General features: G+C 36.9%; 2 protein-coding genes, 1 non-coding gene and 1 pseudogene across 3 annotated transcripts; all 4 read right to left on the bottom strand.

The window, feature by feature from the left end:
* Positions 1-7,360: 7,360 nt before the first annotated feature.
* On the bottom strand, positions 7,361-7,467 carry LOC117616879. The gene has a single exon (XR_004584223.1). It is a non-coding gene; the product is annotated as a small nucleolar RNA R71 (small nucleolar RNA).
* A 5,568-nt stretch (positions 7,468-13,035) lies between these two features.
* On the bottom strand, positions 13,036-13,948 carry LOC117615690 (annotated as a pseudogene).
* Positions 13,949-45,436: 31,488 nt separating this feature from the next.
* Positions 45,437-46,288, bottom strand: LOC117616154. Its single transcript, XM_034345384.1, has 4 exons — positions 46,231-46,288; positions 46,017-46,133; positions 45,593-45,916; positions 45,437-45,481 (listed from the first exon to the last, which is right to left on the bottom strand). The coding sequence occupies exons 1-4, from the start codon at positions 46,252-46,254 to the stop codon at positions 45,437-45,439; spliced, it is 510 nt and encodes a 169-aa protein (XP_034201275.1). The 5' UTR covers positions 46,255-46,288.
* A 3,981-nt stretch (positions 46,289-50,269) lies between these two features.
* Positions 50,270-58,268, bottom strand: LOC117614857 (protein LAX PANICLE 2). The gene is made up of 4 exons (XM_034343776.1): positions 56,894-58,268; positions 56,686-56,736; positions 56,490-56,562; positions 50,270-50,753 (listed from the first exon to the last, which is right to left on the bottom strand). The coding sequence occupies exons 1-4, from the start codon at positions 57,847-57,849 to the stop codon at positions 50,574-50,576; spliced, it is 1,260 nt and encodes a 419-aa protein (XP_034199667.1). The 5' UTR covers positions 57,850-58,268; the 3' UTR covers positions 50,270-50,573.
* Positions 58,269-72,089: the final 13,821 nt, after the last annotated feature.

Genomic DNA, 72,089 nt, shown 5'->3' with positions numbered 1-72,089 from the left:
CACAACCTCATCCCCAGCATCGACTCCCCCTTCTTCCCCTCTTGATCCATCTCTTTTTCCTAACTCTCCTGATACACCAAACCATCCCCAACATTTTAAGAGTCTCAAGTCCATCGTTCCCTTTGGTCCTGTCACAAAACCCCTTTACTCTCCCACCCATCCGCATCCCCTGCCTCATGGTCTCTCTGCCACATGCTCAGACCCCACGTCTATTGAACCCACCAGCTTCACCCAAGCTTCCAAATACAGTCACTGGAAAGATGCCATGAAGGATGAGTACGATGCTCTTATGAAGAATCAGACATGGTCTTTGGTTCCGGCCACCTCTCGAATGAATGTTGTGGGATGCAAGTGGGTTTTCAAAGTTAAACGGAAAGCAGATGGCTCTGTCGATCGCTATAAGGCTCGTCTTGTTGCCAAGGGATTCAATCAACAAGAAGGTTTTGATTACGAAGAAACGTTTAGCCCAGTGGTCAAACCGGCTACTATTCGCACTATCTTGTCTCTGGCTCTTTCTTATAACTGGTCTCTTCAGCAACTTGATGTTCGGAATGCCTTCTTGAATGGGTATCTGCAGGAAGAAGTGTACATGAAACAAGCCCCTGGCTTTCATGATCCCTCACGTCCTCAGGCTGTGTGTCGACTGCATAAGGCTCTCTATGGCCTTAAGCAGGCTCCCCGAGCCTGGTTTCAACGCCTTAGTACCTTTCTTCTTGCTCAAGGATTTGTTCACAGCCACTTTGATGCCTCGCTCTTTATTCATCTTTCATCGTCCTGCACTATGTATGTTCTCGTATATGTGGACGACATCATTGTCACTGGCTCTGACCCGCAAAGTGTACACCAGTTTCTGGATCAGTTGTGTTCCACCTTCGATAGCCGTCGCATGGGTGAGCTCAATTTTTTTCTTGGCATGGAAATTACTCGGTTTCCTGATCGTTTATTTCTCTCTCAAACTCGATATGCCATTGATTTATTGAAACGGTTTAATATGACTGACTGCAAACCATGTCCTACACCGTTACCTTCTGACACTCGACTATCTTGTCTTGATGGTGATCCTTTATCTGATCCGTCTACCTATCGGAGTATGGTGGGTGGCCTCCAATATCTTACTCTCTCACGGCCTGACATTTCCTTTGCCGTCAATCAAGTGTGTCAGTTTATGCACAACCCTCGTTCTTCCCATCTTCAGGTTGTCAAGCGCATTTTTCGGTATATTAAAGGTACAGTTGCGCAAGGGCTTGTTTTTCACGAGTCCACTGATTTTACTTTACGTAGCTTCTCTGATGCTGATTGGGCTGGTTCTGTTGATGATCGACGATCTACCATTGGTGCTTGTATCTTTTTTGGACCTAATCTCCTCACATGGACTGCCAAGAAACAGTCTACTGTTTCTCGTTCTAGTACTGAAGCAGAATATCGTGCTCTTGCCCATACTGCAGCTGAAATTCGTTGGTTTGGCTTCCTATTTCGTGAACTTGGTATCCCTCTTCGTTCTGCACCTTGTATCTATGTTGACAATCTTTCCGCCATCTATATGGCTGCCAATCCTATTTTCCACGCTCGCATTCGGCATATTGAGATCGACTATCACTTTGTTCGGGAATTAGTTGCTCGGAAGGCCCTTCATACCTTTTATGTTCCCTCTTCCCATCAGATTGCTGACATCTTCACTAAGGGCCTTAGTCGTGATCGGTTCTCCGTTCTTAAATCCAAGCTCAATCTTCGCCTTGCTCCGTTACGCTTGAGGGGGGGGTAAAGAGAATATCACCCCAGCAGATCCCGTCCAATCTGCTCCAACAGATTCCATTCCTTCCATCAGTCCCATGCAATCAGCTGATCCCAATCCATCAGCCTTAGAAGACTCCTCATCACAAGCACAGCGCTCTGTCAGCCAGATTTAGTTATCAATTAAATCTGTAATATATGCAATTGATTGTACTTACCTTATATTTCTAAAGTTTCTGTAAATAGACTTGCACAAGTCTAACCCATGTACCTATATTTGTATTGACTGGTAATACAGAGAGAATCATCGGAATTGTGCCAATTGCTCTTGCTTTCCCTCTCATCTCACCCTTCTCCCTTCCTGAGTTCATTTTTCTTATAGTCACTGTGCTGGCATGACCACTCTCTAAAAAAGACACTATTGATGAGTGGGAGACCGTACTTAAGAATATTTATACATACCTAAGAAGTGGCAAAAGCCATGGACATGGAGGCATGGGTACATCATGGTTATTGTTGCTGAGTTATGATTGTTTGTCATATTATTTAAAACCATGTTTTCTATATTTGGGTCAGTTTCCTAAAGATTTTGAGATACCAACGAATATATTGACTCAGCTGTGGGTGGTAGAAGGTTTTATACCGATGGTGCAACAAAGACAAGGTTTTGTGGAAACAATGGAAGAAATAGCTTTCAGTTACTCAACTGAATTGGTGGAAAGGTGCATGGTTGAAATTAGAAAACGAGGTTCTGTTAGAAAGATTAAATCTTGTCGTCTTCATGATCGCATGCGAGACATGTGCTTGTTGCAGTCAAAAGAGGAGAGCTTTATCCAAATTGTCAATTTGTCGCATATAAAGGATCGTCTTCCTTTTCCCACGGTAACCGAGGCTACACTAACAAGTAATGTTCGAAGACTTGGCATCTATGTGGATGCGACTGTTGAGGAATTGTCTCCATCAAGATATGAAAGAGAAAGCCACCTTAGGTCTTTGTTATACTTTGGATATTGGGTTAAAAATGATAAAGAGTTAGTATAACGATATTTCAACAATTCAAATTGCTCAGAGTATTGAAGCTTGAAAATATGGCTACATAGGTAAAGAGTTTTTTAGATTGGGCACTTTTTCTAACATGGCCATCTAGTTGTTGTCAACTTGAATCTCTCTCCTTTGTGCTCTTGAACAGAATAAGGGACTTGAAGGTGGAAGAAGGAGCCATGCCGAGCTTCCGCAGATTACACATAGACTGTTGCTATGGCTTGGTGATAGTTCCAGACAGGTTGAGATACATTACTACCCTCCAGGAATTAAGCTTCATAAAGATGCCTAGGACATTTCATAAGAGGCTTCAGGTAGGAGGAGATAATTTCTATAAAATCGAACATGTGCCTACAGTTGTATATATGACCGCGCGAAGCAATAGGTACTTCTTAATGTCCAAGTGTGGTAGCCGAGGTTAATTCATTTGTTGTGTAAATGTGTTCTTCATTTGGCATCTTTACTCAACTTTTCATTTATTTGTTTACTGTCTTCTTTTCTGTTGCTGTGCTGCAGTTGGTGGTTGTCTATTTTGCTTGCTCTTTTCTAATTTATTTTCTTGCTTCTACTCTGACCTGCCTTCCTTAAAGTCAAAAACCAAACCAACTTATTCAATTCAGTATTGTTACTTGTTATATGTTTCAAAGATATTCATAGTATGTCTCACATATTCCTAAATTCAATAATGCAGAGAACATGAAATTTTAATGAGTTGTGATGATCCGATGAGGCCTTCCTCTTCCTTCCTCATAAATCAATTATGGCAGGCCGCATAGCTGTGATGATCAATGCGACATGCTCTTTGATTAGTCAGTGTCACATAAGTATCATGAGTTGTCAATCATAACTTGAACGTAATGTATTATTTTGTGTCCAACCAAATGATATTTGCAAATTGGTTCTACTTTTTCTACTCTTGTAAGGATATATGAATTTATCGGAGAAGTTAACAAATGTTTTGAAAAGCATGTCCGATGATCAATTTAAGTGAATTGTATAATTATTTATTAATAGGAACTTCCATTAACCTTCAATATTAGGCACAAACAACCAGTACATCAATACGTAACAGGAGGACATAAAAGGTGGCCTCGTTAAAACTTTGCCATTAAAAACCCCAAGGGGGAAAATCTGTTCAAGGAAAAAGAGTGCCACAGCGCCTCCGACATGAACTAAATACATAAAAAAACCTAGCCCAACTCCATATCTTTGGCAAGGCTCGACTCCAGCCAAGGCGGAGCGACATCTTCCCAAACAAAAGTAGTCCCTTCAGTTAATCCAAATCGTGCCAACGCATGCGCCACTCTATAGCCGAACCGGGGTTGAAAGAGCACTCCTGAAACCGCCAACTCCACCATGAGTCGGCGAATATCCTCCACCACGTTCCCAATATTGCTCCACCAAGTATTCCTTTCCTTAAGCATGCTCACAGCTTCCTTTGAGTCAGATGCAATAGCAAAATGACTGATTCTGATGGCTTGCATTAGGAGGAGTCCCTCCCTTATGGTTGTTAGCTCAGTTCCAATCACATCCAAACCCAATGGTCCTGTAGCAGCAAAACCACATATGAAAAAACCATTGTACGTATGCAACCCGCCAACCCTCTTTGTTGGCCTTCCTTTCCTAAGGCACCATCACAGTTGAGCACATGGGTGTGATAAGGTGGGCGAATCCACTGTAACCAGGCGGGGAGAAACATCAGGTTTTGATATCTCCATACAATTTTTGTACTGTACTAGCCACTCCATTGTATGCTCCGCCAAGACCACAGCCTCAGCTTTAATTCTTCCCTGCAAAAAATCATTTCGCATATGCCAGATTTTTCATGCACAGCAAGCAAATCAGTCCAAGTCGTCATCTGAGAGCTCATTTTCAGCCAACTGAAAGAGATCAGCAAAAGACCAGCCATGGGCCTGAATACGTGCCCCAAAACTTGTATAACACCAAAAAAATTTATTCCTCTTACAACTCCATAACGCATGCACCGAATCTTCACTATTTACCCCACACCTTGTGCGCGCATGGGAATTCACAATCTTCCTATGAAAGAGATTAATTGCAGTTGGAAGAATATTAGAATAATCCCTCCAGATAAATAGTTCACCTCGTCTAGCTTCCAAATTCTTTTCTAGAACTATTGTTGTGAACATTTATCTGACACACCTTGATCTCCATTCCCTTTCACATTGTTGTAGTGCCACCCTGTAACCAGTTTTAACTGTGTATTTCCCTTTTTTTTTTTGCAAAGTACCAATATTTGCCATCCTCTATATGAACAATAGCTCCTAGAGCAATCCTGGAAATCGCCCCCGATCATCCTCATGAAAACATGTGAAGCTTGATTCCAGCTGATAATAGTTGAAAAGTGCATCATTTCTGTCCCTAAAATATACCCTCTTACAGCTTATTTATTTACTAATTTATTCATTTTGGGTCTACTTATATTTTTAATTTGTCAAATAAAGTTTAATAATATTATTTTGCATTAACTTTGGTCAATTTTATGTAGGCAAATAATATTGGAATTATGTGGGCAGCTTATTGGAGTGCGAAAGAGATGAAGTAAAAGAGAAAACTAAGCCAATTGGTTGGAGACTCATCACGTGCTAAGTAAGAGACCATGACTTATCAAAAGAGGAAGCTGACGTGCATGCATATGACTGTGGAAAAGTTAAATTCAAGGAGGAAAATAAATCCTAAGTGGTTGGGGTTTGACTGATATAAAAGGGAGCTACTTGCTCTATATTAGGGATTCTGCTTTTTGGCCCAAAACACTTTATTTTTTTAGAGTTATTTTTCTTTGTCATGGAGAACTAACTCCCTAGCTAAGGCTAGGGGGAAAACCTTCGAGATACTATGTGGTTTCGTTCGTTTGATTCGAATGGAGCTTTAATGTTAAATTCTTATTTATGGATTTGTTCAATTTAATTTTAGTTTTTCTCGTTGATCAATTGATGGGTGCATGATAATGTTATTCATAGGTTCAGTCATGCTTTTCCTATAGTTTAGTAAAAACATCCATGCTTTTGAGATTTGAGAAAAATTAGTAGATTGCTTTCATTGCATTGAGATTATTTCTTGATAGTTTGTTGCTGTAGGTACATGTTATGCTTGAAATTCTCTCTAAACGAAATTAAATTGGTTTTAATTGTGAACAATCATAGTGAGAATCAAACTAATGGGATTACATATGTATTTTGAAGGTAGAACCCCAACGTCTTAGTGTTTTATTATTATTGAAGTTTCTTCTAATCTTTTAATCCTATTCTTCTTGTTGCAGTTATCTTACGTATTTTGTGTACTTTAACACCGCTCTCTGTGGATACAGTACTCAACTTATGAGATTTACTATTGCACGACACCTGCACTTGGGTTTAGCAAGCAATTTTTAGGGCCGTCGCTAGGGAGCGGCTTTATGAAGAGCACAATATTTTCTTAGCGGCTTTATGAAGAGCACAATATTTTCTTTCCTTTTTATTTATTTATTTATGTTTGAATTTACAAGTGATATAGAGATTGTGGAAGCGCTTTTCGTCCCATGAGAATATTCGATCGATTGATTCCCCTTTCTTCTTCATCGTCTCTTTCTCCCTGCAAAATAAATTGGAATAAGATGACCACACTCGGGGGGTGTTGGCCATAGGCCCTCCGATGCCTAAGTTAGTTCAAGTGTTTGTAGGAAAACAATAGCTAACGAGAAGGGTACGGAGTTGAATATATGGTGTGAACCGAACGACCAGAGCCATGTGTGGTGGTTAGAGCCTTATGAGAAAGAGAGAAAGAGTATGACGGCTAGGGCTTGTGAAAGATAATTTATGTAGAGTTTCAGAGAGGAATTTAGACATACCTCAATCCTTGTGCGTAGCCATCTATTTATAAGGGCCTCGAAGGCTAGGGTTTCAGATGAATAATTCCGTACATGGAAAGGAATTATTCTTCGCTGATTTGGCGAGATTGGCTTAATTAGGGATTTGATTTAAATCAAATGCCTAATTAAGGTAGGAATCAAATCAATTCCAATTAAATTAGGTAACTTCCAAGTAGGTCAAATAATCCCCAAACAGAAGGAAATATTTGACCTAGGGTTTTGCTAGAATTTGGCTCCCACAAAGATCATTTAGGAAGATTTACTAAATGACCTGAATGAGAAACTTTGTTCCGAAATCTTTTTGATACCTCTAGTGAATCTGAAACCATGGGTGATCAAGTTCATCAAGGTGAAAATCCTCCAGTTAGAACATTAAATGATTATTTGCATCCTAGCCGTACTGCATCCCCTTCATGCATTGTTTTTCCAGATAATATGCCAAACTATGATTTTAAACATGGCATGATTCAACTCCTTCCTATTTTTCATTGGATGGATAGTGAAGATCCATATGTGCATGTTAGAGAATTTGAAGATGCTGTAAGCATGTTTTATAATCAACATGATAGAATTGAGATCATAAAATTAATATTCTTTCCATTCTCTTTGAAAGAAAAAGCAAAAAGTTGGTCATATTCGTTGAGGGCTGGGTCTATTACTTCTTGGACTGATATGACTCATGCATTTTTTCAGAAATATTTTCCAAATCAAAAGACAATTGCTTTGAAGAAAAGAATCTCAAATTTTGCTTAAAAAGAAAGTGAAACATTGTATCAAACATGGGAACGATTTAAAGAACTTTTGAGTCTTTGTCCACATCATGGTTTTGAGAGTTGGCGACTTGCTAGTCACTTTTATGATGGACTCCTTCCTCGAGATAAGCAATTTGTTGAGTCTATGTGGAATGGTGAATTTATGCAAAAAGATCCTGATGAGGCCTTAAATTTTCTTGATGAAAATCTAATCAGTGGACCACTCCTAGTCCATTTGAAAGTACTGATCGCTTTAAGTCTGCTTCCTCCTCTGTTAGTAAAGAAAATTTTCAATTAAAAGAGGAAGATAATTTGAAATTAAAATTTGAGAATTTGGCCAAAGAGGTAGCTGCTTTAAAAATCGAAATCTAATGCACCTCAACATGTTTATTCTACCGATATTAATCAGATTTGTGATGTTTGTTAAGAGATTGGTCATTGCACTAAAAATTGTCATCTGTTACAGGAGATGAAAGGAGCTTATGAAGAACGATGTGCAGTCATAGGAAATTATCAAAAGGCATATTCTCCTTTTTCTGAGACCTACAATCCAGCAACAAGAAATCATCCTAATTTCCGTTGGAGGAATAATGAGTCCCACCCTCAGGTAAGTTTCCCTACCAACAATCCTCTGCTCCAAATTCATTTCATCCTAAACCATCATTGGGAGATACTCTTCAAGCTTTCATATAGGAGAACCAACTGTAAATATGAGTTGTGTTGTAAATATTTACAGTTGTGTTGTGTCACTGCACAACTTAACAAAACCTGGTATGATTCAATGTTTAATCAATTGTTTGAGGAAAATAAAGAAATTAAGAGTCATATTTCCAAATTAAATAATTCGTTGTCTGTTAATGAAAAAGGGAATTTTCCTTCCAACACTGAAGCAAATCCTAAAGGTGTTAGTTCATGTGAAATTGGATACGAACATGCAAAGTCTATCATTTCTCTTAGAAATGGAAAAAAAAAAAATGATACTACACCTCCATCTAAAGAGATTGAAAAATCTAAGAGCAATAACGAACTTGACAAGTCCAAGGAACGTGAAATTGCTAAACACTATCATGTGCCTTCCCCTTATCCCAAAGCATTACTTCCCCAAAGAAAAATTGGTCAAATTTTGGATCTTCTTAAACAGGTTAAAATTAATATTCCATTGTTAGATGCAATTAAACAGGTTCCTGCTTATGCTAAATTATTGAAAGATATGTGCATGTATAAGAGAGCATAATGTCAAGAAAACTGCATTTTTAGTTGCTCATGTCAGTTCGGTGTTGCAAAACAAAATGCCTCCAAAATATAAGGACCCAGGGAGTCCTACTCTTTCATGCGTTATTGGAGAACATTTTATTGATCGTGCTCTACTGGATTTAGGTGCCAGTGTCAATTTACTGCCTTATTCAGTTTACTTGCAGCTAGGTCTTGGAGAGCTTAAGTCTACAATGGTGAAACTGCAACTGGCCGATCGTTCCATCAAGACACCCCGATGGGTTATTGATGATGTGTTGGTCCAAGTGGACAAATTTTATTATCCCGTTGATTTTATTGTCTTGGACACTGAACCTGTTTTAAATTCTGATAACCAAATTCCTGTGATTTTAGGTCGACCTTTCTTGGCTACATGTGATGCTAACATTAGCTGCAGGAGTGGGGTGATGGAACTTAATTTTGGGAATATGACCATGGAAGTTAATATATTTAATGTGTTTAGGCAGCCATATGAAGATGAGGAATCTAAAGTTGTGAATTTGATTTCACCTCTTACCCATGATCAATTTGTTAAAAACTGCATGCCTGATTCTATGGAGAATTTTTTATTGAATTCTAACATTGATGAATTAAACCCTGAAGTTGCTGAAATTCTTTCATGTTTTGACTCTTTGCAGGTGCAAAACGTTAAACAATGGCCACCCACATTTGATACGTTGCCACCTCAAGTCCCACCAAAGCCATGTAATGTGGAGGTGGCTAAATTAGAGTTAGAACCTCTACCAGCAGGTCTGAAGCATGCATTCTTGGGACCTAATGGCACTTTTGTGACACCAGGACCCAATTTTAATTATTCATTTAAATTATTTAATTTATTTAATAATGAAATTACAATTTTACTCTTGTGGGTAGGGTTATTTTGGTCACTTTTTAATCCGGTAGAATTTTGGGGAATTGAATGGTACCGTTGCGTAGAGCGCGTCGATACGAGTTTGTAGACACGTAGTGGGCTCAAATCAGAGTTGTAACGAAGAAGCTATGATCACTGGATGTGCAGTGACACAACTGTAAATATTTCAAAGTTGGATTTTTAAAAACTCAGATTTCCCTCTCTCTCTCTCTCTCTCTCTCTCTCTCTCTCTCTCTCTCTCTCTCACGCGACCTCACCTCCCTCGCACGAAACCCACTCCAGCCTACCACTGTTCTTCCCAACACCACCTTCTTCCGGCCACCATTTGTGACAAGGCCGGCACCAAAACGACCGGGCCTCCTTCCTCTCTCCGTAGCCCGCCACTTCAGCCGCCAAAAAATGCGAAAAGTCGCCGGTTTTTACCCAAACTTTGTCTTTGTTTGCAGTGATTCCGGCCACCAAATTTGTCGATCCATGTATGCTCTCTCATCCTTTCAAGGTGATCTAGCTGATGGTTGGGTTGATTAGGATCGATTTTTGAGATTTGAAACTCGTTTTACAATCCAAAGTTTTGGCCGGTATTTAGCTCAAGTTTCTGGCAAGTTCTGGTCACTTTTTGGCAGTGGCCCAAGAATAAATGTTGCTCCACCAGTTGTCCTGATCACGTAGGTATAGGTATTGTTGGGTGTTTTGAGAATTTTCCAGTCGCCGAAATTTTTTCAAGACACCCACCCGCTGCTGGCGCTTGGGCCAGGTTTGGGTGGCGCATTTGGTCCTAAAATATTCCCCATGTTATCTCGAGCACGATGGTATGCTCGAATTTGAATTTGGTTATCGTTTGACTGTCGATGATATTTAAGCATATTAGGCGTTATCCGGGTTCGGTATGTTCGGACCGTTAGATCGACTCCATTTCCAAATAAGTTGATCAATGCACCTCTAGAATCGTGTAGGAATTCGCGGATAAAGCGGAGTCCCGAATGCACCGATTCAATGATTCAAAGATTTCATAAAACGATGACGGTATGATCGTGTGATCGAGAGCGATCCGACCGCTCGATCGAGACCAAACTTGCAGAATGGGTCAGTGCATCTCACCGAATAACTTCTCCAATGCATTGCTAATTTGCATAAACGGAATTGGGCACATGAATTTGATTGTGGAAGTTTTGATCAAGGGTCCTATCTGAACCACTTGTTCAATGTTGTTGCCATTTCCTTACTTGGATTCAACAATGAGGCTTGGCTCAGGAACTAATGGCCTGGCTATCTGGGCTTGGGCTGTAGATGGTGCGGGTGGTAGGGGCTGTGTGCAGAGATGAGAGGAGGTTGGGGCGGGTCTGTTGGGCGTGGGTCGGCAAAGGGTGGTTGGTGGGAGAGAGATTGGGAGGGGATTGCTGGGGCCGGGGAATTTTTTTTATTTGGTTTTAAACATATTGTATTATATTAAAACTATATATTTTAATTTATTTTTATATTGCTTATTTTTTAAAGAAATGAATTTTTAAATAACTTATAGACCCATTTGTCCCTCTAAAAATAACAGAGTTCAAAAAAAATTAACAAATCTTTGAATTGCTTCAAATTGAAACTACATTAACTTTTTTTTTTTTGTTGAGGACCTTTCCTATTGAAAGGGGCGATAACATAGTAAACTCACACACACAATACAGATGCTTGGACTCAAACTCAGGATCTTGCCTGAGGGAGTAAATACTCCAAATCACTACACTTGTGAGTCCTTTGCAACCACATGAACGTTAATAATAAAAAGGACTAACATCAAAATACCCCCTCGGGATTTGGAGTCATTTTGAATTTGGAGCCGGGATTTCAATTTCATCAATTTACACCCCAATGTTTTAAAATTTGATCAATTTACACATTCTGTTACATTGACCGTTTAGTATTCGGTTAAATGGATGACGTGGCAAATGAGAGACCCACTTTGTGCTGATGTGTAAATAACAATTATTTAAAAAATCCTTAAAATAATAAAACATTAAAAAAAAATTTATGTTTTTTTTTTTTAAACATAACTAAAACAAACCCAAAAAAAACCAACTTTCTCCCCCAGCCATGTTCTTCGACCCACCCCACAAATCCGCCGCCGACCTACCCCAACAGTCCCTTCCTGACCTTGGCCCAACCCCCACAGATCTGCCCTTCCCAACCCATTATCTCTTTCTCTCTTCTTCCTCCCTCTCCCCCTCTCTTCCTCAACAGTCAAGAATGAAGATCTCGTTAAACCCCAAAACACAAAATGGAATACAAGCAACATTGAATGTCTAATTATCTTCTTTTTACTAAATATATTTTATTACTTAATATGTTTTTTTTTTCTTAACCCCTAGTCAAGAACATAACAGGACGTCAAACATACATACCCAAGTAATTCACTCAAAATTTCCCACAATAAAGAAAAAAGGAAACCTTTACAACCACTATAGAACTGATCCAATCACACACCTACAAAACTGATCTAGCCACTAGCGACATATCAAACATGTTCTGCAAATGAAATTTCCATAGCCAATAACTGAGGTTGGTTGAAGCCTTTACTTCTTCTATCCATATAAATGACTACATAAGTCAACCAATTCCAACCTAGAAAGACAAATAGGATGTGATCCGTTCTTCTTGTTTTCCAATCCCATCACAACATACACAAAAACCCCACTTCATCAACAGTCAAGAGTCTCTGCAACTCTTGAATCTATTCCCTCTTGCATCCTCATTAACCAAAGAACACGCACCCAAACCCCCTTTTTCCTTCACCATTCGACCAACCGACTCGAAAACACCCTCTCGGAGCACTCGTCTCAGCCAGGTCCGACTCTGCTACCATAGCGGAACCGGCAAGAAAGCGAAGCTCTGGAAGATCAGGAAGTCGAAAAGCAAGTCCAGGTCTCATCCGGGTCCAATTTGCATCTTCCATTGGTGCCGCTTAAGGAGATGACATTGGGTGGGTTCAAGTTGGATTTCGGGTTCAATATGTATAGTGAAATGGTGAATGGTCCAATCGCAATTATGGGTTTAACAATCAAGAGCCTCATGAATGTTGGGTTGTTGACAAAAAGATAGGGAGAGGAAGGAAGAAGAGTGTGGATCGGGGAAGGGTTGTGGGTCGGAGAATATGGCTGGGGAGAGATTTTTTTTTTTTTTTTTTGGTTTTTTTAGTTATGTTTTAAAAGTTTAAAAAAATAATATTGATGTTTTAATTATTTTTATTGACACATCAGCACATAAGTAGGTCCTTCATCTACCACGCCATTCATTTAACTGAAGACTAGACAGTCAAAGTAACGGAATGTGTAAATTGATCAAATCTTAAAACATTGGGGACGTAAATTGATCAAATTGAACCTCTGGAATTCAAATTGAGAATGACCCCAAATCCCAAGGGGATATTTTGACATTAGCCCTAATAAAAATGATAAACGACAGGGGTCAAAAATGACATTTTGACTTTACTTATTTATTCTAAAATTTGAGCATAATATTGTCTAATATTTTTGGACTGCAATGGAACTAGGTCCAGTAATTAATTGATATCTTGTCACCAATGTCATCCTTGAAAGTGAAAGACAGTTCATTAACAAAATGTTTTGGCCATTATTATTAATCTCAAATGGTAACTGAACTGGAAAACTACCTTAATTGGTTGAGCGAACTTCCTTCCAGCAAATATCACAAACAAAGCCATCCATGTTCCCAGCAAAGAAAGTTTGGTTCCATCATCCATCAACCCACTCTGTGTTTCAATTCAAATGAGCATGAATTTCATCAATGCACAAGCAAAACCCAGTGTAGCTTCGCAGCAAAAAAAAACCAACAATTGAACTGAAAAGTTCCTAATTTGATCAAAATTTTGGCCCACAAAATGGAACTTCAAGGGAATTTGACAGTCATAAATTGCAATTCCATGAGGCAACACAACGCCAAATCTTGAAGAAACGCTATACCCATGGCAATTTCATTCACAAATTGAGAGCTTCAAATAAAAAATAAGATGGAATACCTCAAACAAGTAAGGATCAGTCGGCCTAACAGCCTCCACCTTAGGACCTGAAATTTACAAAAGGAAAAAGAAAAGGTGAATTAATTAAGAAAAAGAGGGGAAATGATATGATAGGAAAGGAGAGGATAAGGTAAGGTAGGGTAGGGAGGCGGACCATGGAACTCAAGAGGACGATGGTCCTTGCCCCAACCAATGCCACGAGTGGACTCGAGGTACTGGTGGATGAGGTGGCGGCACTTCTGGATGTCGATCCACTTCTCTCACATTATGTGCTCCCTCATCTCCAGCATAGACACCGGGTACATGTACGGATTCGCCGGATCAAAGTCATCCGGCGGTGACTCGTCAAAGTTCACAACTCCCTTTCTCCTTCCCATTCACACTTCACTCTCTCTCTCTCTCTCTCTCTCTCTCTCTCTCTCAAACCAGAAAAAAAATAGTGTTACTCAAGAAAGAGAGCAGCTGTTTAATATGAGCACGCTTAAGTTTTGGGCCTCGTTGAAATGCAACTGTTTCACTTATATTAGATTCAATAATGTTCTCATATAATGTTTTCCTATAGCTATTCTCACTAGATAAACGCCCATCATTCATAAGGAACATTGAGACTCATTACAACTGTTTTTCTTGATTGGTGTCTTTAATACCGTTTATATTTTTGGATTTTGCATCTCTCTCTCAAACGAGAAAAAAAAATTTGTGTTTTTCAAGAAAGAGAACAACTGTTTAAAATGAGCATGCGCAAGTTTTGGGCCTCATTCTAGTTCAACTGTTTCACTTAAAATTGCTTTTCGTAGAGCCATTAGATGTTCTCATATAGTTGTTCTCGCTAGATAGCTGCCCATTATTCGTAAGGGACATTGAGACCAGTTACAAATGTTTTTCTTGTTTGGTGTTTTTAATAGTATTTATATTTTTGGATTTTGCATCTCTCTCTCAAACGAGAAAAAAAAAATTGTGTTCTTCAAAAAGAGAACAACTGTTTAAAATGAGCAAGTGCAAGAGACGACGTTAAATTGTTGATGTTAAAAAATGGAGATGGGGGATATTCCATCTTAACTTCGTGAAGATATGGGATGTTTAGTAACGATTTCCACAGAAGGCACTAAACTGTTGATGCTAAAAAATGGACAGCCAAAATTGAAACCAACTTAGAGAAAAAAATGCCTTTGGTAACTCATGGACCTTCGGTAGACAGGGAGTGACCTGTAAAAAATGGGGAGACAAGGGTGAAGCCCTTTGCACCGGTGTGGTACCAAGCGAAGGCTCTTCGAAGCTTAAGTCAGATAAGAATGGAGTAAACAAATATGATTCGGGTGATCAAATTGTCATTACCTGTGTAATAGGGCAAGTACCCTATTTATAGGCAAATATATGCAACACCTTGGCATGGTATTTCAATGTGGGATTCATGGGCATGGCCAGTATGGCTGCCACGTGTCCTTGGCCACTATCCGATTTGTAGTGTCTTTTCATGGAATGAAGGTTTCTATGGCCAAAGGCGTTTTATGGGCGTTATTGAGCTTCATGGGCCTCGTGGTCCGAAGAGCCTGGTCATATATGGTATAAACAATGCTCATGTTTAGCAAGATGCAGAAAATTTGGAGGTAGGTTCAACCAACAAAACAAAACATTCTATATGTAGGTATGTATGGAAACATGAGTGACCATGAGGGAGCAAGAAAACCAAAAAAATCAATCAGTATTCTTAACTGCAATTGGTAACTGGTTCTGATTTATTTGCTGCTGCAGAGCGACCATGATATAATATTAACGTATATATTCTATATATTATATACATGGGGCGGATTCGTGGCACTATGTTTTTGACACAAGTTTTGGCACTATATTCTATATATTATATACATGGAGCGGATTCTATTTATTAATAATGACATATTATATCTATACTTGCTTTGTGAAGATGTTTACAACTTCTGTTTTCTATTTTATAAAATCACATCCATACTTTCTTTGTGGATAATAAAAGAAAAACAAAGTAGGTCGGGTGGAAAATTAGAAACAGTTTACTCAAAGTTGTGAATGGCGAGCTTCCTGCGTGCGAGATGAGTTGGCAGAGCATATATAAGGTTTATGCCCCTTGTATGTTGACGAAGTATAAGCATTTAGTAGCTCTAATGATTGATCTCATTAATTGTGAAATCAAAGTGTACTATTCAATGGTTTCACTTATTCAGGATGAGATCCTAAAGGAAGAGCCTCGCTTTCAAATTCGCTTCCAAATATTTTAAAGCTATGGACTTTTATGAATTCGGCGTTCACGCAAACAATTGCAACCGAGACTAGTGGTGTCCCACAACAGTCTAATGAGTGAGCACAACTTATTAATTTAATTTTATTACTTTAAATGGTCAATTATGCTCGAATATATTACTTGAATGGATTGGGTTTTTCTTTTGCTTCAAAGGATATTGTGGCATGTTCGTGTTGAAATACATTGAGTTTCTGAGCCCAGTGATTCCTTTAACTAGTTGCACCTCACATAACATGCCGTTTTTCTAGTTGAAGTTGATTGCAGAGATATTGCAGGAGATGCTTACAAATAATTATTAGTTGAACATTTTGTGATGATTTTTTTTTTTGTTTTTTTGTCTTAAACATTTTATGATAGTTGAGACTATGTATTATTGATACTAACTTTAATACATTAGTGCTGTAGATAATTTTAAAATGACTGAGCCTTTTAGGGGTAGTATTAAGAGTAACATCATTATATCGGGAGTTCCCTAAAACAACTAATTAGATGCAAGCAAAGTGGCAAAAACTGCAAATCCGTATATTAAAAACAACATATGTAGATAATTTTCCACAACATTTTCAACCAATGTTTCATTTCAAGTAGAAAAAACATTTTTTAAACCAAAACAATCTATCTGGCAATTGGGTAGTACCAAAGTGGAAAGGATGTCGTGTGGCCTCACACAATAGGTCATTTTGTGAAGAACTTTTACAACCCTTGAAATTGTGCACTTAATTGGTCATTAAAAGGACAAATAAGTTGATAATTGAGACAAGTAATAAAACTAAAACCATGTCCTTAATGGACTTGAGCATATTCAGCACCTTAGCCTCGTACGTGTCATCTTGGTGTTCTGCCTGAGGGGAGGTTACATCAATCCGTTCAAATCCATTGCACCTGCTGGCTCTTTAATTAGAGATATCATATATGCAGAACAAGTGTGTCAGAGTTAGACGTAGGTTCTCTAGATATACACGTTATGGAAATGAAAAATTACATAGGCGGTTAGGCACTTCCAAAATGGTTTCCCCTGATTTTTATCTGATTTCGAAACCTGAAACACCATTGCAACTCCACAATATTGACACCTCTTTGTTTAAGTGGTAGATGAAGACGAAGACATGATGAATCTTCTCACTCGTACCCTTTCTCACTCAAATCTTCTCACTCACACCTCTTCTCATTCATATCTCTCTCATCTCTATCCAAATTGAATTATATCCTTTGTTGGTGTGTTTGGATGGGTTGGTAACGATCTGGACACTTGTACCGTCAGGATTGTGCCACCTTTTATACTCAGTTGTATTATTTAATTGTTTTGTTGTACAAATAGCAACCTAAAAATTAATTAACTCGCAAGTGCACAAGATCAGACAAATAGTATAGAAAGCAAATACGAGATCATTCCCACGAGGATTGGATTAATATGTGTTTAAAATTCATTTCCTAGAACTACTAACTAAATGGCACAAACTAAGGATGCAAAAGTGAAAGAAAACCCAAAAAAACTTATTTCAAAACCTTAAGATTTCTAATAAAAGTTCAGGTGCAATACACAAAGGCACTCGGTGTAGACAAGGTGTTGAAAAAAAATGTTTTAACTCACAAGTGCACAAGATCAGACAAATAGTATAGAAAGCAAATACAAGATCATTCCCACAAGGATTGGATTAATATGTGTTTAAAATTCATTTCCTAGAACCACTAACTAAATGGCACAAACTAAGAATGCAAAAGTGAAAGAAAACCCAAAAAAAACTTATTTCAAAACCCTAAGATTTCTAATCAAAGTTCAGTTGCAATACACAAAGGCACTCGGTGTAGACAAGGTGTTCAAAAAAATGATTGTAAGATGATTTTGAAAACTGAAAATTTCGAAGCAAAATATTAAAAACTGTGTTTGATTAAAAAGAGAATTGGATTAAGGTTAAAACAATGAGAAAACCAGTTAGGGATTCGATGTTCACCTCTAATCTTCTCCTTAAGCAAACGACATGCACAATGCTACAAAACAGATTTTAGATGCTCATGTTTGTCAACCTAAAGGCATGATATCTACTCTTTAAATTATTGATTTCCCTAAGCAACAAGTTAGGCATGGGTATCTACACTAACTCTTTTCATTCTTAAAGTGTTTAGCATGGTATCTACTAAGTTACACTTTAAGAATGCATAACACAATGGAAATCGACAAACACACAACTCCTAGAACATGGTATCTATTCTAGTTATTCATGATGAATAATTTCAAGAACTTATAACTAGTTCTTTGTTACTCTCTCACAGGCACAAGACTCGATCATCTAAATTTACCTATGTAACAAACTCAATACACAGCATGCATATGGTGATCAAGCATAACATAACGTATGTAAAGAGTAAAATATAATTTGAAATTAATCAATTAAGCATCACAAAAGTAATTTACAGCAAAGGCATATCGAAATCCTTAAAGAAACATGATTAGGGCTTCAATCGAGCCCTAACTAAAGTACTTAGTTACCCATAATTTAAATAGACAGCAAGAACATACAAAACAGAAAATAAAAAGAGGAAGAAGATAGCTCTTTGATGATGTGTTGGTCAGCCAAAGTGATTGGATGATGCCTTGACGTTTCTCCTTGCTTCCTACGCCTTTCAGACCTTGGAACCTTGAAGGATGGAGGAGAATGGGATGGTGTGGCTGCCCTCTTCTTCAACTTTCTCTTTTCTATTTTTATGACTCCAAAATCAGCTCCTTATTTGCATAGCAGCCGCCCTTTTTTTTTCCCTCTCAAAATAACGTTTTTGCTCCTTATATTCTCTACGTTTCTGAAAACCCTACATATTTTTTACTCAAACATATAAACCCCTGGGAAATAGGAATATTCGTCATTGGCCCAGTTGATGTGATTTGGGCCTCAAAACTTGGACTTCAAAAAAGATTGCAGATTCCCGCGCAGCCCGAACTACTTATACTAAAACCACCATAACTTCTACTAGAAAAATGATATTCATAAACTGTAAAATTCCTCTGAAAATAGACATCCGTAGCTTTTCAAGCATATGTGGCTCAGCTTCTGGTTCTTCCTGAGTCAGTATAGTATAATCCGTGAACTTGACTGATCTGCACAGGCCCTTCAAACTCAACATTCTCTTTTTAGCTCATTTTCCACCATTCGCTTGTGATTACCTAAAAAAGTAATAAAAGAATGTAAAACCTATATAAAAGAGCAAAACAAAGGTGTAAACATGGAGAAATATCATAGATAAATGTCGAATATTTGAGCACATTAGTTTTGCATTGCAAAAAGGCAATATAATATTTAATCAACAAAATATTAATTTGAAAATTGCTACAAATATATGACACTTCTTGCAATATATTATTTTAATTCTAATTCATTGAAGGTAACTAGTTGGCTAAGAATCCATCAGCATTGGTTCGATTTGAATAAGCTTACTAAGGTTGGTTTAGTGCGGGAAAATGAAAAAGTATTTTATGAGACCTTTTATCACTAATCAATAATCCATCAGTTTATCCTTTAAAGGGTGCCAGTAAAGTGGTTGCTTAAGCAAGCACCCGTAGGCAGCCAGTTGATAGCAACCCACTTTGGCTTTTTCCCAATTCTCAATGGGATGTTGTTTAAATAATGATTTAAAAAGTAAAACCCCGGTTCGAAACACCAACTCATAAGACCAACTCCAGCGGCACAGCCCAGCCCGAGGCTAGGGGAGAAAAAAAAAAAAAAAGGTGTTCCAGCGCGCAGCCCAGGCCCGAGCGCAAGGTGGGACCCAGCAACCTGGGCTGGCCCGAGGGCAAGGTTGGCCCGAGCTCCAGCCCTCGTTTTGGTGCTGACGTCATCGCTACAGTGCCGCAGTGCTACAGTGTCTGGCGCTACAGTACCACTAAAAGTCCACGTGTCGCACTCTGGGCTCTCCGATCAGATTTTTTTCTCCAATCCAACGGCAGCCAATTTTTGTGCAATAAAAAATTGAATTTTTTTTAAAAAAAATACTCTTTTTTTTTTCTTCTATAAATACCAAAATTTTATCCAATTGAGATATGAATTTTATAATAAATATTGATATGTACGAACCCAAAAATATTATCCGAAAATATTATCTAAATTAATTATTTTTATTAAAAAATTTGTGAAAAAAACAAAAAAAATGAATAGTAATTGCCCTTAGCCATGGCAATGGGTGAAAACACAAAATACTATTTGGAAGGGCAGCCACTATTCACGTGAATAGTGGCTGCCCTAGCTCCACCCTTGCCATGGCTAAGGGCAAATGGGTGGAGTTGCTCTAACACTAAAAACAGAAGCTAAAACAAAAGCAAAACCCCATATATTTTCATTTCTCCCCTTTTAAACTCCCCATATCGCTCCATTCCAAAACACTTTCAATGAATTGGAAACATTTCACTACAATCAGAGGAAAAAGAAGGAAGCATCTCCATTTGAATATGTCCTAAGCCTTCATCCTGGAGTTAGCTTAGTTTAAAGTGATGTTATATGTGGTGACTCCATTATCGGAAGATCTCTTTCGTCTGGCTTCTATGTGCCTACTATTTCATACTTTGTCAAATACTCCACAAGTGTCGAACATCATTTCAATGGCAAAGTACCTAGACCATCCTAGCTGATATCATGCCAATTCTACAGTCCAATTTTTCTTGCACTAATGCAGGGCATGTGCAAACCCTAAGTCGATATTTAGAGAAGCCTTTGAAGTTTTTTTTTCATGCAAGGTAATGTGGAAGCGTTACATAGGATGTGTATTGTGTCCACGGCAGACTATCTGGAAGTGGCATATCTACTTGGACAACTTGGCATGTACGTACGAAATTAGTTAGTTAAAAGAAGATGCACTAGAATTTTCGTGTTCTTTGAATCAACATATCAACATTGATAACAAAGGAACCAAGGATGCTTTGAGACAAGAATTAAGCCGAGTTTTCTCTGTTTCAAGACATAAAGTAGATATGTTAAACTATGGGAAGATTCGAACACTGCAACACTTATAACAACAAGGACTGGTGTAAATTACTCAAATGGTAGAATTTGCCCTCATACAAGTTTGAGGACTATTTGAGTAATTTACCAAAGAAAATATAAATCATGCCTTCAGGATTTGTTGCAATCGATGGAAATGGCATCATGTGATAGTATATTTTGGTTCAAGGTGATGCACGTATATGTTGCCCTACTGAACAAATATCTCCCGTGTGAGTGTTTTTTGGTTTAAGGTGATGCACGTGTATGTTGGCCATGTTGACTGACGTACATGTGTGCACCTGCTGAAAGACTATCGGCTCAGGTTGCACCATGTGTATTATTGCGTTAATTTTGAATTTTTTAGTGCAAAATTCTTTTAATAAATGGTAATAAATAGTAGGAAAATCGGAAAAATGCCCCAAAAATTGCTTCGAGCTCCTTGTGATGTTATAAAACTTAGGGAAGCTGTAAATCATCCATTTCATACTGAAAAACTCCAAAGTGCTTTTAATAACTCACTTTCCTCTCAACCCTAACTATATATCCTTGTTAACTTCAACTTCAATAACCTCCATCAACAAGTATCTCCCGTGAATGTTCGGAATATTTTGATAACTCACTTTCATTTTAAATGTAACAATATATTTTGCAATAACCAACATTAGAAGTATATTTCCTTAATGTTCTTCATCTAATTTATAATAATACAAGTATTAGTTTCCTTTCATATATATCCTTGAAAGTATCGGTTTTGTTATAATAATCTACATATATAATAATTGGGCAATGGTTTCAAGTCATCATGGGTGTGTGCGTCTAGATCTTTGAACTGAAATTTTGTTCAATAAGGTATCAATATGACGCCATATATGGAATTAGTAAAGTGACTCTATCACGTCCGTTCACATAAACCTGATGGCGTACTTTTTTTGAAAAACCTCACACATCACTCAGAAGTACTCTCCTTAAAAAGTTATATCTCGCCAGTGCACGAATCAATATGATATTATAGCAAGCAAATACAAGATTCGTTCCCACAGAGATTGGTAAAGTTTATCAATTAATTCCAAATATGAATACCTTAAGAAAACTAGAAAATAAAAACGAAATATTAAAAGTACTAAAGTAGCCAAAAATAAGATTACTCAATTTTAATCCAAGTGTTGAAAATCAAGAAAATAAAATTAACAAAGGTTGGAAACTGGTTTTGAAAATAATGGATGAAAATTAGGATTCCGACTTCGCCATAATAATCCTTTTCTATGTATTGAGTTGATTTTGATAATAAAATTCCAATTCAATTCTAAGGGTTCGTTCTTTCTATAATATGATGATTCATTTGGCCACGGTATTATCAAGTATGTTTACACCGTTATCAACCGAGCATATCCAGCTTCAAAGCGACTAGCACCAAGGCAGACACGCCTTCTCCTCTGCCGAAGGAAGACATTCTTCTGAGGTGCCAGAAACCTGCTGAAGCTCTCGACTGCCAAACTCTCAACTGCCGAACTTAATCTCCAAGACACGTGTCACCACCACACGACTTGGACAAAGTCTTACATCGAAACTTTGTGCAAACCTCCTACTTTCACGTCCCTATAAATAGGGAACAGTACCCAAGTAAAAAAGATAACTACTCTCTCACTTTTACTATTACTCTGCCAAATTTACCACTCTTAACTGACTTAGACATCGGAGAGCCTTCGGTCGGCACCACACCGGCTTATGAAGCTTAACGACTGTTTCTCCTATTTTGTCTTCTGCAGGCTCTTCCCTTACCGAAGGTCCTTACCTTCTCCTCTATTGAAGACTACCCACTTCTCTCTAAATTGACCCTCTCAAAAATAGCATCAATAGTTTGGCGTCGTCTGTAACACCCCAACTCCAAATTTAATCACTTATTTAAATTATTTAAGTGAAATTACGAATTTACCCTTGGGGTAGGGGTATTTTAGTCATTTTCTTATCCAAAAAGAGTTTGGAGCAGTGTTAGATCATACTGAGATGCGTCCGTAGACACGTAGTGGGCTCGATTCGGAGTTGTAACGAAAAAGTTACGAGCAAAACAAGTTCAGTGGCATGACCGTAATTTCTTTAAAGTTTTGTTAAAAAATCTGACTTCTCTCTCTCTCTCTCTCTCCCCTTCGTTTTTTTTTCTCTCGCAGCTGCCACCCTTCAAGACCACCGTTGCCGCCACTGTCAACGACCGGCCTCAAGACCTGCCTTGTTCGAACCGCCACCTCCTCCTCTTCTCATCCTACCCGGTCTTCTCCGCCGTCAGGCACTCCTGCCGCCGGAATCTGCAGAAAACGAGCCGGTTTTCACAGATTTTCAAACCGCTCGTTCTCTATCATTTTTTCACCGATTCAATCGAGTAAGGTATGGATTTCTACCTATTTTCCATGCTCTAGCTGATGGTTGGGTAGGATTTGATAAATTTCTAGCGTAATTGGGTCAATTTTGGAATTAGGTTTCGGCCGATTTTGGATTTCTGATTCCGACCATTTCTGGTCACTTTTTGGGGTAGGCCCAAGAACAAAAGTGACTCCAAATAGGGTGTTATACCTAGGATAGGAGTCTTGAGTCGAGAGTTTGAGATTTTCTGGTGAAGCTTTACCGCTTTCGACACCCACATGCTGGCGAGGCGTGTGGCAGCGCATGGGGAGTGTAGCAAATATGCATTTTTATCCCAGTGTGTTATCCGGGTTTGATATGTTCGGACCGTTGGATCGACATCATTCCAATATATGTTACTCTAGATCTTCCTAGGATCGTGTAGGAATTCACGGATCGTGAATCGGAGCCCCGGATGTTCCAATTCAATAACTTAAAGTTTACGTTTTACGATAATTATCCGATTGTGCCATCGTAAGTGATCTAACCGTCTGTTTCAGACCAAACTTGCGAGACGGGTATCTTAGACCCTGTGAAACCTTTAGGAACTTTCGGATTTTAAAACGGAGGTCGTGGGTCCCGTGGGCCCAGTTGACCCGAATTGGGAAGTTTGACCGTCGGTTGACCGAGTGTCTCCCGAAGCAGTTCCGTCGTCCGAATTGGGTAGTTGGACCTTAAAACATTTCATTCCTAGTACACGTACTAGAAACCTTGGAAATTAGGATATTTAATTCAAAGTATTCGTTCGAAACACGCATACGCAGTAGGCAGGACCCTCTCAGGGTCAAGCAGGATGGGACTACTTGTGGGCGGACTTTGTTTTCAAATCTTATGTATGGTTTTATGATGGGAAATATTATGCATGATGTTTTAAATGGTATATTGGACATATTATTTATTCAATTGTTGAAAGTGATATTTTTATGATGCATTGGAAATATGTTTTGGGTTTTGACATATGTAAGTATCTTGAATATGTCTATATGGATTTTGAGAATTTCCATATATGTTTGGCTATTTGTGGGGTACTTGGGTTGTTGAGATGAGATTGTGGAATGTGACGAGTATAGAATGTCAGTTTGGAGTGCTATAAGCACTACCCTATGTACCTCCCCGAATTTGGAACTTGGATACGAAAACTTGAGATACTTGGAATTGTCGGAACCCGCTTGACGGGATGTTGCTATAAACCCTTGATTAGGTAGTCTGCGCGCGTAGGACTGGTCACAGATGTACGAGCTTTGAGGGTCTCAGCTATACGTGCTGGCTGAGAGTTGGTCCCCCAGTTGGATGGTTCGTTCCCTAGCCACATGGTGAATTGAGGAATTTGTTTACTGGGACTCTGCCATGTGGACTAGTCAAACAATCCCCCGGTTGGATTGTTTCCCCGGTACAACTAGGCGTGGTTATATTATATTATATATATCTTATATTATATAACTATACATATATATATATATATATAGCTATTCATTCGTTCTTGTTTCTCGGTGAGGATACTTCCTCGCCGGTCGTGCCAATGGATACGCTTTTGAGAGTTTAGTTTTTGGGACTTATAAGTTTTGGATGTGAGTTTGTAAAGTGTTCTTTATGGATTTCGGACTCTTCATCTAGTATTGATTTGTTTTGATATATATACTTGATTATGATGGTTTTGGGATGTATGGGATTTCTTGCATGGTTTTCTAAATGGTGTGGTTATATTACGTTGGTTTACACTGAACCGAATTTTATTTTGTCCACTCACGCTTTTCTGTTTTACTCCCCCAGCCAGTAGTTGACCGAGTTCCGTAGCAGAGCCGGATCGTGTGCTTCCGAGCCTTGAGCCTTCGTAGGACTCTTTCTTCATGCTGTTCCCTTTGAACTCCGTTTTGTTGAAATTGAAATTCTTAGGCATGCTCTGTTATTACCCCTGTTAAGGTTTGATTTGTGAGGCTGGAGGCCTTTGTTGTAAACTGTTTATTTGCTTTAAAGCATGTTGTTGGTTGGGATGTTAAACTGTGAATTTTGAGTAGGTTGAAAATTTGGGAATTGTTCAATTTACAGGGGAGATTGCCAAATTTTTTTGGTAGAAAGTCTCGAGTATGTGGGCCCAGCATCGGGGTGATGTCAGATTTAAGATGGGATTCATCCCGTTTTCGAGGAAATCCAGGCGGGTCCTGTCACCGTCTGTGGGAAACGACACTTGAATCCCATTTTTCTCTACTAGCCCAGCTAGCTCCTTCTCCTATCAGACCCTGTCGCCTCTTCTTCACACCATACTCTGCTATGCTGACTGAGGATAGCCACGACACTCAGCACTATACCCCACGAGAGGGTACCTCCTAAAGGAAACATTCGGTAGATGTCAATCTCCAGGTAGAGGTAGAGCTCCTACGAGCCAACGTCGCTAAGATGTCCGAGAAATACGAACATCTTCATACCAAGAACGTCGAGCTGGAACATGACTACCCCATCCTGAAGCGTAATTGGGAGAGGACTCAAGGACAAGGCTCCCAACATGAGTTTACCCAGTATGTTGAGTATACCTAGCCGAACCAGCCAGTGTACTCCCACCACAGCGCCCCGGTCCAATCTAGGCTCGGTAAGGGTAAAGGCCCTCTTTACCTGGAGCCAACTAAGTCGTGGCTCCTTCACATCTCCCCACTGAAGGATCGGCCCCATAAACCGACGAAGGTCTACAGGGATTGCAGGGAATGTCTCTGGGACCGTCAGATTGGGTGTAAAGGCCTCACTGACGAAGGTATGTGCCTCCTCTTCCCTTCCACCCTCAGTGGCGCGGCCCTGAATTGGTTCTACAGGTTGAACCCCGCACCATCAACTCATTTGACAGTCTGAAGCAGACCTCAATTAAACCTAACTAATGAACCTCACAGTTAAATTCATTCGAGAACCCATTAAGTTTAAGAACAATCAAGAACTAAGAAGTGTCTTAGCTTGAACCCCCGTTTTAACAACAACTCATTCATTCATAGTGCATATAAGATTAGGGATGAACCCCCCACCCAATCTTATCTTAGACAATCCAAAATACCTAATACGGCCAATTACAAGTATCAATATCACAATTATAATAATGAATGAAACAAAAGAATATAAATTGATTAAAAATAAAGTATTAACTCAATAACATAGAATCATAATGTTAAGTTACACCGGATCCTAAAAAGAATTTAGGTACCCATAGCCATCTTGAAAACAAATAATATACTTATGAACATAGAATATAAAGTTTGAATTAAGATAGAAAAACCCTTAGATGAATCCACCGTAGTTGAACTCCTCCCCCAGCAAATCTTGAAGGCAACGGCTAAGAAAGTGAGTATGTGAATTGGATGATTTGAGGTATTGAATAATACACTAGAATTTTTTCAAAAGCCTTGGAAAAGATATATTTATAGGCTAACCAAAAAGGAGAAATAGGTTAGCCTAAGATAGGTCAGAAAAATAATAATAAAATCCAATTAGAATAGGGAGTTTGTTTTCCTAGTTGAGTTAGGCTTTGACTTTTGATGCACTTCTTTGACAAGACCAAACACCAACTGATCTACGCAATTATAACTAATTTATAATTGACTTAACACAAGATTAGGTGCCTCCTGACTGCCAAAGGACGTCCAAAAGCTTGTTTTCCAAGAATGGTAACTTGTGATGCTAAGTTGTCAAAACTCGCGCATAATTCCAGCACTAACCCATTGGTACTAAAACTAATATAACTTATTCTACAAAACTCGAAATCACAAACCGTAAAATTCTTCAGAAACAAGACTTCTAGAAATTTCTAAGCATATAAAGCATATTATCTGGTTCTTCTTGAGCACGTAAAGTTAAATCTATAAAGTTGACCCATTTGCAAAGGCAGTTTCTTAAGTTCCAAGTTGCTAAATCCAAATTTCGGCCTTCTTTGTTCTCTTTCACCATATCTTCACTAAACCATAGTCTGAAATATCGATAATATCGAGGAAATATCGAGGATATTTCAGTTTTTTCGAATCACGGATATTTTGGAACATATCCATGTACATATCGTATAAATATCGACAATATCGACGATAATATCGAAAAATATCGATGTCGATAATTTCGCTCACATTTCAGCAATATTTTGTCAAAATATCGGTGTAATATCGCTAAAATATCGAAAATATCGAAAATATCGATGTGAAGGAAAAAAAAAAGTTTTTAAAAAAAAAAGGGGAAAAGGGGAGAAAAAAGCACAAAGGGGATATGAACCCCTCCCATTTTACTCCTCCAACACCTTAAACACCATATCACTTATGTTTTTGTGATAATATGCTAAAATATTTATATTATATGGGTGGTATGTTAACAATTACATGCAAAACTATTTTGGGGATTTATCATTTGATGACTACTCTTCACAATACACTTATTCTACACATAGAGATGATGAAGAAAGTGAAAAATTTGAACCTCGTAGGAACTCTATGCGGTACTAAGTCACTCATGTATCTTACCATGCAATGTATAAAGTGTAAAATATTATAGTAAATCATTATATATAAATGATTACGGTGTATTTAATCTTTTTCATTAATTATTACATATTTTTTACACTCATAGTGTTTGCCCGCTTGCTGTATAATCAACTTAAAATTAGTTAAATCCATCATGCAATGCATTTCCTTCTAATTTTTTGTGATAAACTCATAGATAATTGACTAAATAAACATTCTCCAAAGTTTCAATGAAAATTTCCAAGTTTTTCTTACAATTTCCGTGGTTTTTATTCAATTTTTATCGATATCGATAATATCCCGATATTTCCATCGAAATTTCCATATTTTTGGACTACCGATATTTCCGATATCATCGATATTTTAGACCTTGCACTAAACACATCAAAACAACCAATTTCACAGAAGAAACTAATGCAAATCATAGGAATAGGGTATAGAAAATCAACACAAATATGGAGTTATCCCATACCATGTGCTATTTATTGTTTAGTAAATGGTTTATGGTTTATTTGTATAAAAAAAAGAATTTTAAAATATTGCTGAATATTTATTTCGTCTATATGAGTGTTTATATCTTCACTCTAAATTATTATTATTTTCTCAGTGTATGTTTACTTTGAGGGATTTCACAAACATATAATATAAAGAAATATAGCAAAAGTAGCAGATGAACAAATGCAAACAACAACATATAACTAGTAAAAAATAATTCCATAACCTTGTCACAAACACACCCACAAATGCCTTTCCATAAACCTTGCCCTAACATATAATAAATAAAGACAACATTGCATATGATGCAACCATGTCCAAATCTGATATGTAATCACAAAAAAATGGACCTGGCAGCAACATATGGCCGAAATGTTCTGTACTTTGCATCTTGTGTTTTCCTAATTAAAGACATCAAAATATAAAGGCTGAAACCTTCCATAGAAGTAATCATCAAAATAGGTTTGAAGCAGAGTTTAACGAAAAATCTAATTCCCCTTATTTGCCTCTGCTCAAACATTAGAACCAAAATGGTTACTTCCCTTACTCAGTATATTTGTTAACGTTGGAAACTATAATAGCTTACCAGTCAAACCCGGGTACTAGAAGTTTTGCATAGGACCGGAAGTAGTTGAATCCAGCTTGCATCATACGCTTCTTTGACACCACTGCATTGGATGAGTTCTTGAACTTTTAAACAACTACACTCCGAAGTCGTTTGTGTCTGCGCTTCATGCACTGCAACTTCGCCCTATCCACATTGGCCTGCCTTTTGTCATCTTTGATTTGGCCTTCAACAAATTCCAATTGTGCTCTTGTAGTTTCGATTTCATCTCCAAGTTCAAGATGCCTATTCTTCCAGAATTCAATAACTCTTGCAGACTCAAAACTTGTCACACCCTGGACCGGCTCCGCCGTAGCGCGATATTGTCCGCTTTGGGCCTGGCTACATTCTCACCAGCCCGCACGGTTTTGTTCTTGGGAGCTCACTGGCTTCGGGTTCGTAGGAACTCCGAAGTTAAGCGAGTTGGAGGCTGGAGCAATCCCAGGATGGGTGACCCCCTGGGAAGTTACTCCGTGAGCTCCCAGAAACAAATCCTTGCGGGCTGGTGAGAATGTAGCCAGGCCCAAAGAGGACAATATCATGCTTGGTAGAGTTTGGGTAGTCCGCTGCGCCACTCTGACCTTGGGGAGGCCTTGTGGGAGCTCACTGGCTTCGGGTTCGTAGGAACTCCGAAGTTAAGCGAGTTGGAGGCTGGAGCAATCTCAAGATGGGTGACCACCCTGGGAAGTTGCTTCGTGAGCTCCCAGAAACAAAACCGTGCGGGCTGGTGAGAATGTAGCCAGGCCCAAAGCGGACAATATCGCGCTACGGCGGAGCCGGTCCGGGGTGTGACAGGTTTTGAGTCTGCAAGAGTTATTGAATTGACCACCCTGGGAAGTTGCTTCGTGAGCTCCCAGAAACAAAACCGTGCGGGCTGGTGAGAATGTAGCCAGGCCCAAAGCGGACAATATCCTGCTACGGCGGAGCCGGTCCGGGGTGTGACAAAACTACCGACAAAATGGCAATTTTGTCTAGGAATGTGACAATGCTTCTATGGTGACTCACTTAAGTTTCGAAGTTGGTCTTTGGTAGGAGGGGTGTTTATTAAGGTGACATCAAATTTGGTTAGTAAATCCATTCTGTGGAGGGAGAGAGTTTCTATGGAGGCGAGAGTTTCAGTAGGGGAAGAGAGATTATGTGGAGGAAAGAGTTTCTATGGAAAGGAGAAAAGGGAAGGGGGGGGGGGGTGTAGTCATATTAATGAAAGGGTTCCCGCCAAAAAACCTTTGCTTGACAATGAATAAATTTATTTATTTTTTTGGTCTAATACAATCCAAATTTAATCCTAACTAGTTTGGTTTGTTTGGTTGGGTTCACTAAGTAGATGTCACTTCCATTGAGTTTCTTTCAACCATTGACAATAGTGAAAGGACCGTATGAGGTTGACATGCTTCAAAAACAAAAACTAGCATTAAAAAAAAAAATATTTTGAAATAGAGTACAGCAGAGGACAACACGCAAGCTTTGGTATGTTGGTCTATAAAGCTATGCCCCTTTTCTCAAACCAAATTGGATATGCAATCCTCATCCTCTAAAAACAAATAGGATTATTCAAGCACACCAACCTCTTCAGGCACCAACAACACAATCGAAGATGAAAAATTGAAGTGGCAAGTTCCATTTCCGCGTCCATTTCACCGACCCCTTCCATTTTCAACATCATCTGGGAGTTAGGGGGACTTCGATGATCCATTATAGGCAATACATGCCGTCAGTAGCGAGTTGGATTACAATTCCAGACTGATCAATTCATGGCAACAGAAATGTGTTGAAGACGAGGCAACTTTGGCTGATCTTAACATTAGAGTTAACAGAGCATTCTCCCAAAAAAACTAGTACATGAAGCTAAGTCATAAAAGGAAGCTAAAAGCTAAGTAGTTGGATACAATAACGAATGATAAAATAAAAGATGTTTTGATTAACCATATGCAATGCAAAGAGTACCATAATGAAATGGAGTTGGCATTTAATGAAGGATTTGACAAATTCCAAGCATTTGTGGCAACTACTTATACAAGTTATAATTGGGACTATGTATCCCCTGATGTTGTGAGAGAGATATTAGATGATGGTGTGGACATTAGTGAGCTTAAGCACATCAAAGCTACGACTGAGTGATTGTGGCTACTGATGTTCGGTTGGGGTGATCGTGGTATTGCTAAGAGAGAGCAAATAATATGCTTTGCAATGTAATTTTCTTGTGTGTGCAGAATTATGATTAGTTGAAATGTTAGTATAGACTTTAATATGCTCTAAGCGTTCGTATTGTGATTAGATATAGTGTACTTTCCATGCATAGTGTTTGGTAGTGAAGATATCGTAATGGAGTTCGTTTTTTAATTTCAAACGCTACTTTCTAGTCATTTTGTTCCAACATAGTGCACATTTCATGTGTCCTTCAGTTACCAATGTTTACAAAATCGTGCACCAATATTTGTTGTTAATCAAGCTCATAATCAATAACCAGCCAATATATATCTCATATTACCATTTGGTATAAAAGAACAAAGTAGTTGCCCATTACAACCTTAGAAGCATAAAAAAACATATGTCTAGCTCTACCACTTTGCAACTAAGAAAAGCTAATGTCAATTGTTGGATCAAATGTACACTTAATGCAATAATGTCCTAACAACAAAATATATAATAGATTGGCAATATGGTTATACGGCAAATCGCTTTTCACTCCAAAATGACCATTGAAATAAACAAATTAGTTGTTGTCCATTACAACCCTACCACTGAATCATAATTATAAAAAATAAAAAAACATATCATTAGCGATGTTTGGTTGTAGTCACTACTTTAGGTTGACAACCGTAGCCCAAATGTCGCGTCAAATTCTTGCATGAAAAAATCTTCTTAAGAACTCTACGTAGAGGGTGTGTTTCGATTTGTATCTTCTTTGTTGCAGGGGGGGGGACCTAAATGACACATAAAACATGCACATAAAACAAATACGTTTTTGCTGCAAATAGTGTTAAATATAAATTAAGGATGTCATCTTTAATCATATAATAGCTTACGGGTTAACAATACGGGGATGATTCTATTTATCGTGATGGGTCTTCCTACAGTCAGTGCAGCGTCGTCTCAATCGATCTACAATATTTTTCTTCCCTCCTTTTACTCTGCCTTTGGATCTCACCTGTTGTGGATCCTTCAGTTTAACTTGATTTGAACTATTTCTCACATCTTCTACAGTAGATGGGATGCAATTACTTGCCTTCCCCAAAAACTTCTGTGTTGCCTTTACACCTTCAAAAGTTTGTTGTAGTAATTTGGAACCTTCCTCTAACGGTAATGCATCATCAATCAATTGACCTAAAAGCATGGACAACATCGATCGCTTTAATACACGACCATTATCAATACAATTTTTGATTACATTGCCCTCCATATAAAAAACAACACTTGACTTCGCACTTATCATTCACCTTTTTAATATGCACTTTTATGATAAATGCTCTTCCAGCTTCTTCCATAATAAGGCGAGTAAGTGTCGGCATGGAATTCCAGAATATTCAAATAATTTGCAACTGCATGACGCTACATCATCGGATTTGTCATAAACTACCTCTCTGACCTTCGAAACTCCTGGTGTTACCCTCTTTGTTACGTTGTACACCCAAATAGTATTATCTAAATTTGTATGTTCTAAAAAACATGAAACACTTCTATCTTGCTCTCGTTGAAATTTCTATAACATTTCTCTCATGTAGATTTCCCTAACTTGCCTTTCCATTGGAGTAGACAATTGCGTTCCAAGTACTTCATTGTGATCAATATGGTCAGCTGTCAAATCCTTATGATGCTGATGAGCAAGAGCTCTCTCAAATCTTACAATGAATTCCATCAAAGAATTTTTCCTACCAATATATTGCTTAAAAAATGCATGAGAACTTTTAACTCTTTGACTACTCGACATTCCAGCGGAAAAAATATGTTTATAATAGGCTGGAAACCAATTATCACTACTACAAAAAGTAAACCGAAAGTGAATGAAAGCGAAAAATTTATAGAATAAATTTTTAAAACCAACGGCGGTCCTTACAAAAAAACCGCCGTTTAAATTGTAAAATCAACGTCGGTATGACCGACGTATATTACATAAATCCACGTCGGTAAATTAATAAAAACGACGTGTTAAATAATCTACCATGACGCGAGTTATTACTTATGTACTTTAATTTTTGAGTTTACTACGACGGTACCTACAACACTACTGTCGTATTTATTTACCACGTCCGAAGTTAAATGTACCGTCATATTTTGTAATTTATACGTCGTAGTTATATGTAACCGCCGTATTATTTTTTTGAAATGGTTTTATATGTAAGCAACTTTTCGTCTACCTGACTTACACATGCACTGTTTCCAAACCCGATTAAAAATTTCAATCTCCCAGAGAAAACTTTTTGTCTTTTTTCCTTGTCAGAGCACTGTCAGAGTATCTCATCGTCTTCCTCTCGTCTTCTTCGTCGTCTCTGAACTTAAACATCGATCGTCTTCCTCTTGCTTTCATTGCACGCAAAAGGTAAGCTTTCATTTTCACTATTTTGGTTACTGTTTTGCATGCTCATACGTTTTTGTTTGAAAAATCTTTTTACCTTTTTTCTGGCCAAAATCATTTTACTTCTTTCCAAGTTTGATAAAATATACAGACAAAGAGGGAAAGTTTCCAACTTTGAAGACAACTACCTCAACTAAATAAGACGACGGTAGCTTCTTATTTACGTGGTTAAATATGTAGACCACGACGGTTCGTCAGTCGTTCTAGCGTCGTCTGAAAATTGACAAAGTTGTTTTTAAAATTATAGTCTTTTTTTTATTTGCTTGTTTAATTGCAGGTTTGATTTCTCTGAACAATGGTTTTTGTTTTTCCCTAATTTGATAAAATATAAAGAAAAAGAAAGTAGGGTTGGTATCTAATATAGACGACAGTATCTTATTGTTTTACGTCGTGTGAATGTTAATACCACGACGTCATATTAAAATACCGTCGTCTATATAAGATTCCAAAACTTTCTTTCTTGGCCTTGTATTTTATCAAATTAGAAAACAAAAACCATGGTTCAGAAAAATCAAATCTGCAATCAAACATTCACAGAGAAAGAAAGAAGGGTTTTGGATCCTTATATAGACGACGGTATATTACTATTGACGTCGTGTGAACATCAATACCACGACGTTATATAAATATTTCGTCGTTTATAGTTAATTATCACGTCGTCCGGTAAATATCGACGTAATAAGTTATTATTACGTCTTATTTTATATTATTTCGTCGTTGTTTAATTACCTTGGTTTTAAACATTTATTACGTCTGAGATTATTTCATTGCGTCGTTTAAAATCATATCATACGTCGTATTTTATTAATAACCGTCGTTTGTGTTCTTAATCTTTTCCTGAAATATTTTCACTTGCAGTTTTGTCTGTAAAAATGGTTTCTCAACACCAAAGTAAGGACTCTGGCTCCAAGAAAAATGGAGGTAAGGAGCTTGGAATGGTAACTCCTCAAGATGAAGTCTTCGAAGAAGATGAAGTTTGCTTCATCATCTGCTGAGACAGAACCAACCAGCACGACAACAATCTCTGATGATTCAAAGTCTGGTCGAGGTATGAGCACAATGCCTCGTGTTGTGAAGAGAAAACTTCAGAAACTCAGGCCAATTGTTGAGTACAATAAAAGGGGGAAAGGAATTGGCCAAGCACATAGTGAGATGCAGTCCTACATTGGTGTGTTGGCACGCTCCAGAGTTCCACTTGTGGACATGAAATGGGCTCAAATCCCCAAGGATATAAAGGAGCAGATTTGGGAAGCAGTTGACATTGCTTTTGTGGTAGGTCAAGGGGGCAAGAACTCTGTGTTAGCTTCTGCTGCCAAGAAATGGAAGGATTTCAAGTCTACACTAACGAGGCATTATATCCTTCCATACACCAATGACAGGGAGAGATTAAGCCAACCCCCTGAAACATATAAATTCATAGAGAAAGCACAATGGGATGCCTTTGTAGCTTCAAGGTTATCCAAAGATTTTGAGTCTGTGCATTCTCAACATGCACAGATTAGGGAGAAACTTGAGTACAATCATCGATTGTCTCGAAAAGGATATGCTGGTTTGGAGGATCAATTGGAGGAAACCATGCCTGGGGTAGAAATTGATCGATCTACCTTATGGAAGAGAGCTAGACAGGACAAACATGGTAACATCCCGATCCAAAGGTGGCAGAGAAAGCAAAATTAATTGTAAGCCTACTCACTCTGTTTTAAATTTTTATTAAACTGTGAATAATTCTTATTACGTCTTATGTTATATTTTGCGTCGTGTGAATGATATTACCACGTCGAAACTTTTTAAAAAACGTCGTTAAAGGTCTAAATCAGGAATCACTACTCTGTTTTCTGTAATTATAGCATAAGATGTCGGTGGTTCATTTTCGCGTCGTTTGTATTAAATTACTACGTCGAAATGTTTTAAACAAGGTCGTTAAAGGTGTGAATATTGAATCATCCCTCTGTTATCTGTAAATAAAGCATAAGACGTCGGTGGTTTATTCATTTCGTCGTTTTAAAAAACTAACCACGTCGGTATAACTACCGTCGTGATAAATTATAATAACGTCGATTTATATGTTATTGCGTCGTGTGAAATTATATAATACGTCGTTTGTATATAAATAACCGTCGTGTTTTTTTTGTTCTTACTTTTTTATATATCTTTGTTTTAGGATGAATTGCAAAAACAAGTCTCGGAAGGCAAAGTCAGTGTATATGGCAGCAATGATGTGCTGACCATGGCTTTGGGCCCCGAGCATCCAGGCAGAGTGAGAGGTGTAGGTGCTGGGATTTCCCCAAGGCAATATTTCAATTTACCCAAACCACAGAGGATGAGCTTTGACGACCGTTTAAAGGACAGTTTAAGAGTTCTCCTTCAAGAAGAGAATAAAAAGATGGAAGCTAAGGCAAGGGAAGAGGCTTTAAGGATGGAGGCTAGAACCAAACAATTGGTAGAGGCTGAGAGGGAGCATTTCCTGAGTCAGCTTTCCCAATTAATTCCCAATTTTGATCCAAGCATGCTTAAACCAAGAATTAGCCAAAGTCCCAAAAATCCAATGTCCGACAAAGCAAGCTGCTCTGGAGGTGATGTGAGATCCCTACATTTTGAGGATGATACTGCCAAAAATGGGAAACATCAGGAAGAAAAGGTAACATATCTGAACTTTGAATTCTCTGTTTTTTTAAAAACTATTAGACGTCGTTATTATTAATAAAACCGTCGTTTGAAATACATACCACGACGATTTTAAAAATAAACCGTCGTTTGTATTTCAATACCACGTCGTATTTAGTTTACTTGTTTTACACGCCATTAAACGTCGTTATTTTTAAAACTTTGTGGTTTTTAGACGACGGTGTTAGTCATTCCCGACGTAATATATAAATCCCACGACGTTTACTATTTACCATCGTTTAATAATTTAAGACGTCCATAATTCTTACATACTGTCTTGTGTTTTGTCTTACCACGACGTTTGAATTTAATTTTTTTTACTTTCTCTACATTCTTTATTACTTAAAACAGAAAAATGAAGGAAATCAAGATGAAGAGAAGAATGAAGAAAAAAAAGATGAAGAGAAGGAAGAAGAAAAAAAAGATGAAGAGAAGAAAGAAGAAAAACAAGATGAAAAGGAGAAAGAAGATGAAGAAAAGCATGACGACCAGGTATGTTCACATAACTTTGCCTTTTTTATTTGTTTTTCAAAATTTCAGACGTCGATATTTTTCTTTAAACCGTCGTTTGTTTACAACTTAGACGGCGGAATTTTTTTCTAAGACGTAATAAATTATTCACCACGACGGTTTTTTCACCGTCGTTTAAATTCTTTTCAGACGACGTTTTATTCCTTAAACCGTCGTTTTTATTGAATTACCACGTCATTTTTTTTATTTCTTTAAACAGGTTATTAAAGTTGTTGATTATTCAAATATGGAGGCGCCATCTTCTTTAAAAACCCTTTGTCGTTATGTGGAAACGACACTCGTGCCTCAGGATAAGACCCTGAACTTTACAATTGATAAGGAGGTGTTTGGTCTAGAACGCGATACCTTCGTCCTGCCTGAAGATATTACACAATTTGCAGGCATGGAAGAAATAGGAGCTACTGTGGTTGCTGTATATATGAGGTTTGTCATTCTAAAATAATACGTCGTTGGTTTATTTATTGCGTCGTCTTAACTAACTAACCACGTCGTTAGTATGTACCGTCGTGATAAATATATTATAACGTCCTTGTCTATTTCAGTACGTCGTGTGAAATTTTATAATACGTCGTTTTGTTATACATAACCGTCGTGTGTTTTTTTGTGCTGACTTGTTTATATTATTTTATATATTTAGGTACTTACATGATCTTTTGAAACAAGCAAATATGTGCAGCATGGTTGGCTTTATCGACCCTGCTACAGTTAGTGCCAACTCTGGGACAATAGCTGACAGATCACGATTGGTAGCAGCTCGACTTCAGAAGACTGATGGTGAACAGATTTTCATGATGCCTTACAATCCAGGGTTAGTCTCCTTAACAGGATTTTGTTTTTATGATTTTCAATAAATGACAGCGTATAAACTAACCACGTCGGTGTTTTATTTTATTGAGTCGTTTGAAACTACTAACCACGTCGGTAGTTATTTATCGTCGTGATAAATATATAATGTCGTCGATTGCTACTTTATTTCGTCGTGTGAAATATTATAATACGTCGTTTTTGTAAATAACCGTCGTTTTTATATTAATTTTGTGCAGCCGTCATTGGATCTTGCTGATTGTGAGAGCAAAGAGGGAAACCGTCTATTTTCTGGATCCTCTGCCCGGAAATCGTGTGGTCGATGAAGAGGGCAAAAACATCGTGAACAGTGCTATAAAAATATATAATTCTCACATAGCCAGAGCAGGCCGTAAAGCAGTAATTTGGAAAACTCTGTCAGGCACACCAAAGCAACCCAGCAGTGTCGAATGCGGGTATTATGTGATGCGCTTCATGAGGGACATCATCATGGATCCTTCCTTGGCGTTTGAGAAGAAGGTAAGAAGAAATTACCTTCATACATTTTACGTCGTTTTTTGTATTATCAACGACGGTCATGTAAAATTACCGTCGTTGAATAGATATACTACGTCGGTTATGAAAAATATCGTCGTCTGTGATTGAATTTCTTTTTATTTATAAACCCTAATAGTCATTGTTTATGCAGTATGCCAAGGGAAAACAGGAAGCGCCATACCCCCAAGAAGCAATTGATGAAGTCCGGAATGAATGGGCAGAGTTTGTTTGCCTTCACATGGAATAGGGGAATTATTGAACACTTGATATTTATGTATAATGTACAAATTTTGTCTATAATATATAATGTAAAAATTTGTTGAGGTTTTCTTAAATTTAAAAAAAAAAAAAACAAACATACAAATTGCGTAACCGACGTGTAATACTTTTCCAACGACCTAATAAAGTCAAAAACCGTCGTTTTTTGTTGTTTCGTTTTAAACAAATCCGACGTAAAAGGATATTTAGACGACGTTCTTTGAACAATTGAGTCGTTTATGGTTTACAACGCCTTCAATTTCTTAAGGGTTCAGGGTAGTACTTTGTAACGACAGCGGTTAAGTCGTGGAATATATATTTTACGTCGGATAGTTAAATATCCGCCATGGTTTCTCATTTACAACGTCTACAATTTATTAACACCGACGTGGTTTGTTGTTGGGATAAGAATATTTTATTATTTTTATATCAAAATATTCAAAATAAATTTAAAATAAATCAGAAAAATGAAAAGTCAACTCCCATGAAGTCATTGATATATTTTCTTCCCCCTAAACCTTGAAAAAATTCATTTTGAATAACAAAAATTTAAAATGACCATCCAAAACAAAATTGTTTTGATGAGTCACAAAATCACTTCTAGTTTTATGGTTTAGGGTTTAGAGTCTAGGGTTTAGAGATTAGGGTTGTTATTTATTGGGGTTTATTTTTAAAGTATAATTTTTGGGTAGTCTAGGGTATATATTAGGCTGTAAAACCATAAACCCCTTTATAAACTTAATTTTTTAAATTGTATAATTTAGTTTTAAGGGTTTAGGGTATTAATTTTTAACGACGGTGGTTGAGTCGTGGAATACATATGTTACGTCGTGCAGTAAAATATCCGACATAGTTTCTACTTTAAACGACGTCATTTTAATATGTAAGTCGTCTATAATAATTTACAACGCCTTCAATTTCTTAACCCCGACGTGGTTTGTTATTGTGATAAGAATATTTTATTATTTTTATATCAAAATATTCAAAATAAATTTAAAATAAATCAGAAAAATGCAAAGTCAACTCCTATGAAGTCATTGATATATTTTCTTCCCCCTAAACCTTGAAAAAATTCATTTTGAATAACAAAAATTTAAAATGACCATCCAAAACAAAATTGTTTTGATGAGTCATAAAATCACTTCTAGTTTTATGGTTTAGGGTTTAGAGTCTAGGGTTTAGAGATTAGGGTTGTTATTTATTGGGGTTTATTTTTAAAGTATAATTTTTGGGTAGTCTAGGGTATATATTAGGCTGTAAAACCATAAACCCTTTTATAAACTTAATTTTTTAAATTGTATAATTTAGTTTTAAGGGTTTAGGGTATTAATTTTTAACGACGGTGGTTGAGTCGTGGAATACATATGTTACGTCGTGCAGTAAAATATCCGACATGGTTTCTACTTTAAACGACGTCATTTTAATATGTAAGTCGTCTATTATAATTTACAACGTCTTCAATTTCTTAACCCCGACGTGGTTTTTCAGTCGTCTTTATATCAAAATATTCAAAATAAATTTAAAATTAATCCGAAAAATGAAGCGTCAAAATAAACGGCGTTACGTTCAGTGTTTCCGTCGTGGAATATTACATTTACGTCGGTTCTTGTAGAACTTTCGCCATGGTTTTTCTTTCGACGTTTTAAAGAGCGCGCTCTCTAAAAATTTTCGCGCGACCTAAATTTTTTAGATTTGGCTCTTATTCTTATACTTCTAACCCTGAACCCTAAAATTTTCAGATTTCGCACAACATAACATTTCGCTCTCTCACTTCTGCTCTAATTAAAAGTTGCACTCTCCAGTCTCCGTCGAATCTGTGAGCTCGTCCAACCTGTAAGTACAAACCCTATCTTCCCCTTGTAAATTCATTGAATGATATTAGGTTGTTTTGTTAAAGGGTTTTAGGTATATGCTTTGCGATCCGTTAATAATGTGCTTATAGGTATGGGTTCATGGATTTTCTGTTTAATGGGTTCATGGATTACATTATCTGTTATGTTGAATTGGGAATGGATTTAATTTTGTCGGATCTTTTAATCACCCATGTTATGTTGAATTGGGAATGGATTTATTGTTTTCATGCTTGGTTTCATGTATATGTTGGTTTCTTGCTTGGTTTCATATATATGTTGTGTTCTTAATGGGTTTTGGGTTCTTGAAAATAAACTGAGACACGACGAATTTTTAGGCATACGACGACGATTACACGACGGTTTTTTTAAACTACCGTCGTTGTATTACTTATACACGACGGTTTTTTCATAAACCGTCGTTTGTATTACTTATAATAGACGACGTCTGTTGAAAATCCGTCGTCTATATATGCCAAATACGTCTGTTTTTGTTTAAAACCCGTCGTCTCTGTTGTAGTAGTTACTCTGTGTTTGCTTGAGAAGTACTTTCCCCCTTCATTCTTTGATATCATGGTTCATCTAGTAGTACATCTTGTCAGAGAAGTTCGTCTATGTGGGCCAGTATATTTTAGGTGGATGTATCCGTTTGAAAGATATATGAAAGTGCTGAAGGGGTATGTTCAGAATCGTACTCGTCCCGAAGGTTGCATTGCTGAGCGGTATATAGCTGAAGAAGCGGTAGAGTTTTGTACTCAGCATTTATCTGATGTTAGTACAGTTGGAGTGCCTTCAAGCCAAAAGATGGGAGTTTCAAAGCCATTATCAGGTTGCACAGTGAGCGTAGTTGATCAGGACCTGTTGAATCAAGCACATCTATATGTCTTGGAGAATACGGAGGAAGTCCTACCTTATATCAATACGGAGGAAGTCCTACCTTATATCGAGTACGTATGAGTTTTATTCTTTAAGTTTCCATTTTAAATTATTTCTTATGTTTATCTTATATATTTGGGACCGTAATGCTTGAATTTTTCGTGTCATGTAGGCAACATATGATCCACATCAAGACTGCTTATCCAAAATTTAGAAAGAGAACAAAGTGGCTGCAGGATAAGCACAATAGCACTTTCATTCAATGGCTACGCTTCAAGGTATATGTTGTTGAATAACATATTTCTCTTTTTAATTTTCTTCTTATTTCTATGTTAGATTGAATTAAGATATGATTAATTTGCAGGTTCAAAGTGAACTTGAGGAAGACAATCATGGCGTATCAGAAAATTTAAGGTGGCTAGCAGCTGGTCCAAACATGGCAGTGCCATTATATAGGAGCTATCTTATTAAAGGTATTAAATTCAATATCAAGGCACAAGATGATGTGCGGACAACTCAAAATAGTGGAGTTTATTTACTTGCACATACCATGCAAGTTGCTAGTGCCAAGGATAAAAACCCAATTCTCTCAAATATGGGTTTCTATGGTGTCATTCAAGAAATTTGGGACCTTGACTACCAAAAGTTTACAATCCCAGTCTTTAGGTGTGATTGGATAGATAGTTCTGGTCTTGTAGTCGACGAACTTGGATTTACCCTTATAGATTTGAGTAAAATTGGACATATGAATGACCAATTTGTTTTGGCTTCTCAAGTCAAACAAATATTTTTTGTTGACGACCCGATGCATCGTGGTTGGTCGGTAGTGTTATCAATGCCTAATAGAGAATATAATGATGTTATTGGTGATGAAGTCTTAGGTGATGTGATAATTGAGTGTGAGCCATTTACTAGAGGGATGCCAAATGTTGACACATTTGATGAACTGGTGGGTGAGTTAGGTGGTCAAAATATTCGAGGTGGGTGTGAAGATATATGGATTGAATGATGCTTATGTAATTGGCAGTGTATGACATTAATTTTGTAATATATTGTAATGTGATTTCTTCACTTTCATTATACAGGTTTTGGCCACAAAACAATCAGTGCAAAAAATACTGGTTCCAGATTACATCATTATATTCTGCATAAAAAACGACGTCTGTTCAAATAAAACACGACGTTATGGTGAACCAGTTATTCAGCATATTTACCGACGTCTTAAAGCAACGTAACAATGAATAACCACGACGCTATTTTGAAGCAATTATTCAGGATATCACGTCGGGGAAGGATTAAGAACCGCCATGTAATTCAAAATAACACGACTCCAATCCCATAATATCGACGTCTAAAAAACGAGATATATAATCTGAACGTTAAAAAATACGACGTCATCATACATTTTCCACGCCGCAAGTTCTTTTATAAACGAAGAGGAACGAAATGAATTCCGACGGTAATTCATTATAACCGCCGTCTAATATCAATTAAATGACGTTATTTGTAATACGGCTCTCATCATAATCAACGCCGTCTATATGTTCTGTAATACGGCTCTCATTTATTTGGAACCGACGTTGTTTAGAAGTTCAACGTCGTCTACATTAATAAGTGCGCCGTGAGTAATGAATACATATAAATACAACGTCGACTATATAAATGCCACCGACGTTGTTTCGCATTTCAACGTCAACTATATAAATACATACGTCGTAAATAATGACACTGACAACTATTTCCACGCCATCTTTTTTAGAAAAATCGAAGTGGAAAATTTATTTCACGACGGTTGTTTGTAAATAAGAGACGTAGTAGATTTCAATAACGTCGTCTTCTCATGTATTTAAAGACGCCATATTTTTTCTTGTCGTGAAAATTATATTTAACGGCGTAGTGTTTTAGTTGTCGTCGTTGTATGTCTATCTTGCGGCCTTGTTCTTTTAATATGTGTCATATTTTTCCTTTTTAACGACGGTGATTTGTTTGAGTTGGTCGCCTATTCTCATCCTCGACTATTTTTTAAAACTTTAGCAGACTAAACACGTCTGTTTTTATTTGTTTTCGACGTTGTTTTATTTAACAACGCCTAATATTTATCGTCGTTGTTTGTTTCTGAAAATAGGACGTATAAATTTTGTAATACGACCTCATATATTTGTAACCGACGTTGTTTCGTTGTTCAACGTCTACTCTATAAATACATACGTCGTAAATAATGACACTGACAACTATTTCCACATCATCTTTTATAGAAAAATCGAAGTGGAAAATTTATTTTACGACGGCTGTTTTTATATAGGCGACGTAGTAGGAATCAATAACGCCGTCTTCTAATGTATTTAAAGACGTCATATTTTTTATTGTCGTGAAAATGATATTTAACGGCGTCTTATTTTAATTTTCGTCGTTGTATGTCTATCTTGTGGCCTTGTTCTGTTTATATGTGTCATATTTTTCCTTTTTAACGACGGTTTTTTTAGAGAGTTGGTCGTCTATTCTCATCCTCGACTGCTTTTTTAGATCTTTTTGCAGTACAAAGACGTCGTTTTGTATTTGTTGATGACGTTGTATATTTTAACAACGACGGTGATTTAGCGTCGTGGTTTATGAGGGAAAAGATGACGGTGGATTCCACGACCATTGAAAAACCGAATACACGACGGTGATTTACCGTCGTCTTTTTGCTTTTTATATGACGCAAATCAAAAATTGAATTTACCATATATGATCCTTCAATCCATTACTTCCAACTATATGTCCTGCCATTTGACATCAAATTCTTCTTTCCTATCTATATCTCATATACAATTATGCAATTCCTCAATATTGTATCTACTGTTTAGTTTTTCTGAGAACTTATTCATTATGTGCCATATACAATACCTGTGAAATGTCGTAAGGAGAGATTGCACAATCGTCTTAGCTATGGCTGTATCTTGGTCCGTAATGATCATTTTCAGAGCACTACCTAGCATTGCTTTTTTAAATTCTTCAAACAACCAAATAAAGGAGTCTTCTGTTTCATTCACTGAAAAAGAACATGCAGAAACAATGGCCTGCCCATGATTATTTAACCCTATCAATGGCGCGAACACCATACTATACCGGTTGGTGTTGTACATAGTATCAAAAACAACTACATCTTCATAATATCCATATGAACGCCTTGAGGTTGCATTTTGCCAAAAACAATTAGCTAGTCTTACATATGAATCTTCCTTCATCTTGAAGTAAAAGCCATCATTCTTTTTTCTCTCAGCCAAAAAATGTTCTTTTAAAAGCTCTGCATCATGCCTGATAAGCTTTGCATGAAGTTGTCTCTCCCAATTATACAAATCTTTACTGGTGCACCCAATGTTTTTCATTCCTCTTACTTGTACCTTAAGAAGACTCATTTGTTGATTGGTAGATATATTGGATGCACCTAGGTCTCGGTTAAATACCTTCTTTGACTCCGTAACTATACGGTGACTTCTCACCAAATGCACTTTATTCAGGGTTGACATCATATGGTTATCTTTCTCAGTGAACCAAGAAATTATGTAATTGTTAGACTCAACTGCTTTTGAGGCCACAACTCTTGCCTTGCAGCCTTCTCTACATTTGCCTCCCATTCTTTTGGGTTTAGGATCCTCGGGTGCACTACAAAATAGAAGCCCTTTTCCGAGGGCATTTTTTCGTTGCAAAAAGCCTTTTGCCGTCGCAAATACCCTTTTTCGACGGCAAACGTCCGTCGGAAGTCGTCGCTAAAAGGCCGGTTGCAAATACTTCATTTCCGACCATTCCGTCAGAAATAATGTATTTCCGACGCCCAGGCTTCGTAGCTATTGCTTAAATTTTTGTCGAAAATGGATTTTTTAAACGACCCTACATATTTATTTCCGACCGTACCTGTGGTCGTAATTACTTATTTGATTGTCGAAAATAGTTCTTTTATCGTGATTTCTTGTTTTTGCGAAATCATATTTTCAACCAATGAGTGTCGTCAGAAATACTGTTTTCGACAATGATATATTATTTGTGAGGGCTAGATTTCGTCGCAATTATCATTACCGACCAAACGAGTTCGTGGAAAATATATAATAGCTCGTCGGAAAAGAGTATAACAAAATATTTTCGATGAGCAAGTTACGTCGGAAATATATATTTCCAACCACATTTATTCGTCGCAAAGTTTGTCATAAATAGATTAATCCTGTCAGAAAATATTTTTCGACGAAAAAGTGGTTGGAAATATAATTGTTTCGACCCGATTATGTCGTGGGGAATGTTGTTGGAAATAGGCAATTATTGTCGGAAATATGCATTACCGAGAGGGAAATGTGGTCGAAAAATGTAATTATTTTATTAAAAAAAATTAATAAAAAGAAATTTGAATAATAATATTTGCTATAAATAGTTTTCTAATCATCCATATTTAATTGGTAATATAAAAAAAAAATCTTACGACACCATACTGTACTAAAATTATTCTAAATAGTTAAAACATAAACAATCCCCATCATCCTTAAAACATATAAGCAATCCGCAAATATATCAGAACCTTGAAATTCAAAATACATATTGTAGAGCAAAATACAATTGATGTTGCACTACTCGTCTTCAAGGTGAGCATCTGAACAACTTTCTACATTGTCCTGTCAAATAAAAGGTAATAATTAATAAGACATAAATCGTTTAAGAATAAAAATAACAAATACAATATTTAACAGTGAGCAAAATATTGAAATGAGAATAAAAGAGTCCACCATTGGAGCAGATTGTCTTGAGCGTGCATAAGTATTTGAGTTGTTTTCCCTCATACTTTGAACTAGATCTTTCAATTCATACAGCACACTTTTCAAGTCCTTCACTTCCTCCTTTAATTTCTCATGCTCTTCTTCACGTTCTAAGCATATACGTTTATTACAATCTTGGTCATCTGAGGGATACACATCTTTTGTACTATAGCCACCACCTAAGCCAAGGATACGACCGTGACTTGGCCCACCAATAACCTCCTTGTATATATCCCAATCATCTACTTCATTCTCGTCTTCCGTTGCAGCAACCTTTTTATTCTCCATTTTTTCCTTCAATGAAATAGTAGAAATATAAACATGGATATAAAAATATGTCGTGAATAATAAAAAAAAATTAAAAAAAAAGAGAAACAAAGTAAGGGCAACGTACAAAAAGTTCTTTAGCCTTTTCACTTGGCCAACTTTCTTCTCCTCCATTCTTAGGCTTACTTACATGGAACTTTTTGAAACAATCAATTGGACTCGGTTCAATTCCAGTTCGATCAAGCTATTAAGATTTAAACAATGAAATTTGTTAGGACCAAATTTGGAAATAACCACAAAAGGAACAGTCAACAAAGCAACAACCAAATGGATATTTTTACCTCATCTTTTCTGTACTTTTCCATTGGAACAGAACCTGTGGTATGCACAATTGTGGATTTCGACCTATTGGACTTGTTTCTTTTACTTTTACTTTTAAGACAAGATGACTTGAATCTTCTTGACAATTAAATTGTGCTAACTCTATGCAAGTTGGAAAAAATATTCCCTCCTGCCTTTTTTGACATCATGATTCACCTAACTTGCCACTTGGCATGGGAGGCAAAGGTGGCTGGTCCAGTACAATTCAGGTGGATGTATCCGGTGGAAAGGTAATCTCAATGTTTATATATTAATTTTATTCACGATTTGTTTAACTGCTGATGTATGATTCTCTAATTTCGATATTTATGACACAATTAGGTATTTGCATAAACTAAAGACTTATGTTCGTAATAAGGCTCATCCAGAAGGGTCTATTGCCGAAGGTGTCTTGGGAGACGAGTGTTTAATATTTTGCTCTCGCTATTTGCATCGAGTTGAAACTAAGTTTAATAAAAGAGATAGAAACGACGATGGAGGTCAACCGTCATATGATACATCTCCGTTATCTATTTTCTCAACACCTGGTCGAGCTTTTGGGAAAGGTGTACTTAGAGAGATGAGCATTGAACTTCATAAGGCTGCCACTCATTATGTCCTGCAAAATTGTGATGAAGCTTTGCCATTTGTCCAGTAAGAATTCTTCAACACTATAAATTCTTTGTGTATTTAATATATGTTACTATTTATTTAGATCTAATATAATCATTTGTTATGTATGCAGAGAACATAAGAACATTCTAATCCAGTCTAGTGTTGATAATGTGGAGGAGTCACATAGGCTTCAATTTTCAAACTGGATGTCTAAAAGGGTATGGATAATATTGTATTGGAAAAATTATTGACTGTCATAGATGTTTCTTTAAAAACATTTTTTCCTTTCTATGCAGGTCACAGAACTATACAACGATGGTAAAGTTAGTAAACAAATGCTTTCTTTGGCTCGAGGTCCTGAAAGGCGAGTAACTTATTGTCCTGGTTATTATATTAGTGGTTTTAGATTTCATACATTGCAGCGTGATGAGAATAAAAAAACACAAAATAGTGGAATTATGGTTAAGGGGGAGAATCAGGTTGACGATGTGCCTTGGTATGGAACCTTAGTAGATATTGTGGAGCTTCGTTACATAGAAGGAAATAGAGTTGTATTGTTCAATTGTGATTGGTATGACACAGCACGAAAAGGAACGGGTTACAAGATAGATCGTTATGGAATAATCACTGTTAATACAACACGCAAGCTAAATACTCAAGAGCCATTCGTACTAGCAAGTCAAGCAACCCAAGTTTTTTATGTGAAGGGGGTTAAAAATAAAATTTGGAGTTTTGTAGTGGAAACAAATCCAAGAAATGCTTATGAGATGACTAATGATGAGATTGAGCCATACCAAGAAGCAGAGACTCAAAGTCAAAGCATGCATGCCATCCAAAATGATGTTGAAGACAATGAAATTGATTGAAGAAGGGATGTGATTCAACTTACAACTATGGGATGAGTTGTCAAGTAATTGTGATTGTCTATTTTTTTTTTTTAATCATCTTTTTTTTTTTTTGGATTGACTATTTTTAGTTATTTATTTTGGAGTGTGATTGGTGATTATCAATCAATTTTTTTTATACTTATTCTAATGGGAAATTGACATTCCAACATTTTACCTAGAAGAGGAGAAGCCCTCGGAAATATTCAAGCAATTCCGACGGAATAAGAAGCCCCTCGGAAATAGTCAATCAGTTCCGACGGAATGAGAAAGCCCTCGGAAATAATCATCCTATTTCCGTCAAGAGTACTTTTGGTTGTTAATAAAATTGGCGCCAAGTCTTCCCGCCAAATAAATTACATTTCCGACGACAATGGAGACTTTTTTCGAGGGTATTTCCTTTGTCGGAAATAAATTTCAAGCTCGTGACATATTTTCAAGGAACAACATTTTTTGGTCGGAAAAAACACTATTACCGAGAAAATTTCAGGGCCTTCGAAAAATGTTTGTCGGTAATGACCCTTTTTTTTTTGTAGTGGTGGCTCATAACACCCTTGTCTACAACTTATGAACTCTTTCTTATTAGCTTATTTGTAAATCTTGTCCTTCTACTTGAATGTTTTTGAATACCAAACCTGGAGAACTCATACACATTATCAAGTGAGTTAAATTCTTTCCCCACTTGAGGTTTCAAATTTATACTTACTACCAGTATTACTCCCACTTCATCATTTATTTGACTACTAACTTCCTTTGCCCCCTCAACTTGGTTATGCACCTCTGCCCCATCAACTTGGTTTTCTTTGTATTCACGTCCATTTTTCTAAAAAGTTGCAACAACACAGTTAAAATCACATTATTTCCAAAAGCTCTCAATATATATGGTGCAATTTTAATGCAATCTTTCATATAAATTATGGTGCAATTAATAGTTGTTATACATAATAATTATTTGTAATACAACAATTGCCCATTTCTTAATCATACCAATAAGACAAATATTCATTATAGGAGTTTCTCATACCTATTCACTATTTAATCATATTTCATCACCAACATATTGACAATTGAGTGATATTTGTTTAATATATAAACAAAATTACAACTATCTGCACTGAAGTATAAGACACTTTTATAAATTTTTGTTCTTTTAACCTAAAAATAATTTTGCTTTCCACCATACTCGATGCAATCCTAACAAATGGTCTAAGCGACTATTAATATAACTATATTCCCCATCTCCATTGGATCATTTTATTTTTTTGGTTGAAATCCACTTTTAATATGAAAATGGAGAAGGGAGGAAACGGCACAAACTGCTCCTTCAGAATCAAACAAACCAGAGAACCAAAGAAAAGCTGAAACACGCCCGTAGGAAACCAACAGAGGCCAGCATTCATAAACATTCCAAACCAAATTCTGACTAAAAGCTACATAATGTTCATAATCATTTACTAGTAATGCACTTCCCAAGGTGAGTTGAGAAAAAATTGGGCTAGTTGAGCTTCAGATGATGTCACAGACTGTACGATCAAGGCGGGTCAAGAAACAAATTGGATGAGTTTGCCCTCAAATCTCGTCCAAGCTCAATGAAGAGCCAGATGAGTTACGCTTAATGAAGAGCCAACTATGTTTCATCGATATTTGTCAAGCGTTGGGATTTTGTTTTAGGTTGTCTTCAACCTGGATGCAACTTAAGTTTCTCTTTTAATCCAGCCGTCCAATTTTACCCAACGGCTGCGATCTATCCTCATTTAAGTCCCTCAATTAAGGTTCCTCAATAGAGATTCACACTTATATAATGAATCTAGGTTGGGTTGGGCACATGCACAAGGCATGAGGCCATTATTAAGTTAAGTCCATTAAAGTTGTGGCCTAATACAGGCATAATGAGAGATTCGGCCAATTACTTGAACACATCTGAGTTGGCCCAGATCATCAGGGCAATGTGTACGCTCTCTCTTTACACTTAAGTTCGATTTCCAATTTTGCCCTTATACTCAAGTTCAATTCCCAATTTTGTACATTAAACTAGTTTAGATTATTGCTTCACAACCCCATTAAAAAAATTAATAAATGAATAAATAAAAACTTGCAAGAATTGTATCATCAAATTATAGACCTATTTGATGATTATATCACCGTATTCACATCATGTACATCTTGTCACTAATTCACCGTTTTATAGTCATTCAGGTACCAGCACGGCAAAGGCTATTGATTCAAGGAAATCAAGCCCAACAGTTCTTAAATTTGTGATATTATAAATCCAATAGGACTACCGTATGTCTTTGATTCTGATATAATCAACAAAAGAGAAAGCAAGCACAACACATGTTAAATTAAAATCTCAAATTCAAAATGAAGCAATATTGAAACAAGTAAAAGGATCGATGCATATCCATTGAGAAATGAATCTAACAAAAGGGAAAACAAAATGTAAGCCAGTCAATAATTTAGTCACATTGGAGCTTGTACTAGTTGACATAAATCATAAGGAAAATAAATATCAAGCATGCCATGCCTGTAGCTTTGAGATACATTAATTTGGGTTAATGTTATTCGACCCCAAAACCATAATTAACATTGCTTTTGGGGTATTCCCACCCAACTATTTTCTTTTCTCCATCAATTAGAGAAGTGAAGAACCAAAACGAAAAAAAAAGAAAACCAATATATAAATTAAAGAGAAAGAAAAAAAGAAAAAGAATGCCAAAAAGAGGAGAGGGCCGAGGAGGGGTTTACATAATTAAATAAACAATGATGCAAACATGGATGGGACCCGATGATGATCAAATAAAATGATGAGAGAAAAAAAAGTGAGATCAGTTTGAAGCAGAAGTGGAGGCCGTCCTAGCGTAGTGCAGCACCATGACATGATCAGTGGCTGTGGTTGAGGAGTCTGGAAGCAAAGCCGGTGCGTCCCTTAGACTCCATATGTTATCTCTTACATGCTGCAACGTCAAGAAAGGTAGAAGCTGCTGTCCTCTACATGTTATCTCTACCTGTAATTTCATATCATTTTCAGTCCCAATCACAACAACATTCCAAATTCTCACACCTCCACATATATATACATATATATTTACACACACACGTACATTAATAAAATGTAATCATTAATTAATTTAATTACTTACTAACTATATAATGACAAACGGAAACAAATTATTAGTAATGGGCTCCCCTTAGCTATATTTGTTGATTTCACATGCATGTCAAAAGAGAAGTTCTTAGGTGCAATCATATCATACGTGCAGCTATAATAATTGTGCATGTTAGAACAGCATAATTATGAAAACTAGCTTTTTGCTTTTCTTTTAGGTAAGTGTAATTGATAGCCATGCAGATATTAAACCAGGACTTTAGGAAATGTAATCGAGTATATATTATAAAAACTCTCGGAAATAGGATGCAAGTGATCTTTTGTCTCTTATTAACATATATATTGGATTATATGACAAGGAAAAAAAAAATTCTAACTATTCAAAAATATAATGTTAGAGAGTGTAACGATCTAAGGTCCTGAGTCGAATCCTAAAATCCGTGTAGATTGTGTGAGTTTAGTATATTAACAACGCTCCTTTAAATAAGAAAGATCTTAAAATATTACTATCGCTTTTAATCAAAAAAAGAAAGGTCTTAAAATATCTATATATGAGAAAATAAAATGAGCAAATATTATGTAATGTTGAAGTCATGCTTTGTCACTAGCTTACGTCTTTTCCATGCTATGTGTTCCATATAAATCTTTGTAACGTCTGCTTTACCCATAAATCTCTCTCAACTTTTTATCTTTACTCCCAAGAGATTCTTCATGCCCCACGCCAAACAGTCCACGTTGATAACTTTTATATTCCAAAATAATAAAGAAAAAACATTCACACAATGAAAAATTACGTATTAGTATGTAATAATTGTAATTGTCCCACAGAAAAATAAGGGATATTGGAAAAGAAAGTTAATTCGGTCAGCGGTCAGGCATTAAAATCGACTGTGAGGGGGCTGCCCGCCATCGCACGATCTTAAACTTCCCGGTTTTAATGATTAGGGGACCTACTCAGACTTTGCTGGTAAGCCAAAATCATGACGCTTTGGACTTTAATATTAAATTAGCAAATATCAAATAATATAATTTTTTTTATAAAAATAAATCCCAAAAAATAACGTAATGGATCCAAAAAGCACGGCGACGAATAGGCACTATCGATCTTTTATTTTTTTCAAAAGGGCCAAAGCCTAACTATTCCAATCCAATTTCATCTTCATGCACGTCTCTTTCACGTTGCTTCTGAAAACCCTAATTTGAAAGGTCAATATTCCTTCATGAACTAGCTTCCACCGTAAGATCTTTTCTGGCTAATAAAATATAAATATTATAATCTCTAAGACACTGCTTGAAACCTGGCAAAAGCAAGTTGTTTAAAGGTCGTTTTTATATTAACCAACAAACAAGGATTATCCTTGTATTTCTTTAATGTGCATGCATCGCATTCACCAACTATAAACTATTCATTCACTTTCATGCTTCTTATCTGTCTTTTGTGATTTTATTTTTGTTCTTACTAAGACCATGCATTTAATTCCTCCAACATAAAGTATTTTGTAATATTTATTCAGATTTCTATAGCATTTACAACGAATCTACACCGTCAAAATGAAGCTAGCTACAACTAGGTTCCTAGTTGGTTGTGGGGAGAGAGGATGATGGGGTCTATTAAATTCCATGCATCAAAGTGCAGCACTTAAGGTTTTGATGGGCCTTTTTTTAAGCACAAACAATGCATCTATATCTAGTAAAAGAGAGCGAATTAGAAGGGCCTACATTAGCTGTGGAATGGAAAGATATGAAAGATGAGTATGAGTTGAAAGAAACGAAAGCGTGACGAAAGGAGAACGAGAGAGAGAGAGAGAGAGAGAGAGAGAGAGAGAGAGAGAGAGAGAACCAAACGCATGCAATAGGTTTTGAGAACGACAGGGTCCACGTGTGATTTTTGAGGCCCTACAATATAATTTGGACCGACCGATATGTGTTATCATCGACACTTTATTGTATGGTAATAAGTGTCAACTGGCCAAGATAATCCAAGATGATCGAAGATGTTTGATTTGCAACAACTTAAAGTCAATGAAGCAATTACAAAATACATGTTATTCATGTCGATGAAAAAGAAGAATAATTTTTTATGATTCTCATGGATTGTGGCTAATCACCACAAAGAGCATCATGCATGCCTAGCTACCAGCTAGTGTGAAACCAAATCAACGAACCCAAAAGATCATATCTTGATCATCTGAGAATCATATCACCCACAGATACAAACAGTCCTAAATTTACGCTAAAATCATTAGGGATTGTTTATTCTTTTTTGGGTTCATGAGACTAAGTGTATTTAAATGTAATAAGTTAGAGCTCATCTTTCATGCCCACTTATAAACCTAATCATTGGGTATTTAGTTGCATGCCAGGTGTGAAGGGTGCGAGTTGGCTTTCCGGCCGGCATGGAATTTAATTTAATTTCTCCCTAGAAAATTTGTGTAATTAACCTGTGCGGTGGATCCAAAAAGAACAAAAGAAATTGCCAAATCAATGTGTAAGGTTGACTTATATAATACTAAAGCACGTGAAAATTATTTAGTTTTTTTTTAAGTTATAGATATTTTCTATTGAGAAGGGCAATACCAAATTAAATTTACACACACTACACAGATGTTATGACTCGAACCCAAAACATTTCTTAAGAGAACAATTGCTCCATTATTAATATGTAGAGTACATATATAAAAGCAAGGAGAATGTTTAGTGTGTCACACATCCTAAATTATTGCTATATTTTATTAATATGGTATAGATATGGATGAAAGTTTTAATTGTAATTAGGGGATATGCATATATGGGGTGCATGGAAACATTAGCAGCAGAGTTCGATTGTTGGTTGTTTTGCATATAGCTAGCTGTTTTGTTCGGGAATGATTAATATTATAAGATCCTGTCTCCATCTCTCGTCTCCTAACTTGGTGGCATGGAGTATAAGGTAACAAAACTAGATTAATTTTATCATCAAATCATCGCAAAACATTTTACCTATATTATATACATTTTGTTGGTTTATCATTCCTTCCACTATTTTTATATTCTAATAAATAGAGAAAACTAAAAACTGTTAAAGATGTAGAGTCAACAACTATTTTCCATGTATTTTAACAAATTGAAAGGATTGAACTTCAAATTGCAAAACATTGGCATGTAGAGTATGTCATGCAGATCAGTTCATACACACACACATATATATAATTTAATTAGGCTACAACGACATCGTATGAATATGATAATTTAGGTCAAGAGAAGACAAGTTATTAAGCCATTCAGCCTAACACGTTAGCTTATCTAGTATTTATTTATTTATAATGTGAATTAAGTTGTGGTTCCTTGTTCTTTCCCTGCTAGGTATACCTGCGTTGGTTCCTATATCAATTTCCCTAGGTCATAATTACTTTTTTTCCAATTTCCCTTGCATTATATAAAAGTAGCAGGGATATACTGAAATAATTCATTCTATTATTATTATCATTCTTAACTAAGTCAACTCCTATTCAAAGCAATTATATATATTCTCGATTCAATTGTAAATTCATAATGGATTAATTGAGGAATTGTAAGTAGATTCATAGTTATTCGATTATCGACAAAGCTATTTCTATTGAATATATTCACTATAGAACCCCAAAAAATTAAATTAGAAAAAAATACCACACTAATACAGTTACATTTGCTTGTGGGAGATATAAATTTAGATTTATGCACCTTTTCTTTAATGACAAGACTTGTGTTTCTTAATTCATGTAGAAAGAGTAGATATTAATTATATCTTAATAAATATTATATATAGCTTAAACTTGCATGCATGGAATACAAATGTATCCTAAACAAATAATATGCATGCATTTTCATCGAGTTATATATAATATGTAGAGCTGACTTTACATCATGACTCATGCCTTCACGTAACATCTATTATTGAATACTGAGATTTCGTTTACTCTCTGCAACTATGTCTTACACATCATGCTGTTGATTAAACCCGTGATTAATAATTAAAGTTTACTCATTCGTTGCATAAACAATTTTATAATCTAAGAATGCTGGCTAATAGCAAGGGTGCAGTATGCTAATCATTTCAAGATATATATAATTAATATGATCTCTCAAGTACGTTAAGAAATCCTTAGTTCATTGCGAAAGCTTAAGTCACTTTAAACACGACACGACTTGTGTTTCGATATGTTTTAAGGAATTTTAAGTTGAGCAAAATTATTAGGAAATATATAGGTATTTCATCATCAAGTGTGTGTTAGAAGAATTCCTTATGGTGCCGCAATAGTATGCACATTGTCACTGAATTATGTGTAATTAATGCAACTCGTGCACCTATACTAGTATTTTTGCATACATCTAAGGTTTATTAAAACTTAATTACTCTATCTAGAGATCTGTCATATGAAAAAAGAACCTAACATGCATATGCCAGTTAACATTGCACTTGGATGATCAAACTTCTAGCGGGAATCAGAAACAAAGAAAAATAGCCAAGGAGTACCGCTGAAGCGAAGGAGGACTGGTGGAGCCTGAACGATTTGAGAGAAAGATCGATTTCTCTCAAACTTCTAGGACAAAAAGAAGGTAAAAAGTGTTGTTATTGTTGATTATAAGAAGACACTCGTATAAACAAGCCTGAATGATTTGAGAGACAGTGGGAAATATAAGCTTAAAATCAAGCGAAAGTATATACACTCCAAGAAATCCTAGCTAGAGTCATATATATGCTGTACGCTGATCTAGGAAAAAAGAAGAAGGTAAAAAGTGGTGTTGTTTATTCTAAGAGGACACTCATATAAACAAGAAAGGAAGATCGATCTCTTCAGGTAAAATTTGGACATAATTTATATAAAAGATGAGTCTAAGCCACTTAATCCCACCCAACTCTCCTTTATATTCCATCTATTTAAAGTTAATAATCTCCAATCGAATGTTAGATTACGCGTAAGATACGAGTGTGTGTGTACTCGAATTCCTATTGTTTGGCTTTCATAGTGGTGTTTCTATCTATGGTAATGTAGAGATTTTTCTTTCTTTTTTTTATGAATGTTGGTTGTGCTTTATTCTGCTTTTCCATACAGATACTGCCAGTTCATTGAAATGTTACTTTCATAAATTTTAAGATATGAAAGAGGAAACTCCTTTTAAGCAAAGACGAAAGGACATTCATTTTTCTCTACCATTGATTTGAGGTTTGAGCATAGCGCGGTGGTAGGTAAAGAAAGCACTTGATAGTAGTTAACCTTAATCAACTTTTACCCTTAATTCCATAACCAAGTTAACTAACTAAACACAAGCAGATGACCGATTTAGAAAGACTAATTTTTTTTTTCCCCTTTATTAGAAAATAGTTATGAGCAGAAAAGCTAAGGCGAACAATACAAAAAGAGAAGAGAAATATACTCACCACCTAAATATGGTTTTATCATAAGAAACAAATAGCACTATATACAAGCCCAATTCTAGTTCTGCTGTTTCTATCACGTCCCTAACACCAACCATGTGCTCATAGCTTAGCTTAGTTACTTGACAAATGATGTTTCTCGATGATGTTAAGTTAGTAAGCAGCACTACAAGCTATCAATTAATGATCAACTCTTTAAGTATGAATTTCAAGTTTTCTGCTAATGGTCAGAAAACATACCTCTGATTCGCTATCCAGTCTCAGCTTGTTAACCAGATACTTCTTTATCAACCGGATTGTCATCCTTCTATCCCTAAATTTTCCCACATAAAAAAATTATAAAAAAAAAATTAATCGTAGTGATAAGTAAGTAAAAAGGGAAAAAAAAACCTCAGATTAACCAAATCCCAGAAGACGAAGGATAGAAAGAGTTTACTTGATTCTTAGGTAGCTTTTGGGTATCTGTGGCAAGAACGGTTCTTTTTCTCTGCATTGATGGACAAACCGAACATAATTAATTATCATGAGAATTGATTAAACACAAATTAACATGAAGAAGAAAGGAAAAAAAAAAAAGAGGGAAAGAATGATCAGTGGGGTCGGCTATCCAACAACACTAATAATGCTGATTCAATATTACTTACTGATTCTGGGATGCTTGGAGCATAAACCAAATGCCCGACTGGGGCCTCCTGGGAGGATCAACAACTCTGAAATCTAAGCTTGGCCCAGCAACATTCATGTCGTGATGATACTGATGATGAAGCGGACGAGGAAAATAGGGGGAACCCAGTTGTGTGAAAGAGGAAGTTGAATAAGAAGAAGAAGAGGTTGAAGCCATCCCTATATTATTATGAGGGACAGTTGGCCTGAATTGCCAGTTGCCCTCGTGGTGAGGAAACAAACTCGATGAGGAGCTGCTCATTCCCGGCCCCGGGTGTTGAAAGTATAAAGATGTAGCACTCGTAGAGAAATTCGAATGAAACGGCAGCCTAGCGGAAGAAGAAGAAGAAAGAGGACGGATTTCTGGAGGAACAAGAAACATTGGAGGCATATGATGATGCTGCATAGACGACATAGACCTGACTTGTCGTATGGATGATGAAAGAGCAGCGTCATGGCCAGGTGGTAATAGATCGAGCTCAATCAAACCGGGACCAGAAAGAGTGTCCCTTAAGCCTCTGGGGGTTTGGTCTACGGTTGCAGCTGGTTGATGATTGTTGGAGCCGCCTATAGTCAATTGGAGCCATCCTTCGTTGTCCCTGTCATCTGGAGCATCCTTTGAACTTGAACCGGCTTCGTTTACACTGTTGGTTCTCGACTCATCCTCAGCCATTGGATCAATCGCCACAAGATGGTGATGAAGATGATCAGATTCCGTAACGATACTGTTAATATTATTATTGTTGTTGCTGCTGTTATTATTACAACAATAATAATTATACTCATAACCTTCTTCGACTTGACTAGTAGTACTCATAAGACCGAAGCTCTGATCTTCTGCCGTGTTGTAATTGGCACCGCATCCACCATAACCACTGTAAAGATATCGATGATGTTGTTTGGATAAGTTTTGATGAGCAGCAGGAACCATGGTCATTTTGAGCAACCCACCAACCCAAAGGAGAAATAATACTGATTGGAGGCCTCAGCTTGAGCCATGAGTTGATAAAGAAACTAAGTCTTGAATGATCTGGGGTTTAGATGGGGAAGTGAGATCTGCTGCTGGTGCCATGGGAGGAATGTTTTGAGCTAGTACTAATTGGGGTAGTGGTATAATTAAGAAAGAGAGAGACACCCATGAACATGAACGTCTTGCAGCGGCTGATGATGATGATGATCATGTGGTGGGCTTTTGTTTGATGCAGTTTCATTTCATCCTAGTAGAGATATGATATTCCCAGAAAAATCGGGAGAATAAACCTTGCAAATCTCACTTTCCATTAATTCTATTTCTTTGGAAGCTTGTGGATGGAGATGAAATAGTTGCAGAGAGAGAGAGAGAGAGAGAGAGAGAGAGAGAGAGAGAGAGAGACGGTGATCAGTCAGTTATATTATATATGTATTTTTGTTCTTCTATTCTATATATGCTGAAGGAGAGGTCGAACAGTACTGGTGATTTTTTTAAATAATAAATAATAAAAAAATTCTTGACTTTATTAAGAACTAAGAAGAAATATACGTCCCACCTGTTTTCTAATAAATAATTAGGCTAGGGTACCATGATTCTTGTACAACATATATATGTATACAAACATGGGTAAATACTTCAGACCCAAAAAAAAACATGGGTAAATACTTAGTTCTTAATTATAGTAACTTTTAACAAAATTCATGAGATTATTATGACAGTAACAATTCATTTGAGTAAGGGTGATTTTTACTTTTCATTGATTAAAAATTAATTGGTGATAAATAATAATAATAATAATTACATGTAAAGTATAAGTAACTTTATCAATCGAAAAGTAAAAGGGTAATAACAAGCTAGCTAGATTATTAATGTTTGTTTGTGCATCTTTAATTGAATGAATGAAATGACATAACGGCTCTCTCCTCCTTTTGAGATATCTCTAAAAGATCCCTTTTTAGGCATAGCAGTAGTGGATTTATGTGCTAAAGCCATCACTTGTGTTCTGTACTGTGAATATATCTATATATATATATCATATGTGCTTTTCAATTTTGGTACTCTATCATAATCCATACATAAGACTAGTTGTTTTCTGATCTGAAAATCGATGATGAACTCACATTATTATTAGCAGCTACCCTCAAAGTAATTAAGAGTAATCCCAATAAAAATGATATGGGCTGTGTTTATTTTAGTCAAACAAGGTGCAGTACTTTTGGTTTGGTTTTAAAGATTAAATTAAGCAAGTAATTAATTAAATTTAAATGCCTGAAATTGAGAAAAGGAGGGAAGTGGCAGGGCATAATGACATTACCTGTCATGTGTCTAAACAAGAACAAGGCTGATTAAGATATTAATCCTCAGAGCACATTGGGCTAAGTTTTATATTAAGAGAGGTAATTAACTATAAACAAATCAACAGGGGAATTGGGGGACCTGGGGGACCTGGGGGACTTGGGCATGCATATATGATGGTGTTTCCCCACAACCACAACCCAAGAATCGAAACACAGCGACGTGGGGCTTCCAATTACGAATTTAACAATCTATATTCCTTCCAAAACCCATGTGCCTACCACCCTCCCTGCATCTCCTCCTGCCTCATGTACGGCAATGGCAATGACAATGCCAATAGCATGCATCTGACTATTAATTTGCTGTCGAAATTCTATCTGCACCAGCAGGATGCTTAGTTTTAATTAGTAAAGCCTCAAAATTGAAAATCTGACATTTCAATTCAAATGGTGGTTGTTGGCTTGGCTTGGCTGCCTCTCATCCTGAAAAGCTGACCATAATTTTTTTTTCCAGCCCATCATACACACCTTTATTTGAATTTTTTTGAAATGAAGGGACCTTTCAAAGACGCGTCAATCAGCGAATTCTATAAGCTCTGAAACTGTGGAGGATAAATATATGCCATGCCATGGCATGCAATACAGGACACATGCAATTTTAATTAAATTCAATTAAAAGCCCTATATATATATTTGATCATTGATGGATGGACAACCACACTATTCTACAGACTAAATGAAGACTACTCTACCTGGACGCCACCCGCGGATACAAAATAAAACATAGATCATTTCAAATAACTGTAATTGTGGTAACATAGGTTCAAGTATATGACCCGGTTCGGTTTAGTTTGGTTTATAGCTCAATTGTCGATCATGCATGTCCATTCGATTTACTAGTATACTTAATTTTGGCTCGATTTGGTTTATTAATAGACGTGCTTTCTAAGGAATCACTTTGATATTTTTTGACATTTTTTCTAATAGAAGTGCTTATGAACAAAAATAGAAGTGTTTTCTATATAAGCATTCCCAAACTCTCTAATTAATACGTTGTAATGAAAAATGAAAAAGTTACTTGGGTGCCACATATAACATAGAGCTTAGATAAGAGTGGTGTAGAGAAGTGGGAGGGAAGTAGTGTGATGAACATGATGATGGGTTTGGTTAAATTTGTATGGATATATATAAAAGGAGAAGAAGAGGTAGCAGAGTGAGTGAGTGAGTGAGATGGCATGCCTGGCTGGTGACAGTGCATGGGCATGGGGTGGAATGACTTAAGCTTGGAATAAAAGCATGAAAAGCAAGCAAAGGTGAAAGGCTATTGATAGTGATATCTTTCTACCCAAAATTCATCCGCAAGATATTGCCTTAGTGCTCTCAACGGTCCTACGTCACGCCGACTGCTCTCTTTTTTTTATTTGATTATACATAAAATATATAGGGCAGCGTTCAGGCAAACATTTTGAGTTATTTTCTTATTATTCAATCTTAAACCATAAAAACACAACTCTTGAATTTGTATTTTGTTACTACTAGCTGCAATTCCAATTTTAATCCTTCCTTTTGATCTCCTAATTACTTTACTTTACTTGGGTCTGGTTTACTTAAGTAGGTGGTTGACTTTAATTATATAAGGAGTTACATATAATATCCATAGTTTTGCTAAATTGGGCTGGACCAAGAAAGATTTAACAAAGTCATGCCAACCCGTTAGCTATGCCTATGGGGTGCACAAGATAATTAACACTAGAAAAGAAAACAAACACACAAATCAGACATCGGACAATTATAATTATTAGCACGAAAATAATTTGCTTTTCAATTCAATCATGAAATTACACGAAACCTCATGTGTTCTGTTCAGTAAGCAAAATTAGCCGTCTTTTCCATAGAAAAAAAAAATTTCTTATTAGACTCATGAATATGTGACTAGTAATAATCACGTGGACGGAGTGTTTCACACATTAGCTGGGTCCCTGATCTGAGTAGACCAAGGGCGAACACTCATCGTTTATGGCATGGACTACTAAGATATCTAATCCCGTTCACTCCCCAAAGAAGCAGGAACACTAGCAAAATGTCAAAAATGAGTTTAATGGAGAGTTCCGAAATATGCGAAACAAAGGGGCAAACATGTATTTGAACTGAAAAACATCCCTTTTGGGTTTGGCTTTTGATTTGAAGAGTGTAGAAAGATGAAAAGAAAGCACAAGTTTTGGTGAATACGTAATAATAATGCATGGGATGCTCTTCGATCAGTTCTGACTTTGGAGAGAGAGAGAGAGAGAGAGAGAGAAAGGGATATGATTTCATGTCATGCATAATGCATTAGATTAGCTAGAGTCCATTGGATTTGATTTAACCGTACTAAGTAAGGGGAGAGGCGGGGGGCCAAATGATGATGGCTTTGTAATGTGCTTGTTCCCATTGGAAGTGGGTTTGTTTTGCGCTCCCAATTCCCTTCCCTTTCCCTTTCCCTTCCCCCCACTAATTGGTTGGATATGATTTGTAGTTGAAGAATTAAAAAACACAAAAACAAAAAACAAAAACCAAAAACCAAAAACCAAAATGGGTTTGGTTTGGTTTGGTTTGGGCTTTAATCTCGTCATCATGGCATCATCAATGCCATCATCATTAAAGCTCCTAATTCTCCCATATATGATGGGTTTTTAAGTTTTGTTTTTTCTTTTAAAGATTTCTGGGGTGCTGTAGGTGTTTAATTATTTGTTTGGTTGTGTCTGCATGTGCATGTGGTGCAATGAGTGCGAATGTCAGACAGTCTGTCTTCATGCATGTGATTGTGAGAGAGAGAGAGAGAGAGAGAGAGGAGAGGATAAATCAGTTTTTGTTGAAATCGAGAGAGAGAAAAGAGTGCATGGCGTATAGCGGGGGTTTGTCAGGTATTTGTGAGCACGGCACAAACTGCTCTGCTTCTCTCTCTCTCTCTGCTGCTGCTGCTTCTCTTTAGTCTCTGTTTTTCTGCTCTTTTTTCTCTGCTCCTGCTTTTGGGTTTGAATGCATGTGATGTGAGAAGTCCTTCCTTCCCATCCTCTATATACTAATTAAATTCAGAGCCCTTCCCATCCAGTCAACTTTAGTCAAACATATTCTTCTCTTCTGCCTGAGCCACATCTACTACTCTTTCCGATTACAAGTGATCTTTAATTGGACAAACTTTCTTTTGGGGCAAATGGGTCTTGGGGAATAGCATTTTTTCCTAGGGAAACAAAAATCACAACAAATAATTATCTTTCATGAAAACCACATGTGTTGTCGTTTACATGAAAAGGCTACTGTTGCCCATGAATTCCAGTTCGAGTAACATTAGGTAGTTCATGCTAGTTATTGTTATCTTCCAAATAGTTTAATTGCTTAATTCTCATCCAAGGATGGAGCAATTAATATTCAGTACTATTTAGAATGTTCACTAATGAGACAAAGAGGTTCGTTCCCATTTATATATTTGTATTTGATGTTTAATACATCATCGGATGTAGCCTGTAGCTTGAAAAGTGAGAAAATAAAATGGTTGGCTTGCATGGTGTCCTCTATTGCAAGTTACAACCTCTCTCTCTCTCTCTCTCATTGGCAATTGACAAGGATATGTATAAGAATTCATAAGCAAGTGACTCATATTCCTGGAAGCCGAGATTTTGTCCCCTTAAAAGACTTTGCTTTCAAAACTGGCAAAGGAGAGGGAAAAAGACTTTGCCACATGTAAATCATTTCAGTTCGAGGTTATGGGTATGCTCTGTCGCTGGTGGTGTAAATAGTTAATCTTTCCTTAAACTTTTTGCTCATCATTAAAAATAAATAAATAATAAATAATAAAAAAGGTTGAAAAGAAAATATATATATTAATTGCAAGTTTATTTACCTTAAATGTGCTAGAACATGAATATGGTTTGAATACTTTGGGTTGAGTTTTATTTTTCTCCATAAGGAGGTATATATAGGAGTTTACTTGAGTGTTTTACAAGGAAATAGATACAGTAGTCAATTAGGAAAGTATATCATAATTATATAATGATTTGTCAACTATATAGAATAGAAAAGTAAATCTCTTAATTAATCAAGGAAATAAATCTCCTTGATTAATTAGGAGACTCACGTCAACACTCCTCAAGTTAGTGCATATATGTCACCAATGCCCAACTTGGTAAGTGATTTATGAAATACTCTGCAACAAACAGCTTTTGTTAAGATATCTGCAAGTTGATCTTTTGATTTTAGGAATGGTAGGCGGATGATCTTCTTCTCAAATTTTTTTTTTTGATAAAATGTCTATCCACCTCAACATGTTTGGTTCGATCATGTTGAACTGGATTATGGGCAATATCGATAGCTGACTTGTTGTCACAATGCAACTCTATTGGCTTTTCTGGCTTGAAGCCTAACTCTGTCAAGAGTCTTCTGATCCACAATAATTCACAAAATCCATGAGCCATTCCTCGATACACTGCTTCTGCACTAGACCGAGAAACCACATTTTGCTTTTTACTCCGCCAAGTGACTAGGTTACCTCCCACGAATGTAAAATAACCAGAAGTAGAGCATCTATCTGTAATGAAACTAGCCCAATGAAAGGACCCGCCCCGAATTTTCCCACAACCCGAGACGAATCCTTTGGAATCCCTGACATCACCCCGATGCCGGGCCCGCTTACTAAAGACCGAGACTTTTGCCGAAATTTCGGCAGAGTCTCCCCTATAAATTGGACCTTTCCCAAAATTTATACCTGCATAAAAAATGCATTCAATATTCCCAACTGGCAGCATGCACAAAATAATTTCATGCAATTCACACAAATGGCCTTCGGCCTTCCAATAATTCTCAATGAACTACCAAACACGCTAACAGGTCAATTCATGCCTCGAATAAGGCAGGCAATACATTCAAATAACAATTATGACTAACATTAGTCCGCGGCTGTACCTAATAACCTTAGGCTGCCTACGTACCCTCTTTGAGGGATCAAGCCACACGTAATTCTTCCATAAAACCCAATTCCACATATAGGCAATACCTTATTTCTTTTCTCTGTAATTCACAAAATCTCCCCATACGCCGGTACTACCAACGCCACGTATGGGGCCTGTCAACACGCCTGATAACCTACGCCACGTGCGACCATACTATACTATCATAATATCTCCCCATACGCCGGTACAACCAACGCCACGTATGGGGTCTGTCTCAACGCCGGATAACTTACGCCATGCGAGACCTGCACGTCATGTCTCATATCTCCCCATACGCCGATACAACCAACGCCACGTATGGGGCCTGTCGACACGCCGGATAACCTACGCCACGTGCGACCTCAACACAATATCACAAATCTCCCCATATGCCGGTACAACCAACGCCACGTATGGGGTCTGTCCACACGCCGGATAACCTACGCCACGTGGGACCTAACTTTCACTTGGTGGTACTCGTAGTGAATCCAAAATCACCATCGTTGTTAAAATATACAACGTCATCAACAAATACAAAACGACGTCTTTGTACTGCAAAAAGATCTAAAAAAGCAGTCGAGGATGAGAATAGACGACCAACTCTCTAAAAAAACCGTCGTTAAAAAGGAAAAATATGACACATATTAACAGAACAAGGCCGCAAGATAGACATACAACGACGACAACTAAAATAAGACGCCGTTAAATATCATTTTCACGACAACAAAAAATATGACGTCTTTAAATACATTAGAAGACGACGTTATTTATTCCTACTACGTCGCCTATATAAAAACAGCCGTCGTAAAATAAATTTTCCACTTCGATTTTTCTATAAAAGATGACGTGGAAATAGTTGTCAGTGTCATTATTTACGACGTATGTATTTATAGAGTAGACGTTGAACAACGAAACAACGTCGGTTACAAATATATGAGAGTCGTATTACAAAATTTATACGTCCTATTTTCAGAAACAAACAACGACGATAAATATTAGACGTTGTTAAATAAAACAACGTCGAAAACAAATAAAAACAGACGTGTTTAGTCTGCTAAAATTTTAAAAAATAGTCGAGGATGAGAATAGACGACCAACTCAAACAAATCACCGTCGTTAAAAGGGAAAAATATGACACATATTAAAAGAACAAGGCCGCAAGATAGACATACAACGACGACAACTAAAACACTACGCCGTTAAATATAATTTTCACGACAAGAAAAAATATGACGTCTTTAAATACATGAGAAGACGACGTTATTGAAAACTACTACGTCTCTTATTTACAAAAACCGTCGTGAAATAAATTTTCCACTTCGATTTTTCTAAAAAAGATGACGTGAAATAGGTGTCAGTGTCATTATTTACGACGTATGTATTTTATAGTTGACGTTGAAATGCGAAACAACGTCGGTGGAATTTATATAGTCGACGTTGTATTTATATGTATTCATTACTCACGTCGCACTTATTAATGTAGACGACGTTGAACTTCTAAACAACGTCGGTTCCAAATAAATGAGAGCCATATTACAGAACATATAGACGGCGTTGATTATGATGAGAGCCGTATTACAAATAACGTCGTTTAATTGATATTAGACGGCGGTTATAATTAATTACCGTCGGAATTCATTTCGTTCCTCTTCGTTTATAAAAGAACTTGCGACGTGGAAAATGTATGATGACGTCGTATTTTTTAACGTTCAGATTATTTATCTCGCTTTTTAGACGTCGGTATTATGGGATTGGAGTCGTGTTATTTAGAATTACATGGCGGTTCTTAATCCTTCCCCGACGTGATATCCTGAATAATTGCTTCACAATAGCGCCGTGGTTCTTCATTGTTACGTTGCTTTAAGACGTCGGTAAATATGCTGAATAACTGGTTCACAACAACGTCGTGTTTTATTTGAACAGACGCCGTTTTTTATGCAGAATATAATGATGTAATCTGGAACCAGTATTTTTTGCACTGATTGTTTTGTGGCCAAAACCTGTATAATGAAAGTGAAGAAATCACATTACAATATATTACAAAATTAATGTCATACACTGCCAATTACATAAGCATCATTCAATCCATATATCTTCACACCCATCTCGAATATTTTGACCACCTAACTCACCCACCAGTTCATCAAATGTGTCAACATTTGGCATCCTCTAGTAAATGGCTCACACTCAATTATCACATCACCTAAGACTTCATCACCAATAACATCATTATATTCTCTATTAGGCATTGATAACACTACCGACCAACCACGATGCATCGGGTCGTCAACAAAAATATTTGTTTGACTTGAGAAGCCAAAACAAATTGGTCATTCCTATGTCCAATTTTACTCAAATCTACAAGGGTAAATCCAAGTTCGTCGACTACAAGACCAGAACTATCTATCCAATCACACCTAAAGACTGGGATTGTAAACTTTGGTAGTCAAGGTCCCAAATTTCTTGAATGACACCATAGAAACCCATATTTGAGAGAATTGGGTTTTTATCCTTGGCACTAGCAACTTGCATGGTATGTGCAAGTAAATAAACTCCACTATTTTGAGTTGTCCGCGCATCATCTTGTGCCTTGATATTGAATTTAATACCTTTAATAAGATAGCTCCTATATAATGGCACTGCCATGTTTGGACCAGCTGCTAGCCACCTTAAATTTTCTGATACGCCATGATTGTCTTCCTCAAGTTCACTTTGAACCTGTAAATTAATCAAATCTTAATTCAATCTAACATAGAAATAAGAAGAAAATTAAAAGAGAAATATGTTATTCAACAACATATACCTTGAAGCTTAGCCATTGAATGAAAGTGCTATTGTGCTTATCCTGCAGCCACTTTGTTCTCTTTCTAAATTTTGGATAAGCAGCCTTGATGTGGATCATATGTTGCCTACATGACACGAAAAATTCAAGCATTACGGTCCCAAATATATAAGATAAACATAAGAAATAATTTAAAATGGAAACTTAAAGAATAAAACTCATACGCACTCGATATAAGGTAGGACTTCCTCCGTATTCTCCAAGACATATAGATGTGCTTGATTCAACAGGTCCTGATCAACTACGCTCACTGTGCAACCTGATAATGGCTTTGAAACTCCCATCTTTTGGCTTGAAGGCACTCCAACCGTACTAACATCAGATAAATGCTGAGTACAAAACTCTACCGCTTCTTCAGCTATATACCGCTCAGCAATGCAACCTTCGGGACGAGTACGATTCTGAACATACCCTTCAGCACTTTCATATATCTTTCAAACGGATACATCCACCTAAAATATACTGGCCCACATAGACGAACTTATCTGACAAGATGTACTACTAGATGAACCATGATATCAAAGAATGAAGGGGGAAAGTACTTTTCAAGCAAACACAGAGTAACTACTACATCTTCTTCCAACTTATCTAGCTTGGAAACATCAACAGTCTTTGCACATATAGCATTGAAGAAGAAGCACAAACGAGTTATTGCATACCTTGCAGACTTCTCCAAAACAGAACGAATTGCCACATGGAGCAATTGTTGCATTAAGGTATGACAATCATGTGATTTAAGGCCAAGAAGTCTTGAATCTTGTAAAGATACAAGATTTTTAATATTTGAAGAATAACCTTCAGGGACCTTCATACCATAGAAAGAATTGCAAACCTCTCTCTTCTCTGCTCGTGACAAATTCCAAGGCCCAGGAGGCAAACGAGTACGTCTTTCTCCATACTCGGGTTGCAAATCAGTTTTGACCCCATGTTCAATAAATCTAATCGAGCAGCAATCCCATCTTTATTTTTTCCAGGGATCTCCAGCAATGTACCAATGATACTATCGCAAACATTCTTCTCAATGTGCATAACATCTAGGGCATGCCTCAAAGGAAGGTATTTCCAATACTCGAGATCAAAGAATATTGATTTCTTCTTCCAACAAACTCTGTCACCATTTTCAACCATATGCAGCACTTTTTCTCCGGTTAATGGCTCGGGAGGTATGCCATATTCAGGTTTCCCATTAAAAGCTGCACGCTGCCTCCTATATGGATGATTGATTGGTAACCATTTTCTATGCCCAATGTAACAAATTTTGTGGCCATTTTTCAACCTGCGACTAGGTGTATCATCGCCGCATATTGGACAAGCTTTATATCCTTTAACAACACAACCAGATAAGTTTCCATAGGCGGGGAAATCATTAATTGTCCACATTAATGCAGCTCTCAGTGTAAAGTATTCTCCATTATGTGCATCATACACTCCTCTAATCCCAACCCACAAAGATTTTAAATCATCAATCAAAGGCTCCAAGTAGACGCCTATATCATTTCCGGGTTGTTTAGGACCGGAAATCAATAAGGTTAACATCATGAACTTTCGTTTCATGCACAGCCATGGAGGGAGATTATATGTAACTAAGATAACCCGCCAACAACTATATCTGCTACTTAGAGAACTGTGGGGATTGAATCCATCAGATGAAAGAGCCAATCTCAAGTTTCTCGGCTCATTACCAAACTCAGGCCATTTATCATCAAGAAGTTTCAAGACGGGGAATCCGCCGGATGAGACATCTGACCGTCAATTGATTTTCTAGCAGCATGCCAAGTCAAAATATTTAATCAATGCGAATAAGAAGCTACCGTCGCCTTATTTAGTTGAGGTAGTTGTCTTCAAAGTTGGAAACTTTCCCTCTTTGTCTGTATATTTTATCAAACTTGGAAAGAAGTAAAATGATTTTGGCTAGAAAAAAGGTAAAAAGATTTTTCAAACAAAAAACGTATGAGCATGCAAAACAGTAACCAAAATAGTGAAAATGAAAGCTTACCTATTGCGTGCAACGAAAGCAAGAGGAAGACGATCGATCTTTAAGTTCAGAGACGACGAAGAAGACGAGAGAAAGACGATGAGATACTCTGACAGTGCTCTGACAAGGAAAAAAGACAAAAAGTTTTCTCTAGGAGATTGAAATTTTTAATCGGGTTTGGAAACAGTGCATGTGTAAGTCAGGTAGACGAAAAGTTGCTTACATATAAAACCATTTAAAAAAAATAATACGGCGGTTACATATAACTACGACGTATAAATTAAAAAATACGACGGTAAATTTAACTTCGGACGTGGTAAATAAATACGACAGTAGTGTTGTAGGTACCGCCGTAGTAAACTCAAAAATTAAAGTACATAAGTAATAACTCGCGTCATGGTAGATTATTTAACACGTCGTTTTTATTAATTTACCGACGTGGATTTATGTAATATACGCCGGTCATACCGACGTTGATTTTACAATTTAAACGGCGGTTTTTTTGTAAGGACCGCCATTGGTTTTAAAAATTTATTCTATAAATTTGTCGCTTTCATTCATTTTCGGTTTACATTTAGGGTTCCAGGTTCTTCCTCTCTCAGAGACACTGCCTCTCACATCTCAAAGACAATAATTTGGATGTCTTTCTCAAAGAGAAATTGAGCTTACTCGCATCAAATCTATGTCCACAAGAAGAAGCTTGTCAACTAGCCTTCTCACTTCCTTGATCAAGCCCGATAGGACACTTAGTGCTTCTGAATACTCCTTGCTTTCCATCAAAAGAGATGCAAGCCTGGCCTCCACTCGTTGTCGAAGGAAAGTTCGCTTCTCAGGGAAATCTGAAGATCAGATGTGCTGGAATGAAGAAATCTGAAAATCAAAGAAATTTAAAATGAAGGAAATTAATGTTCTGGAATATGTAAATTTTTTTTTTTGGATGACAGATTTAAAAAAAATAAGAGTATAAAAACAACGACTGTTTTTGTATTACTGTCGTCGTTTTTCGTCGTCTTAAGTAAGACTAAGACGACGTAATATATTTGTTGAGCGACGTTGATTTGTTTTTTTAAACGTCGTTAGGTATAATATAACCGTCGTTGAAAATTGTCTCTCTGATTGCAAATTTGCAACGACGTTAGGTATAATATTTGTAGATAAACAAAAGCACACACATCATCAACTTCCAAAAAATTGTCTCTCTGATTGCAAATCTGTGTCATCTGTTAAGATTATGATGTGGAACAGAGTTCCATCCGGTAAGATTTCGTAACCCTTGGGATCTCAGAAAAATCTGGTTATGTCGGCGGTTTTCTATATAAACCGTCGTGGTTATTTCAATTTTTGTCATTAAGTAGATCTACCGACGTAGGATAAGAAAATCAAAGAAAAAAATTGTTAACAAAAATTCTTATTAAGACGACGGTTTAAATTAAATGTACGACGTATAAAATGAATAAATACGACGTTAAATTTTATTGTACGATTTAAAGATAACGTCGTAGAACTATACGAGAATGACGTCGATATATTTATATTTTCCGTCGTTGTACATTAATTTAATACGGCGATATTTTGTATTTTAAAGCCGTGGATTTGTTTGTAATTATACGGCGTCTTATACAAAAACCTCGTCGTGTTATTTTATGAGTAAAAATGGCGGCTTTTATTGAAATCGTCGTCTTTACTTTCTACGTCGGTCGATTCATAACTTCTACCGTTCTTTGTTGGCTTTGATTTTACACTGCGGAAATCTGTTTCAAATAGACGTCGGTTGTTTAATTAGGTACGCCGTTGTTTTTGAACAGCCATTTGAATCTCCATTTTTAGTTGTCTAAGGTGGTATTACACGACGATGTTTTTAGAACCGTCGTCTTTTTAAAAACCACGACGGTTTTCACTTAGACCGTCGTTGTTTTCTGGTCGTCTTTTTCACTTTTTGTAGTAGTGATAATAGGACTCTAATAGTGTTAATCTTGGCCACTGTGGCAAAGGTCTCCTCATAGTCTATCCCATATCTCTGTGTGTACCCCTTCGCCACCAATCTAGCTTTATATCTATCAACGGATCCATCTGTTTTGAGTTTCACAGTATAAATCCACCTGAATCCTACTGTCTTCTTTTCATGAGGTAAGGGAACGAGTTCCTATATGACATTCTTTTGGAGAGCTCGCATTTCTTCATTTATAGTTTCTTTCCATTTTGGGTCTTCTAGTGCTTCAGTTACACTGTTGGGGATAGATATGTCAGCCATGCTTCACATAGTGCACACGTAACTCTGATAATCTGCTGAGAGATATATAATTATTGATTGGGTATTTCCCTTTGGCTTTAATATCTGCTTCATATTGTACTCGAGGTTTGCCACAGTTCTTCCTTTCTGGAAGCTGATATGTAGGCTCTATGCCTTTTGACATCAAATCATCATGAGATATTTCATTAGTGTTATCAGTTTCAGGAAAAGATGTTACCTGAATGCTTCCTCAACAGGTGATTAGTGTTGTACTGGAGCTGAAGCGGGCACAATCTCATAAAACGATTCAATTTCCTCCTCCTGATTTTGACAGCGTGGAGACAAATGATTGTTTTACTCTGGCGACCGGTCGCTATCTGCTGGCGGCCAGTCGTTTTGAAGCAGGTTCTCTGTAGTTGGAGAACTAAGAGGGGAGACAGGTTGCTTTCCACTGGCGACCGGTCATTTTGATGCAGAATGACGTCCTGGAGAAAAAAAATCGAGAATTGAAGCAGTGGTGGATTCTCGATTCTCCTCCTGGGCTTTTGAAAAATATAAGTCATGTTCCCGAAACACATCTATGGAGCCTTCTGACTTGGAGGATGATAACACCGGTATCCTTTCTGATGAGGTACATAGCCAATGAAAACACATTTTCGGCTCGGGGATCCAATTTGCTTCGTTGGTGATCATGTAAGTGGAAAAATACAACACAGCCGAAAATTCATGGTTCCAGGTTTGGGGTGGGAGGTGTTTGGAAATTTAGGATACTAAAGGGAATCTGATTGATAAGGTATGCTGCAGAGACGACGACTTCGCCCCAAAAGGATCGTGGCATATTGGCACCAAAAAGAGGGGTACAAACGACTTCCAATAAGTGTATGTTCTTTCTTTCAGCCAC

This window comes from Prunus dulcis, chromosome 1, assembly GCF_902201215.1.
Source record: "Prunus dulcis chromosome 1, ALMONDv2, whole genome shotgun sequence".
In the NCBI taxonomy this organism is placed as follows: domain Eukaryota; kingdom Viridiplantae; phylum Streptophyta; class Magnoliopsida; order Rosales; family Rosaceae; genus Prunus; species Prunus dulcis.
Note: the sequence above shows the minus strand (reverse complement) of the source record. Positions and strands in the feature narration are given on the sequence as shown.

Coding starts and splice junctions, on each gene's coding strand:
- LOC117614857 (XM_034343776.1), bottom strand. CDS start 57,849: ATGACCATGGTTCCTGCTGCTCATCAAAACTTATCCAAACAACATCAT. Junction 56,737..56,893: donor CTCCAAGCATCCCAGAATCA/GTAAGTAATATT, acceptor CCATCAATGCAG/AGAAAAAGAACCGTTCTTGC. Junction 56,563..56,685: donor AAAAGCTACCTAAGAATCAA/GTAAACTCTTTC, acceptor GGGAAAATTTAG/GGATAGAAGGATGACAATCC.
- LOC117616154 (XM_034345384.1), bottom strand. CDS start 46,254: ATGGAAAAGTACAGAAAAGATGAG. Junction 45,917..46,016: donor AAAAGGCTAAAGAACTTTTT/GTACGTTGCCCT, acceptor ATTTCATTGAAG/GAAAAAATGGAGAATAAAAA. Junction 45,482..45,592: donor CAAGACAATCTGCTCCAATG/GTGGACTCTTTT, acceptor TTTATTTGACAG/GACAATGTAGAAAGTTGTTC.